The sequence below is a fragment of the Ipomoea nil genome, unplaced genomic scaffold (assembly GCF_001879475.1).
Source record: "Ipomoea nil cultivar Tokyo-kokei standard unplaced genomic scaffold, Asagao_1.1 scaffold0982, whole genome shotgun sequence".
In the NCBI taxonomy this organism is placed as follows: Eukaryota; Viridiplantae; Streptophyta; class Magnoliopsida; order Solanales; family Convolvulaceae; genus Ipomoea; species Ipomoea nil.
In genome coordinates, this window is record NW_017617410.1 from 503,614 (window position 1) to 575,702 (window position 72,089).

The 72,089-nt window shown below is 35.3% G+C and overlaps 3 protein-coding genes, 1 long non-coding RNA gene and 1 pseudogene across 8 annotated transcripts; 3 read left to right on the top strand and 2 right to left on the bottom strand.

Moving 5' to 3' along the window:
* Positions 1-4,842: 4,842 nt before the first annotated feature.
* Positions 4,843-7,023, bottom strand: LOC109179958. Of its 2 annotated transcripts, none has more exons than XR_002054028.1 (2): positions 6,982-7,023; positions 4,843-5,152 (listed from the first exon to the last, which is right to left on the bottom strand). It is a non-coding gene; the product is annotated as an uncharacterized LOC109179958 (long non-coding RNA). The 2 variants fall into 2 exon arrangements; XR_002054029.1 differs by lacking the exon at positions 6,982-7,023 and adding an exon at positions 5,259-5,491.
* A 7,726-nt stretch (positions 7,024-14,749) lies between these two features.
* Positions 14,750-17,453, top strand: LOC109179989 (metal tolerance protein A2-like). Of its 4 annotated transcripts, XM_019329463.1 has the most exons (3): positions 14,750-14,909; positions 15,601-15,712; positions 16,109-17,453. In XM_019329463.1, the coding sequence occupies exons 2-3, from the start codon at positions 15,686-15,688 to the stop codon at positions 17,327-17,329; spliced, it is 1,248 nt and encodes a 415-aa protein (XP_019185008.1). In that variant the 5' UTR covers positions 14,750-14,909; positions 15,601-15,685; the 3' UTR covers positions 17,330-17,453. The 4 variants fall into 4 exon arrangements, with proteins under 4 accessions (XP_019185008.1, XP_019185011.1, XP_019185010.1 ...); XM_019329466.1 differs by lacking the exon at positions 15,601-15,712 and having other exon boundaries at positions 14,751-14,906; positions 16,107-17,453; XM_019329465.1 differs by lacking the exon at positions 15,601-15,712 and having other exon boundaries at positions 14,753-14,909.
* Positions 17,454-18,591: 1,138 nt separating this feature from the next.
* LOC109179973 lies at positions 18,592-29,166 on the top strand (annotated as a pseudogene).
* LOC109179974 (metal tolerance protein A1-like) lies at positions 28,475-31,190 on the bottom strand. Its single transcript, XM_019329449.1, has 3 exons — positions 31,131-31,190; positions 28,754-28,951; positions 28,475-28,666 (listed from the first exon to the last, which is right to left on the bottom strand). The coding sequence occupies exons 1-3, from the start codon at positions 31,188-31,190 to the stop codon at positions 28,475-28,477; spliced, it is 450 nt and encodes a 149-aa protein (XP_019184994.1).
* Positions 31,191-45,739: 14,549 nt separating this feature from the next.
* LOC109179990 (soluble inorganic pyrophosphatase PPA1-like) lies at positions 45,740-48,068 on the top strand. Its single transcript, XM_019329467.1, has 9 exons — positions 45,740-45,849; positions 46,161-46,297; positions 46,678-46,706; positions 46,873-46,938; positions 47,084-47,191; positions 47,293-47,358; positions 47,440-47,560; positions 47,669-47,750; positions 47,857-48,068. The coding sequence occupies exons 2-9, from the start codon at positions 46,174-46,176 to the stop codon at positions 47,897-47,899; spliced, it is 639 nt and encodes a 212-aa protein (XP_019185012.1). The 5' UTR covers positions 45,740-45,849; positions 46,161-46,173; the 3' UTR covers positions 47,900-48,068.
* The last annotated feature ends 24,021 nt before the right edge of the window (positions 48,069-72,089 follow it).

A 72,089-nucleotide genomic window follows, 5' to 3' on the forward strand; every position in this document is an offset into this window, starting at 1 on the left:
CCCAAAAGAGGATCACAGTCCACCAACTTAGCGCGTCAGCGGTGTGTAGGGCTGTGATCCGCCGTTGAAACTATCGACGGTCTATATAGTTGGCTGCGGTCAACTCCTTCATGCTGCGGTATGAGGTAGGGTGTTGCGGGGGCGTGTTAGTACTATATGTACTAACCCTCATGTTCGGGGCATGCAATTGGTCCCATGGCGCCACCAAAGTGTGCTTGTGTGACATGAATGTTGTTTGAATATTGATGTGAATGATTGAAAGTGAACTGTGACCTTAGATACATGTTCTTTATGATATTATCTCTATTTAACTGATTATCATTGTTTAACGTGCTTATCCCTACCTGTCGACTTTATTCCTGGTTTTAAAGCTAGAGTCTCCTAAGTATATATCTTCCTGCTTCAAAATGGTTTTCATATATCTATATATATATTTACCTATATTGCATTTCAACGCGTTGGAGTGGGTTACCAGCATCATTCACTCAACAGATATATTTGGCTTTCAGGCACAGATGATTAGCTTCTAGAGTGCGCTAGAATAACTTGGATTAGATAGATAGTTTTTCCTTTCGGCCTGCGTGCCATGATGATGTACTGAGGATATTTAGTTAGTTTAGCCTGTGCATCTGAGTTCTCCAGCTCAGATGTGGCATAGCACCCCGCACTCTTATGTTTTGTAATACTCCGTTTTGGGATTTAATGAGAGTTTACCTTTATTATATAAGTTTTAAAAGTTTCGAAATTTTGGGGTGTTACAAGGAGGGTCTCCAATAAGCTCATGACAGTCTACTTCCATACTTACCTGTGCGGCAGAAATATCATTATGGTTAGGGCAGATGGTGCTCACCGAGGTCTTTGCACTCATGCTTCCCCTTGCGACTGTGTGCGTGTCGCCCGCGCTACTTGGTTGCTTCTAACAGGGGTGCGGGACGTGCTAGCCACAGCTGCAACGGTTGTGGGGTTCGAGCTTGGTGCATGCATGGGATGAGGTCTCTTATTTTTCTCATTATTGATTTGTTTCTCAGAAACCTAGACGTTAGGGCGCTTGGTCTTCTCCTTGATTTTGGCCTTATTTTTCTCCATTCTGCGCACGTGATTTTCTGCATGGTTACCCTTACTCGGCTCTGCGATTGTCTCATTGATCTCCTCCGCAATATCCTCGCTAAGGACCGCAAACATGGAATCGTATCCTATCCCTTGATCAGCAGTCTCTTTCCCTTTATTTTTTCCGTTTTGCATGTGCTTCCCGTTGCCTTTGGAGCTGTTAGGATTTTGAACTCCATTAATATCCTTTCCATTCTGCATGTTATTCTTTCCTTTGTTATGTTGATTCTCTCGATATTTCCTTTTGGGGGCCAACATCCAAGCACCGTACCTCTCCACAATTTCCGGTCGAATCAGTACCGGCTGATCTGTTTCCATATTTGGTTCTTTTCTCCCTTTGCCCGGAGCGCCACCAGTTTCTGCCGCCTCCACGCCGTCCTCTGACATACGTCGGGGGCATTTCTCTGCTGCATGTCTGTATATCCCACAATGGAAGCAAACATGGTAGATCCCTTCATATTCAATCTTTCTGACTTTCAGTTTGGCCTAAAACTTATATAAGAGTGGTTTGGTGATGTCAACGTCAACGCACATTCTCGCAAAACGGCCACTTGATCCTACGCTTGTCGATTCATCAATGAACTTAGGTTCTCCAATCCTCTTCCCCAACTTCATTAGATATGGGTAGTCGTAATATTCCATAGGAAGGTCTGGAAAACGTACCCAGACCAACACACATTCAGTCTTGTCCGATTTTGGGTTGAAGTTTGGTTTCCAATCTTGCACGATCAAGTAGTGATCCATCACTGTCCATGGGCCTCCGTACTTCGTGAACTCGTAATCATCAACAGACCAAAATCTTACCACATGGTAGATATCGTCCAGAGCTACAACATCCATCTTCGCCTTGGGTCTCCAGATGGCGTTGAGGCGTCTTGCTAGAGATGTATACCCCACCTTTCTGCCTAGAACTTTCACAATTAGAGATTGACGCCATGACTTTCTCATCCAGATTTTATCTTCTCTAGTTAATGGGATTTCAGGGCATTCCGGGTCCTCGTCTAAGTCCACATCATCATCGTCCGATTCAGGGTATTCTTGTAGTCCCTCTTTGGGTGTTTCTCCAGTCAGCATGTCCTTGAATGAAACCGCCCTCGGTTGTGCCTCTGGTGGTACCTTCTGTTGTGTCTCTGTTGGAAGTTCCCGGTTGACCCCCGTATCATTATCAGGTTGAGGCATTGAATTCACTTTCGTCCTCCTGGTGTCTATTCAACTTCATCCATCGCGACCCCTTCCACGAAGGATGGTGGAGTGTCGCCGGTCGTCTTGGATTTTTTAGTACTACATTCTAGGAGGTCCTGGTCCTCCACCGTGCGTGTTGCCACCGATGCGGCTCTACTCTGGGTTTCCGGTGGTGATGTCACTAAGAGCATTATTGGAAAACATAAAGCAAAATTATATTTGGTATTAGGGACTATACATACTTTACGAATTAATACCTCCAATGGTCCTCCGAGTATTAGCAATTTACTAGTTGTGGTCATCCGAGTTTTAAATGACCTCCAATGGTCTTCCATGTTTTAAAAAATAACCACTCGTTGGTCCTAATTCTTAAAAAAAAAAAAAAAAAAAAAAAAAAAAAAAAAAAAAAACCACATGTGGTTAATTTTCGGAGGAATTAACTCTATACTTTATTATAATAAAATATTATTAAAATATTATATAATATTTTGAATATTTATTTACATTATTTAAATTTAATAAATAATATAATTATTGAATATATGTTATTATCCGTGGCACGGATACTATACTAGTGAAAATAAAAAGAATTTATCTAAAAAAAAAAAGTGAAAATATGTTATTATCCGTGGCACGGATACTATACTAGTCTATCTATATCTATATCTATATATCTATATATATATATATATAAGTAAAATCCTCCAAACCAATTTCCCCCCCCCCCCCCCCCCCCCCCCCAAACTTAGGGCCATTTATGTAAATTCATATATATTCTGTTTATGGAAAGAATAATTTGGTCATTAATAAATAAATAAATAAATAAATAAATAAATATATATATATATATATATATATATATATATATATATATATATATATATATATATATATATATATATATATATATATGGTTGCATTCACATGCAAACATCCTTAAAATACAAACTTGTGGACAAAATGAGACCATTGGATTAGAAGATTTGACGACTCAGATTTAGAGAACCCAGCATATACTAATTAGAAGCGTAATCTAAAATAAGGGTAATTAAGGTAATGCATTCACAATGTAAAATTGGATAATATTAGAAATTAAAGAATATCACGCAGGATCATAGGAATTATAATTAAGGGATGATTCAATTTCAATGCAAGCCTTAATTAAGGGAAGGATTTGAATTTGAATGTAAGAAGGACAGTAATTCTCAAGAAGCACACGAACGTCTATGAGGGAAGGGAAGATGCAGAATAATTGGGAGTTGATGAGGGGCGGCAAATTATTGTGTGCATCATAGTCCACACAGTGTTATGTGGACCATAATAAAAAGTACATTTTTAATATACTGAATGCACATTATTTTTGTACTGAAAATATATTATACAATATAATGTACACTCAGTACAAAAATAATGTACATCCCCTGAACTATGTGCACGTATAACGCCATGTACCACAGTGTGCACACCCACACGAAACTATGTGCACGTATAAATGTAACACGAAAAACGTGATGGATTCATAATGGTGGTTACTGTGTGCATTCACGAACACATATTTGTGTTTTAATGAAATGCACACAGACATTAATTCAAATTCGTGCATACTAAATACACTACACTTCGTTTGTTTTCTTAAATGACTTATAAGACCATAAGAAGAATAGAATTTGCAATGTATTAAATACAAATATAAAAGTAGTTGGACTGTGATTTAAATAGACTGAAAACCTATTTGTTTTCTAACAAGACATATAATTGAATAAATATAACACTATAATTCATGATTTTCAATGTAGCATGCTTCCGTGAATGAACAATATGTGGGTTAGCGTGCACACGTCTGTGGGTGAAGGCGCACACAAGAAGTAGACAACACCTAGTGTATTTTGTGTAGCACAGTTAGTGGTTGCCTTGCACACATGAATGTGCATACGTGCACATAGGTGGATCCATATTTAATGTGTGCACAGACACATGTAACTACGTGCAAGGTTTTTTTAAAGATGACAAAAAATGAGGAATTTCATAATAGAATTAATGTGTGCATAGACGTGAACAGTTGTGTGAACATGGAAATTGGAAATCTGCCTTTTGTTACATACGTGCATGATTTACAAATAAATAGTTAACTGATTAGTTGGTGCATGCATAAAAACGAAAAAGTAATCCCCGTGCAGTGGATTAAGACATTAAGTGCACACATTTTAGTTCGTATGTGCACACGAAATTACTGGTTTGCGACGTATGCATGAATGTGATTTAGTGGGTGCAAATCTACTTTAATTATGCATTCAGCAATCTGAAGTGTATGGTAAAGCTGTCGTACGTTGGAGAAATGCACATAATAGTGCACAAGTGTGCACAAATGTTACCACATTCATGCACGAGTGTGTGCCACACTTGCAAACCCCCACTGCACACAATAGACTATGTATATGCACACGGTTCATCCTGGGGTAATTGGAAAACATATAGCCTCCCAGAATGCGTAGGTTGTGCACACAAATAGAAAAACACGTAAAAATGTAAATTTAAAATAAAATAGAAGCCGTAAGAACAAACAATGACAAAAATATTTCATATTTAGGATCTAACAATCAATAGTTGTGAAGACCTGATAAGTATTTGAGCGGTGGTACTATCAATTATAAAACATCCTTAAAAAAAAAAAAAAAAAGAAGGAAAAACAATATAAACATGGGCATTTGCAAGTTGTCAACCGTGAGCAAAAAAATTGGAGCATTTCACACCGGGACTTATTGCAGTCTCGCAAGGAACGTCAAAGGTGGCCAAACAAAATCATCATCGCTCTTGCAACTGTGCGAGACACCAGGTTGAGAATGAGATACCTTTGACTTCTTACCTGCAACAACCAGACAACACAACAACAAAAATTATTTTAAGTATGATATATATTAATTATTGGATTATTTGAAGTTTTTTTTTGCGCTAATAGTCACAGTGTGCACCTATAGACCATGATTTTGGCCTTATTGTGAGTATACTAAAATGATGTGGCTAAACACTCCCAGTTTGCGTTGAGAGTGCACACAACTACAAAACACACGCCAGTGAAACGAACAATGGCAATGGGAAACAATGAAAACTTATAATTAAATAGGACTAATAACAATATAGGAGTTTCAATAATACACTTAGTTTGGTACATCAGTGCGTGATGAAAGAATAGAAGAACAACTGCCATTGTCGTTAAAAAAAAAAATCAAACAAAAATAAATAAATAAATAAATAAAGGATTAACTCAAAATTTCAAAGGTTTAAGCTTCTAAGAAGTGTACAGAATGAGTACTTAATGACTAAAATGCAACATATCATTTTAGAAATGAACATATGCGCAACTATAATCAAATGCAATATAATTGAATAAACAGCTAATATCTTGTCAAATGCAGGACTCTTAAAATGATCTAAAGTTAACAATTGTGACCATGTTTGCAAAAAGGTTCATGTATTAGATACTAGGCATCCGTCAATTGCATTTTTCCCTTCAGTTTTCCACCCCACCATGACCACACTTAAACCACTCTAGCACACAAACAGAATAAAACAATGCACACAACTATAATAATACTAAATATTAGCACCCAATTAAATTGTAATTACATGGCTAAGATTTAAAGGAGTAATACATCCAATTAAAAATGCCACATCACACTAATCTAAATACTGAAATCCTTATATTTGTACATCAGTAAGGTTTTAAAGAAATCCATTTTACAGGCATAAAATAAAGCCAAAACGAAATGCACAGAGCAAAATTAATCAAACTAAAAATATTAAGCCTGAGCACGCAAGAATGGCAAACAATGCACACACCTACAACAATTAACATGCACTGATCGAGTACCCAAACCACTATAACAAAAACTCATGAAGTACCCAAAAACAGAACACAATGTAGAAACCAAAAAATGGTAACAACAAAATAAAACAGACAAATTAAAAAAAAAAAAAAATTAAAACAAACACCTCCTAACTACGAATTGATGCTTGCACATTTATTTTATATTCTTGAATTTTTTTGTCACCATAACTACACATACGAAATGACAATATAGCAAAATCTAACGTCAAATTTCCAAAGACTCCAACATTGAGTAGCATCAAACATTATATACAAAGCATGACACAGTTGAAAGGAATTGGAATCAAACAAAATCCCAGCCCCCACTGCCGAATAGGTAAAGAAAAAAAAAAAAAAAAAAACCTGCATAACAAACACAGAACACAGTCCAATACCACGAACTTTAGAACTTATTTATCTTTAATTCACAATTGGAAAACATTGAACATTGAACTCTTAAATTTAAAAAAACTAGCATCATCTAGGCATCAAAATCAGCAACAAAATACTTATCTTTAATTCACAATTGGAAAACATTGAACATTGAACTCTTAAATTTGAAAAATCTAGCATCATCTAGGCATAAAAAACAGCAACAAAATACTCAAACTAACATTATCTAGGCATTGGATTCAAAAACAGATAGCAATTGAACCCTCTAATCCATGCAAAAAAAAAAAAAAAAAAAACCGTAACTTAAAATTCCGACATAAGCCCGGCGAAAAACCCACTCTGCCACCCCACAAACCACCTACGATGGCTACAAACACGCGCAAAACACAAGAAGAAATTGAAAAAAAAATACAAAAACGACGCGAAATACGTACCTCGGCCGACAGTTGCCGGCGGTGCCCCCCCCCCCCCCCCCCCTCTTTGACGTGCCGCGGTCCTCACTCACTACCATTGCTACGTGGAAGACAAAATTGAAGGATGAAGAAGCAACGATGATGCGACGCTCGGTAGTGTATACAACGCACGGGGATAGAGCGAGAAGCGGACATACGCAAGACTCTGAAGAAGTATGATGCGCGTGGATGTTGTGAATGTGGACTAATTAGAGTAGGTCACAACCATGTGGAAAATACCACAAATAACCCCAAAAAAATAAAAACAACCAACACTTACCGTACAAACCATACACGCATCAGCAACCATCAGGACCATCCAATACCACTATCCAACGGCCTCAAATTGTCCACAAGTTTATATTTTAAGATGTGTTTTTACCTGAATGTAAACCTATATATATATATATATATATATATATGTATATATTGATACTAATAATATATAAATTAGGTAGTAAAAGAATAATTAAATAATTAAATATAGTAAATATTTCGTGTGATATATATATATATATAGAGACATTATATACAATTAATATTTATTTTAATCTATATCCCTATAATAATAATAATAATAATAATAATAATAATAATAATAATAATAATAATAATAATAATAATAATAATTTTATTACCTTACTTACTTTATTTTCTGTATTTTTAAAATAAATTATTATACTTTCCTTTCGAATTATTATTTTACACCTATAAATACAAATTATAGACTTTGACATTCATTCATCTTCCCTCACACTACTGGTTCTTCTTGATTATCTATCTATTCCTACGTCTTCTTCAATCCTAGCAAAACTCATTCACTTAATCTCTACTTCAGGTAATTGTTTCTATTCTCCAAATTCTTTTGTTTAAATCTAAGTTTGTTAGATTGATGATGATGATCAATGAATAATATGCTTCGGTTATTATTATTATTGGATTTATTATTTGATTCACAGGTTTCTTATCAAGGTGGTTAGGATGCTATTAAGGTTGATAGAAAGTTTGCCTTCAAGAGTAACATTTTATATTCACCAAAATTATTATTTTTCCTGAGTATATTGTATGTATTGATATTATATGTGATATTATATGATATATGTTATTCATGTGAACACAAGTACATTTATCTATAATTATATTTTGGACAAATCATGTGGAGAATTTTTTTTTTTTTTTTGAAAAATGTATTTTGAGAAAATTATATATTCTGGATAAAATTATATATTCTGGAGAAAATTGTATTTTTGTGGAGAAACTATTTATTTCGGGAGAAATAATAAAATTTTGAGAAATTAATATATTGTGTGGTGTCCAAGTAAGAGTGAGTACTGTTTTTTTGAAATTTTCATGGTGCTTTCATTAGAAATATGCTGTAAGAGTGAGTACTGTTTACTTGGACTATTTACTACTCATTGGGTTTGAAATCCCATGAGGGGGTATCACATCAGTTATGATTCAGTTTCGGAAATGTATAACTCCACATGTATTTTGGAAAAGTATGAAATCATATGAGTTTTGAAAATATAAAAAATCCAAGCCATTATTTTACGGTGTGAAGTGAAACTTGCTTAGCTTATGCTAATTTTTGTCTACATTCTATTTTTGTGTTAAATTATTTATACAGGTGAACATGATAGGAATTTGGGATGAATTCAAGTTGAGAAGGAATAAAGTTTAATTATTTGTTATTTTGAGGAAAAAATATTGTTGTATAGTAATTTCAGTTTTAAGTACTAAGTTGATTTTGAGATATTATTTGATGTTGTAAATTTAGCATAATTACCATAAATAATATTTAATAATTGACAAATTCTATTAGGCAATAAAAATTACCATTATAAAATCTTTTGTACTATGGACACATTATTTTTAATTATTTCGATTTAATAATATTATATCTTATTTATAAAAAATCAAAGTAATACTTTTAGTACTATTGAATATTGAATGACTAAAAATAATCTTAATTATTATTAAGGCAATTAATAGGTATTTAGCTTTAAAAAGTCTTCAAATATATGAATTATATATGCATAGAATCAATTAGTAAGACAATTATATTAAGATAATCTAATTAATAATTTCCTTTTTAAATTATATCTCTTTTCAATAATGAATATAAGATTTCTTCCATGGAAATATTTGTGACAATTTCATTAAATTATAATTAATAAAATATGAAATATAATTAAGAAAAATGAAATTATAAAATTAACAAAACATAAATATTTATAATTTTAAATAAATATACATACATACACTTTTTTAGATAATACATGCACTTATGCACTATACTAATAATAATACAAAATTTAAATGTTACTTTTTTTTTTTTAATTTCTAAATGTAATTTTTAATCATAAATCGATGAGTGCACATAATAGTGTTTATTTCAGTGTATTTTAGAGAATGAGGTTACAGGCTTTATATACACAAAGAAGAGCTAAATGATAGGAAACTAACATAGAATTATTCTAACAATCCTAATAATGCTAACTGCTCAATAAAATCTATCAATATAAATTTTAATTAATGAAATTATATTATATAACTTTCCTATGTACATATTAATAAATATTATGTGTATATACAGTGTATTATACAATCATATAAGGAAATGCGTCTGATTAGAGTTTAAATTTACTCATACAAAATTTGAAATTTACATTTTTAAATTGATTTCTAAGTATTTATAATTTTGATAGCTATTATACATATTTTTAGAATTAGAATATATATGAAATATAATTAGGAATAAATCAACTTAATTATGTAAATTTTTTCTATAAATTTATCTAAATCTGACAATCTGTAATGTTTAGAGATTATATTAACCATACAAAATTTAAATTTTGTATGTTATAAAAATAGATACTTGACCAAATATATAAAAGTCCAACTATATTATTATATATTGTAGAGTTTAACATCTTTTCATTTTTGTCTATTTTCAATTTTAAATTCTTAATAACAAAAATTTTTCGTGCAACGAACGAGTAAAACACTATATTTTAAAAAATACAATTCGATAAATGTCATAAATTAATTAGTATAATATCATTTTTGTTTATAATAATTAAAAGAAAAAAAATAAGTAATTCAAATATGTGAACCAATGATTTCAAAATGAAATTAATGTACAATTACAAATAAATATAGCATGATTAGATTTACTTTAATTAGTTTTAATTTTCTTAATGAAATGACTTTTCTTTATTAGTTTTTGATAGGAGACCAAGGGAGGGTTTGTGTTGCCGGAAAATATTTTTAAAATAAAAATACTTACTAATAAAAAATAATTTTAAAATATTTTTTAACATCTAATAACATGTGTAAATCTTATATTTTTTTAAAAAAATACAAATTGATAAATATCATAAATTAATTGGTACAATATCATTTATGTTTATAATAATTATTAAAGAAAAACTAAATAATTTAAATATGTGAAGCAATGATTTCAAAATGAAATTAATCTATCTATACTATTAATAAAAGTAAATAATAATTTACACAAATCTATATCTATACTATTAATAAAAGTAAAATCTTCCATAAAAATTTCCCTTACCCCTTCTGATACGAGATTTCCCTTCAAGTTCTAGCATAATTTACATCAATCTATATCTATACTATAATTTCGGTGTAATTTTATATGGAATAAATTATTATTTGCAACACTATATATCAATACAATTAATAAAAGTAAAATCTTCCATAACTAATGTTTAATAATTGACAAATTCTATTAGGCAATAAAAATTATTATTTTAAAATCTTTTGTACTATGGACACATTATTTTTAATTATTTCGGTTTAATAATATTATATCTTATTTATAAAAATTCAAAGTAATACTTTTAGTACTATTGAATATTGATTGACTCAAAATTATCTTAATTATTATTAAGGCAATTAATAGGTATTTAGCTTTAACAAGTCTTCAAATATATGAATTATACATAGTAGCATGTAATCAATTAGTAGGACAATTATATTAGGTAATCTGATTAATAATTTTCTTTTTAAATTATATCTCATTTTCAATAATGAATATTTTCTTAAAGTATATACACAGACTATACTTATTAATATAGAATTAAAAGTGCGCGTGTTTGTGTGTGTGTGTGTCTCTATATATATATATATATATATATATATATATATATATATATATATATATATATATATATATATAAAATGTATAATGTGTATTCAAAATAATTTTAAAAAAGGTACAATTTGATAAATATCATAAATTAATTATTGAAATATTATTTATGTTTACAATGAGAATAATTAAAGAAAAAATAAATAATTCAAACCAATGATTTCAAAATGAAATTAATATACAGTCACAATAAATATAGCATGATTAGATTTAATTTAATTAGTTTTAATTTTTTAATAAAATGATTTTTCTTTATCAGTTTTTGATGGGAGAGTAATGGAGTGTTTGGGTTGCTGGAAAATATTTTAAAAACAAAAATAATTTTAAAATTTTTTTAACCCATAAACATGTGAAAATTTTATATTTTAAAAAAGGTACAATTTGATAAATATCATAAATTAATTATTGCAATATCATTTATGTTTACTATACGAATAATTAATGAAAAAATAATTAATTCAAATATGTGAACCAATGATTTCAAAATGAAATTAATCTATCTATACTATTAATAAAAGTAAAATCCTCATTTTCAACATTTCCGGCCAAATTAATATGAATATTAATTAATTAGTAAAAAATTAATAAAGCTTAATTGGTAACAATAATATTTCTAATTGAGTAATTGACTAATTGACTAGAATGAAAAAAAAAAAAAAAAAATTGTCAAGATCATTGAATTTTAATTAAAAAAGGAACAAAAATTAAAAATTAGACAGAAATATTTCAAAAATAATATTCTACATCATCAATAGTAAATGCATATTTTAAAGTTTAAACAATATAAAAGTAAATTAAAAATATAACGGAAATATTTTAATAAAAATATTATACATCATCCATTAAAAATGGAACGAAAATTAGGTAAAAATATCACTGCATCTAATAGTCTAATTGACTAATTGACTGAAAATAAAAAAGAATAATTGACTGAAAATGAATCTGATATTACTAATTGACTAAAAATATAAAAGGATCACTAATTGACTGATATTCTACCATTATATATTTTCACCTGAGTCACCCATCGTGATGGACTGGAGGTGTTAGCTCTAGACGAAAACGGACAAGATTGTGTTGCTATTACCAATGTTGTCTACATAGATGTTTCAATAATGTGTAAATACAATCGGTGATATTATGTTTTTTTTAATGGCAAAATTGCTATATATCTAGACAAAAATATATTTTTCATACAAATGAATTAGGATATCAATTCATTCTTATAACTGAGTTGCTAAAGTACAAGCACATTTGCCTAATTTATAAAAATACTAAACAATGATAAATAAAATCACCAAAGCTACAACACTGCATGCGTATATCTACACATTATCTATTAATTTGAGCAATTATTTACTCAAATTCAAGAAATGATAACATAAAAACACAAACAATCCAAACCATACCTTCAATTGCACTATATAATATTTGATATTCTAATTTAAATAATTATATATCGATCCAAATATTCTTAATATATTACAACAAATTCATTACGTGTATCGCACAGGTGAAAATACTACTACTACTACTACTACTAATACTAATGATAATGATAATGATAATAATAATAATAATAATAATAATAATAATAATAATCCAAACAAAATTATATATAAATTAAAATTAAAATTAACAAAAAAAAAAAAAAAAAAAACAAAGGGGAGCCACGGGCTCCCTTTGTAAATGATGTGGGATCATTTTGACCCCACATTGAAAATGTTTGAAAAGATGAGCTCTTGAGCTCTTCTATATAAGGGGTACAAATATAATTGTTTGTCCATCAATGTGGTAAGTATTGAGAAGTCAAAAGGTTCTTATTTAAGAATCCTTAGCTTTGTCTTCTTTTTTTTTAGTTATTTATTATTTATTTAACCCAAAATATATGTGTTGTTTTAGTTTTTAGCAGTTTGGAGCAAATTACTGAGTTATTAAATAATATTTTAGTGTTTTGATTAAAGATAAATTGTTAAAATAGCGAAATTGTTAAAATTTTGGTGAAATTGTCAATAATAATAATAATAATAATAATAATAATAATAATAATAATAATAATAATAATAATAATCCAAACAAAACGATATACAAAATAAAATTAAAATAAAAAATAAAAATAAATAAATAAAAGACAAAAGAGAGCCCGTGGCCTCCTTGGTAAATGACGTGCCATCAATAAGAGGAGCAGCTCCTCTTACAAATATAATTGCTTCCCCATTAATGTGGACAAGTATTGAGAAGTCCAAAGTTTTTTTTTTTTTTTTTTTTTTTTTTTTTTTTTTTTTTTTTGAGAAGTAAAGGAAAATTAAAAATGGAAAGGAAATATTTCAATAATAATATTTTTACATAATCAAATAGTAAAGGCATATTTTAAAAAATAATAAAGGTAAATTAAAAATGGAACGAAAATATTTTATTAATAATATTCTACATCATCAAATTAAAATGGAACGGAAATTAGGTAAAAATACCACTGTATCTATATTATAATTGACTAATTGATTGAAAATAAAAAAATAATAATTGACTGAAAATGAATCTATTATTACTAATTTACTGAAAATATAAAAGGAAATGAATATTAATAATTGATTGCAAATAAAAAATGATCCATAATTGACTAAAATAAAAAAAGAAATGGTCAGATAATTGAATTTTAATTAAAAATGGAATGGAAATTAAAAATTGGAGGAATATATTTCAATAATAATATTCTACATTTTCAATAGTAAATGCATATTTTAAACAATAGTAAAGGTAAATTAAAAACAGAACCGAAATATTTCAATAATAATATCTACATCATCGAATAAAAATGGAACAAAAATTAGGTAAAAATATAACTGCATTTGATATTCTAATTGACTGAAAAAAAAAGGCTAAAAATGAATCTGATATTACTAATTAACTGAAAACATAAAAGGATAACTAATTGAGTGATATTCTACCATTATATATTTTCACCCAAGTAACCCGTCTTGATGGATTGAAAGTGTTAGCTCTAGACGAAGATGAACAAGATTGTGTTGCCACTACCAATGTCGTCTACAAAGAGGTTTCAATAATGTGTAAATATAATCGGTGATATTAAGTTTTTTTTTTTAAAATGAAAAATTGCTATATATCTTGACAAAAAAATATATCTTCCATACAAGTAAATAAGGATAGCAATTCTATAACTGAGTTGTTAGAGAACGAGCACATTTGCCTATTTTATGAAAATACTAAACAATGATAAATAAAATCTTCAAAGTTATAGCACCGCATGCGTACATCTAAATATAGCTATTAATTTGAGCAATTATTTGCACAAATTCAAGCAATGATAACATCAAAATATATTAACGATCCAAATCATATCTTTAATTGTACTATATAATATTTGATGTTCTAATTTAAATAATTATATATCGATTCATATATTATTAATATATTACAACAAATCTATTCCGTGCATCGCACGGGTGCAAATACTAGTAAGAATAAAAAGAATTTATCTCAAAAAAAAAGTGAAAATAAAAAGAAATGTTACTAAATACATTCGTATTCCTTGTTGAATTACAATCCTTATTCGGTAGGTATCGCCGTATTGGATGGATTTTGGTGGTTTGCTTATCATTCTTCCTTGTTTTATAAATAGGCCTTTGGGTACTGTATAGTATATTGCAAAAGTGGAATCTCTTTCCTGGGCGGTTGAAAATCTCTATTCAAGGGCCGCTAACTGTTCCAATCAGAGGTATATACCTTCACTGCACTTTTTTCTGTGTTCCTTGTATTTATATGGATGAACTCTGATTCTACCATGGAATTTTGGGCGGGGAGAGATCTGAAGTTTTGCACTTGTTGGGTTTTAAGTTATCTTGATTCCAGTTCTCACTCCCAGTTGATATTTGGGTCTCTTTCTTCTTAGTTGTAGAAGATTGGTGTTGGGGGCATTGATATGACAGTTTATGGCTTTGCAACTGTTTTTCACCCCCCCCCCCCCCCCCCCCCCCCAATATGTTGCATATCTTTCATTGGCGATTGATAGGACGTCTGAATTTGTGTTGAACTGATTCACTAAATCTGTATATATTATCTGTTGCTTTCTTGTTGATTACCTCGTTTATAGTTGTAATAAAGTTCTCTTGTTCTGATGAAGGCTTCTTGCCCTACTCTAGTTGTGGAACTTGAAATCAATTGATTCTAACAGTGGGCTTAATTCTGCTTTTGTTTCCTCATAAATGGTCTGTTCTTTGGGTTAACCCTCTCTCTTCCCCTTATAAAGGAGGGAAAATGAATACCAACTCAAATAGCTATGGTAATTATTAGTTTTCTAGATCCAGGGCTTGTTTGAAAATAAATTTGTTGACTTGCTCATTGGTTACTGATTTTCTATTTGAGTTCAAAATATATTCAGCATTGATTTGGTTTGATATCTGTGTCAGTCTTATGTTTGGCTGCTCAGAAGAAAAGTTTTGAAAATTCAGTTAAAGGTGATATAGTGATTGTTCTAATGAATATACCTTGGGCATGTGTCCTATATTTGAAAGTTTTAAGGTAGTTCCTCTTTGATGCCAAGACATCAATTATGATTCCATATGTATGACGAAGATATTTCATAATCGTGGCCATTTATTGCAGTTTAATAGTTAGTTTTTCTGCAATTAACGAATTATGGTTGAGCAGTTTTCATTAACCTGGGAATGACCTTGGTATCCTCAATCCAGATTTGTGCTTTCTGAAAAATACAACTGATTGTTCTCTCAGTTATGCTCCATTTTCTGTTTCCTTTCCTTCATTCTTCTCATACATTAGGTAGTTCTTATTGAATCATTACTTAAAATCTCATTCTTACACCTTCAATGTCATTTTCAGAGAAGTCCACAGTTGATGTGTTTAAGTTTGATAATAAAAAAACATTTATCTGATAATTTTTCTCTCTTGCGTGTTCAGATGGATGTACGGATCTCAGAGCATGACCAAGTAATTCAGGTAAGCGGTGATGTCCCAGCACAGGAGAGGGGTGCTGTTGGGAGTAAATTGTGTGGGGAAGCACCATGTGGGTTTGCAGATGCTAAAACCAGTTTGAAGGACACACAAGAGCGCTCGGCAGCCATGAAAAAACTCTGTATTGCTGTGGTACTCTGTGTCGTGTTTATGACTGTTGAAGTTATTGGAGGTATTAAAGCAAACAGTCTTGCGATATTGACGGATGCGGCTCATTTGTTGTCAGATGTTGCAGCTTTTGCAATATCGTTGTTTTCACTGTGGGCGGCAGGATGGGAAGCTACCCCGCGCCAGTCCTATGGGTTTTTCAGGATTGAGATTCTTGGGGCGTTGGTTTCTATTCAAATGATATGGCTTCTTGCTGGGATCCTTGTTTATGAGGCTATTGATAGACTGATAAATGATACAGGTGAAGTCCAGGGATCCCTCATGTTTGCAGTTTCTGCTTTTGGATTAGTGGTCAATATAATTATGGCTGTCTTGCTTGGTCATGACCATGGACATGGACATGGACATGGACATGGCCATGACCATGGGCACGGAGGGCATGATCATGGGCATGGAGGGCATGATCATGGGCATAGCCATGATGGAGTTACAATCGTTCAACACCATGACCATCACGAGGGGCATTCTGGCCACAACGAACACGAGTCAGATCATACACATCCCCTACTTAAGGCTTGCTCCGAGGGTGAAAACGGATCAAAAGGTGGAAAGAAGAAGGAAAGGAACATAAATGTGCAGGGGGCCTATCTTCACGTACTCGGGGATTCTATTCAGAGCGTGGGCGTGATGATTGGCGGGGCAATCATATGGTACAAACCAGAATGGAAGATCATCGATCTCTTCTGCACTCTAATCTTCTCTGTGCTCGTGCTGGTGACGACCATAAGGATGATACGCAATATCCTCGAGGTATTGATGGAGAGCACCCCCCGAGAGATTGATGCAACCAGGCTTGAGCAGGGGCTTTGTGAGATGGAGGAGGTTGTTGCAGTTCATGAGTTGCATATATGGGCAATAACAGTGGGGAAAGTGCTGTTAGCCTGCCATGTAAAGATCAAGAAGGAAGCAGATGCCGACATTGTACTGGACAAGGTAATTGACTATATTAAAACAGAGTACAATATTACCCATGTTACCATTCAGATAGAAAGAGAGTAGTTAGAACCTGTTGGAACTTGGAAGCCTAGAAATGTGTTTGTAATCCACATGATATTGTTTTCAGAATATTTTAGACTCCGGTTGGTTCCTCAATCAATTTTACAATTTTATGTCATTTTTTACACTTCCATTATTAAAAAATTACAGTATCACGGTTTTTAAATTTTTTTTTAAATACAAACTGAAATTATATTTTTTGGTCTTAGTTGTTTTGGGTTCCCTCTCTGTGATTTAAAAAAAAAAAAAAACTCACAATTTTTTTTTTTTTTGTTAAACCATGAGTGTCGTGAGCAGGACCTAATGATAGGAGACACCTATTTCTATACAAGAAGGGGTTTGAACACTTCCGACCTCTCTTAAGGAGTGAGAATATACGATCAGTCACATTAACTAAGTTGATTTTTCATGATTCTTCATTGAAACACAATAACAAAGAGAATATTAACCATTATCTAAAAAATGTAAGAAAATACACTTTATTCATCATGAATTTCTCCTCCAAACTTTCCTTCATAATATGACTTTAATTTATTGAGTGCTAATGAACTGATTGAAGGGGCAAAGTTTGTAGGGGGAATATATGAGGGTATGTAGCATTGGATCCAAAAATATATTATCTACCAATGTCACTTAATAATTAAACCAATTGAAAAAATTATTGAATAGTTTTAATTATCTTAATTAATTCAATATTAATGTAATGAACTTAGTAGTTAACCACTCAACCTCCAAATAAAATCTAATTAAGGCATCCATATCAGTTGGAGATATTAGGGGAGAATGTAAGAGTGAGTAGGAAAGAGAATAATGTGGGAGGGGAGGGAAAAAAAAATCAAAACTGATTTTATAAAAAAAAATATATAAAAAATAAGCATGTCATTTCTCTATTGGTTCTCTTTCCTCCATCATTAATTTTTTTTCTTGGGCAGAGTAATATCCCAACATTTGCAGATGCTCCCCACCCCTTCTCTCTCTTGATTCTCTCTCTGCCACCATGGCATTTTGGCCTCAAAAGTAGTGAATTCTCCCCCATTTATCCTCTGATGTAGATGCTCTAAGAAGTATATCAAACTATTTATCATTATTCTTCCCAACTATTTATCATTATTAATTTCATGGGGAATGAAAAGAAAGAGAATGAATTTCTTCTTCCAAAGAGAATGAATTTCTATTGATATTGATGAATGATGATTGAATACAAAGAAATGCAAAGGCTATTTATACTAAAAATGAAAGAGAGAATTGCGCCACTACAATTGAGAATGGGAGAGAATCTTGCCATCGTGGATGATGAGTACGTGGGGCTGCTGCATGGGGTGAGTGGATTTGAACTATATTCTAACAATCTTCACCTTGGATCAAATTCATTGTGGAATTAACTGTTGGGTAATCGTTGGTAAAAACGAATAATAATCCTACAAAATAAGGATTATTATTTTCTGTAGAGGAGGGAAGGAAAGGATGAAGAGATAGGCTTGTGTTTAGTGTAGGGTTTTTAGCACAAGTCGAGCGATTACTTTTTCCTTAAAACCCTATTTGCTACCTCCCACAAGTGCTAGGAGCGTTGTAGCCTAGGTGAGCAAGGTATGAACACAATTTGTTGGCTAAGAAAATTCTGCTGCTCTACCAAATATATAGGACTATTGGCTCTATCAGAATATAGGACTGTTGGAGTGATAACATTTAAATTGGTATTAAAACCAATTTTGTAACACTTGAAACAACAAGCCACGGCTCTATCAGATATATAGGACTGTTCGAGTGATAGCATTTAATTAAATTGGTATTAAAACCAATTTTGTAACACTTGAAACAACAAGCCATACAATTCAATAAACCTTAAAAGAGCTCTTGTATAAATAGTGGGAAAAATCCTCTTCCCAAACCAATGTGGGAGAAAAGCTTCACTTTTTCCCTTCATTTTTCCAACTTAATGGGTCTATTTTGAGAATCAATATCTCATTCACCCATTATCCATTTCTGAGCGTACAATATATCAATCTCTTTGTCTCACTACGAAGAACCCGAATCCACTTTGACCCGACCCAAATCGGAAGTGGACCCCACTGATAATTGTACCACAAAATAGCCACTTAACATGCCATTTTAAGCTATTTTTTCCAATAATCCCCCACATGAATGAAAAATTGATTTTCAGGGTATTTTGAAATCGAAAACAACTGCGTTCAACGGTCAAACCCTGCATAGGATAGGTAGAATGTACCGCACCCTTTGAACCTTCACTGGTGAAGATATGTTTACTCTACTGGCTGTATGGTAGAACACGATGTCTTTGAACCGACTGTCGTTTGTGTAGACGATGACATATCTCACACAGGAACCTCCCAACCGTGTTCTGTTATCATGAGTGTGCCCATTTTGGTCGTGGGTCACCGTTCCTGGTTCTGCGAGAGTTTCTAAAGTGTTGTGCCCATCAATTCTCCTTTGAAGCAACCCTCACTTCTCTCTTACATAAGTGATTCTTTCTCGAGTATCCCGCATACTCACACATGTCAACCGACATTCGAATCATTAAAGCATCAATGTGCTAGCCTCTTGCGGGAGTCACTGTTTCAACGAAGAGTGGTAGGGAGTCCGAGACCCCCACAGTGACACGCTCCATTCCATAATTTAGTTGTCCCATTGAACCTAGGTGCCATCTAGGTTGGGTATCCACTATAGAACTTTTTAGTCCAATGGCTTTAGACCAATTCCTCGTGTCAACTTCTCCACAACTTCTTTACCTAACCCTTTGGTCAGCGAATCCGCTATATTGTCTTTTCAATTTACGTAGTCAATTGAGACAACACCAGTTGTGAGAAGTTGTCTAATGGTATTATGTCTACGACGCACATGTCTAGACTTACCATTATACATATGACTCTGTACTCTCCCAATTGTGGCTTGACTATCACAATGCACACATATTGGAGGTACATGTCTTTTCCAATTCGGAATATCCTCTAGAAAATGGCGTAGCCATTCAGCCTCTTCACAACCTTTGTCCAAGGCTATCAGCTCAGATTCCATCGTAGATCTAGCTATCACAGTTTGCTTAGGGGATTTCCATGCAACGGCTGCACCGGTGTGACACCCCGTAAATTTATCCTTTAAAACCTGAATTAATTATTTAATTAATTCGTAAGTTCCTCATCGTTATTCTAATGATTCCCATTAAATTTAGCTAAGGGAATCAAGTTTGACCTAAATCCCTTAATTAATTAATGTGGCCAATGGGTGGACCTTGATTTAATACTGTAGACCTAATGTCTTTTAATTAAATTAAAGCCCGTTAGTCTTCTAAATGGATAAAAGGGCCCACTTGTGATCAAATCAGTTTTATGCCTTGTTACCCAAGTTATAACCTAAAACCTCTACTCCTACACTTGACAAAAAACGAAAATCAACTCAACCCGGCCTACATCTCTCTCTCTCGAAAATCCCCTTCCCCCAAACCTAGCCAAAGGAGTTCTTCACCCTTTCCACCATCGAAGGCTACCAAGCTTAGACCTTTCCCCATCACCGAGCTTAGGAAAGATCACTTGGAAGAGGACCTTCAAGAAGGATCTTAGGAATTTGTGAGTGTAACACCCCACTTTTCTAAAACCTTATTAACAATACTTAACTTAGAAAGGGATACTAAACAAGCATAATAAACTTACTAAACATACTTTAAATACTTTAAGAGGTGTCACTGCCACAATCACCATACACGGTGATTGCACAGGCAAAGAAATGATCTAAACATATTCAAGCTTACTAACTTTAAACAAATATTGGGGGATAACCCTGGTGTCCAACACCAACAAAACATCTAAATAAGTCTACAACCAAGTCTCAAAATAAACGTAACTGATAAGAGTTTAGACTACAACTAGCACTTTAAGCTAATTTAGTCTAACTCAAACACTCTCAAGAACTGGGCCCTCCTGAATGAGGTTAACAAACAAACAAGTAGAAAACAACCCGTTAGCACGAAGCTAAGTATAACGCTACTCAACCCTGTAAAATACTATAACATATACTTTTAGAAAACATTTGTTTCATACACTTAGATCAAATATTCTCAATCACTTTAACAACATTTAAACATACTCAACAGTATTTCTATATGCTTGCAACCTAATTATCAAATAGGCATACTTTCTCTATCATTTAACTCATCAACAATCTCATGATTCCACATACATATCTTATCATGGCGAAATAGACTAATCATGCTCAAACTGATGGGTAATAATATACTTAAACTTCAACAAGCAATATCATAATATCATATATCTCAATAAGCAATCTCATGCCATCATATATCTCAATAAGCAATCTCATGCTATCATATATCTCAATAAGCAATCTCATACTATCATATATCTCATTAAGCAATCTCATGCTATCATATATCTCAATAAACAATCTCATGCTATCATATATCGCAATAAGCAATCTCATGCTATCATATAATAAATAAACGATAATATAAAGTCATGCTTCTTCTCATACTTTCATGTAAAACATGCAACTCTTATAATCATGCAACAAAATGAACATGATGCTTTAGTATAAGTATAGACAGATATACCTATACACTCTTTCTTTGGTAACAAGGAACACTTATAAAAAAACCGACATCGTATATTATTATTTTTATTTATTAAATATAACTTACAACGTCGGTTATTAATAAATAACCGATTATATATAGTTGTTTAATTTTATTTTTTTTAATTACATACCACGTCAGTTTTGTAACAACCGATCTTCAAAGTCATCATCTTCATTTGCTTCGTTGTCAACATACATATTAGATGTACTAGTTACTCCTCCCCCTTCACCGTGTCATATCCATTTTGTATAACTTAGATTAATCACAAATTAGATGATCATATATGGCGTTTGCACTTAATTTCTTAGATTGCAAAGTCTAAAAATTGTCTAATTCCGTCTTCATATTCCTTACTAATCCGGGAAGCTTTCATCCAACTTTTATCCATCACAAGTCAATCTAAAATAATATTAACCCTAATTAAACATAGACCACAGTGTGGTTAATCACCGGATACGCATACAAGAGAAAGCCAAAAATATAAATAAACATAGACCACGAGAAAGCCAAAAATATAAATAAACATAGATCACGGTGTGGCAATCACCGGATGCACAAGGGAAAGCCGCAAGTTCGTAGAAAAATAAATAGATAAAGATCTTACCTCACCAAAGATGTGTCCACGTCGATAAACAAACCTCGAATCCAACTAATCACCTACAAGTTTTAACAATAATTCGAATTATAATAACAATAATACAAAATATATTAACATTAATTCCTAAATGCACAATAATTCTTAAAATTCAAAATATATTAACAGTAATTCCTAAAATTCGAAATAAATTAACAATAATTTGAAATATAATAACAATAATTCCTAAAATTCAAAATATATTAACATTATTTCCTAAAATTTGAAATAAATTATCAATAATTCGAAATATAATAACAATAATTTCTAAAATACACAATAATTCTTAAAATTCTAAATATATTAACATTAATTCAATTCAAAATAAATTAACAATAATACAATATATAATAAAAATAATCCTAAAATACACAATATATATATATATATATATATATATATATATATATATATATATATATATACACACACACACACACACACACACACACACACACACACACACACACACACACACACACACACACAATAATTCCAAAAATTCAAAATATATATACTATAATGTATAAAATTCAAAATATATACCTAGTAAACCCTAAAATTCGAAATACATTAATCAATAATTCCAAATGTAATAAAATAATTATTGTCAACTCCCAAAAATTTCAAAATTGAAACAATATTTCAAAAAACATACAAAAACTCACAATGTAGGTTGTGGCGACGATGAGGCTATCCAGCAACGCGGGTGTGCGGTTGTACTGCTGTCCGGCGGTGTAGGAGTGCGACGAGGAGGCGGTGCGGCGGAGAGAAAAGAAGAAGATGGAGGGGGCTGATGGGTTTATGTTTCGGCGCAACTTGGTTTATAATAAACCTTACGACGTCGGTTAGTCATAAAACTGACGTCGTATCATGTATTCATGTCAGATTTTTTTTTTTTTTTAAAATTCTTAGTAAAATAATGGCGTTTAATATTAAAAAAAAAAATTTAATCATATACGACGTCGATTTTATGCCTAACCGACGTCATATATGATAAAAAAAAATTAAAAAAAAATTGCATACGACGTCAGTTATTTAAATAACCGACGTCGTATGTCGTTCTCGTTATTATTATTTTTTTTTTTAGTGATTTACAACGTCGATTTATAATAAAAAATCGACGTTAAATGATATTTTTAAATATTTTATAAATTTATTTGACTTTTAACGTCGGTTTTATAAAAAACTGACATTATAGACTCGGCGTTATATGTTATTTATGTAGTAGTGACTCTTCAACCCTTAATACTACATTTTGGTTTAAAAGTATAATGTATATTTTTTTATCAAAATTATTATATTTTTCTTTTCTAATAAGTAACAATGGACCAATTTATCACTTATTATTACCCTTAGGAGCGTTTGGTTCTTTATAATAAAAAATCGACGCTAAATGATTTTTTAAATATTTTATAAATTTATTTGACTTTTAACGTCGGTTTTATAAAAAACTGACATTATAGACTCGACGTTATATGTTATTTATGTAATAGTGACTCTTCAACCCTTAATACTACATTTTGGTTTAAAAGTATAATATATATTTTTTTTTATCAAAATTATTATATTTTTCTTTTCTAATAAGTAACAATGGACCAATTTATCACTTATTATTACCCTTAGGAGCGTTTGGTTCAAGTGATTAATCTTGGTAATGTTATATTACCTCAAAGTTGATATGACGGTAATATTTCAATGTAATATGATTATCTCTATTTCATGGTTGCAGTAGGCGCTAGGCGCTAGTCGGGCGCCCGGACAACGCCTAGCGCCTAGGCGGTCTAGGCGGCGCCTAGGCGGAATCTAGGCGGCGCTAGGTGAGCGCAAAAAAAACAGTGGTAGACTTGCAGTTTGACAATTTTAATGAGGTTGTTTTCAACATTTAATGAAATAACACATCCAAATAAATGAATTAATGATAATTCATAAGTCATAACATCAAAACAATGATTTAAAAAAAAAACATTAAAACAAATTAAAAATTAAAAATACTCAAATACTTCAATCATCCAAAGATCCAAAGTATCAAACTAGTCTACGAGTGTATATGTCATATTATATATATGTATGCGCGCGCGCGCGCACACACACACACACAAATATATATATATATATATATATATATATATATATATATATATATATATATATATATATATATATATATATATAAAATAAAAAAATAGACCGAGCGGATCGAGTTAACTCGACCGAAATGGACGAGTTAACTCGACTAACTTAGACGCTAGGCGGCCAAATCGGCCGAGTTAGGCGCTAGGCGGCCGGTAACCTAGGCGGGCGCCTAGGGCGAAAATCGCCATGGTCTAGAGGCGCCTAGCGCCTAGCTTAGGCGGGGCCTAGACGGGCGCCTAGACCGATTTTTACAACCCTGCTCTATTTTCTTATAGTTTGATTACCTCCATTTTCTTATAGTTTGATTACTTCCATTTTCTTATAGTTTGGTTCAAGTAATTAATCTTGGTAATGTTATATTACCTCAAAGTTCACGAACATGTTTGTTAATGCTTGTGAACAATAAATAATCTATGTTTATAAACAATAACCAAACAAACACCACAACAATTATTAAAACACACACACACACACACATATATATAAAGAATTAGGTTCAAATGCGGTTGGTGCGCCCAGGTACGGTTGTGCGGTGAGAGGAGAGCCATTGATTTTGATTAAATCAATGTCCAAGATTTACCAAAATTAAAAAAAAAATGCGGTGATAATTTGGTAATTTTTGCATATAGGTTAAATTTAAGGTGCATGAGTTTTGTTCTTTGGTGTCGTGATTTTGTGTGTAAGGTGCGTGAATTTTGTGTTTAAGGTGCGTGGGTTGTGTACTTAATGTGAATAGTTGTTGAAACTTAAGGTGCGTGAGTTTCCTACTTAAGGTGCGTTGTTTTTCTTCTTAAGGTGCGTGATTTGTATGCTTAAGGTGCGTCAGTTATATGAAACTTAAAATGAACCATTTTAAAACCTTAGGTGCGTGGTTTGTGGTCTTAGGGTGCTTTGTTGTATTCAAATATTTTGTTTGTGTGCTTAAGATGCGCTATTTTAATACTTAAGGTGCGTCATTCGCACATAAACCCTTCAATATATATATATATATATATATATATATATATATATATATATATTAGTTCAAAACTGATATAAAGCTAGGTGGTCGGTCAATTCATTCAGAGTGAGAAAGTCATGTCCCATTCGCTTTAGCGAGGAATGGGCAATCCAGCTGTAGACTGGCGTCCACCATGCAATTCCAGCTGAAGACGTCGACCTGCTGTGGAACGGCTACGTGGGACCCTCTGGATAACATGCAAATCCCATGCCGTTCCAGCTAACAAGAAACGACCTCAGCACTGCTGCAAAAGTGGAATCTGTTTCTTGGGCGGCCCGCGCCCGAAAGCTAATTGTTCCATTCAGAGGTATGTACTTTTTCTGTGTTCCTAGTATTTATATTGGATCAACTCCATCCGATTTTACCATGGAACTCTTTTGCTTAATCCTTGGTGTGTTTTGGTTTGTTTATAGTAATCAGTCAAATTAAACATGAGCCAATCCAATGAAGTTGCTGCATTTCCACATAATTAAGAGGACTCCTCGTCTGAATGAGATCGAGGATCCTCGATCTCTTCTATGTCCAGAAGATCGATCTGTTGCTGCTCATCCTTGGCACGATCTTGAGATAGGTGATTATTCTTCTCCACGACTGTTTTATTCTGCTTAACACACGCTTAAATTTGATGTTTCCATTAATTTCTTTTTTTGTTTTATTTGTAGGAGCTGAAGCACCCAAAAACTTTCAATGTTGTAAGTAGTCTTTCTGCTTTTATGTGGACTGGATTTTCACCTATTTGATTGATTGATGATTGGCATATTTCTTCCATTACTAAGCTTAAGATCATGAGATGATGTTATGACTGGAGTATACCTTCGGCTGCATTGATTTGTGACTTTGTGCTGCATTTTTTACAGGTTATTGAGATAACAAAAGGGAGCAAAGTCAAATGCGAACTTGACAAGAAAACTAGTCTGATTAAGGTATGATAGTTTAAGAATGGATTTAGTTCCTAAGTTGAACTTTATACATAAAATTAGTTGCCAAAGTTTCTGAATTTAAGCACGTTTAGACCATCGAAATAGAATTCACCTTGTTTCTTTAAAGCCTTAACCATAAGTAAATACTCTATTTTGATTTAGAACTCTCAAACTGCTATACATTAGATGTGAGAACACATTAACCAGGGAAGTTTCCTAGGGAGGAATACTAGTTCTATGTCCTTGGTTTAAACGCCTTGTTGCTACTAGTCCCCTTGAGACACTACTCTGACTAAGGAGTTGGTATTTAATGGAACTTTGTCTCGACCAACTTTCCTGAGAGTGTACATGGAAATTGTCTATTACATGTCAGTATAGTTGGTTTGTTAGGCTTTAAATTCTCCTTTTGTATTGAAGCATGCATGAAGGCATGAACACCTTTCGTACTTGTAGAATAACTCATTTTCTTAAATCTGTCTTTTCGTACTTGTACAAGGAGGTGGCAGTTAACGAGTTTCTGCCTTGGGATACTGCTTTTGAGGCTATTCAGTACTCCATGTAAGATTTACATTTCATATGAACCGAATCATTATTTGAGGAAATCCATATCAATATGAGTGTGAGATGCTTCAAATTCATCTGCAGTAGATTTTGACTGTTGTGACATTATATTGTTTGCAGGGACACATAAGAGCGCTCAACAACCCTGAAAAAACTCTGTATTGCTGTGGTACTCTGTGTCATATTTATGACGGTTGAAGTTATTGGAGGTATTAAAGCAAACAATGTTGCAATATTGAGGGACGTATAGTAGCTCATTTGTTATTAGATGTTGCAGCTTTTTCAATATCATTGTGGGTTCCAGGATGGGAAGCTACCCCGCGCCAGTCCTGTGGGTTTTTTTAGGATTGAGATTCTTGAGGCGTTGTTTTCTATTCAAATGATATGGCTTCTTGCTGGGATCCTGAATTGTTTATGAGGCCGTTGATAGACTGATAAATGATACAGGTAAAGTCTAGGGATCTCGGCCTCAAGTTTGCAGTTTTTGTTTTTGGATTAGTGGTTAATATAATTATATATGGTTGTCTTGCTTGATCATGACCATGGCAATGATCATGGGCATGGGCATGGAGGGCATGATCATGTGCATAGCCATGATGGTGACGATGTGCAAAATCATAGAGTTATAATCGTTCAACACCATGATCATCACGATGGGCATTCTGGCCACAATGAGCACGAATTAGAACATTCGGAGCCCCTACTTAAGGCTTGCTCTGAGGGTGAAAGCAGGTCAAAAAGTGGAAAGAAGGAAAGGAATATAAATGTCACGTACTCGGGTATTTTATTTAGAGCTTGGGTGTTATAATTGGTGGGGCAATCATATGGTACAAACCAGAGTGAAAGGTCATCGGTGATCTTTTCTGCACTCTAACCTTCTCTGTGCTCGTGATGGGCACGACCATAAGAATAATACACTATCATCTAGCTAGGTTTTTATGGAGAAGAAATTGATGCAACTAGGCTTGAGGATGTGCTTTGTGAGATGGAGGAGGTTGTTGCATTTCATGAATTGCATAAATCGGCAATAACAATGGGGAAAGTGCTGTTAGCTTGGCATGTAAAGATCAAGAAAGAAGCCGATGCTGTCTGACAGTGTACTGGACAAGGTAATTGATTATTACCAATGTTACCATTCAGATAGAAAGAGAGTAGAGACGTAGAGTGTTGGGAAGATTGGAAATGTGTTTGTCATCCACAACAATCATATGGTTTTTAGAATATCCACAGCACAATGTTAGCATCCGCTTCCTTCTTGATCTTTACATGGCATTGCCCATATATATGCAATTCATGAACTGCAACAACTTCCTCTTCTCTGGGGGGTGCTTTCCATCAAAACCTCGAGGATGAGGATATTGCGTATCATTCTTATGGCCGTCCCCAGCACGAGCACAGAGAAGATTTGAGTGCAGAAAGGATCGATAATCTTCCACTCTGGTTTGTACCATATGATTGCCTCGCCAATCATCACACCCACACTCTGAATAAAATCATATCCCTAAGTATGTGAAGATAACCCCTGCACATTTATGTTCCTTTACTTCTTCTTTCCACCTTTAGAGCAAGCCTTAAGTAAGGGCTCCCTATGGTCAGAATGCCCCTCGTGATAGTCATCGTCACCATCATGACCAAGCAAGACAGCTATAATTATATTAACCGCTAATCCAAAAACAGAAACTGCAAACATCACGGATCCTCCCTGGACTTCACATATATCATTTATCAGTCTATCAACAACCTCATAAACAAGGATCCCAACAAGAAGCTATATCATTTCAATATAAACCAACCACCCATGAATCTCAATCTTGAAAAACCCATAGGATTGCACGGGTAGCTTCCCATCCTGCCGCCCACAATGAAAACAACGATATTGCAAAAACTGCAACATCTGAAAGTAAATGAGCCGCGTCCGTCAATATTTCAAGACTGTTTGCTTTAATACCTCCGATAGCGAATAATTGAAATTTTAATAAATCACTTATAAATTAATAACGAACCATATGTCAAAAATTTTCGTATAAAACAAAATATTCAAAATACAAAACAATACTAATGTAAAAAAGTGTTCAAAGAGACAAATTTATTCGATAAACAATATTGTCCTTCGTATAGATGGGAGACTTTTTAAATTTATATTAGGAGACTTTTTACATGGTGCGTGCCAAAAAGGATAAATACGTAATTAAATAAATTTAGTTGATTCATGGTCATTATGAAAAAGAATCCTAGCCCGAGATTTATTTTCCTTACATCATGTAATTAAATTTTCATTGACCCGAGCTTTCCTATGTCAAATATTACACCTAATTTTTCACCTTTTATATTCGCATTAAAGTTTGAACTTCCCTGACTAACAAACTTCATCTTAAAGTACTATACCACAATTTTGTGGCAACTTTTACTAATGGTGTTGTTTCTTTTAATGAAAAGAAACAACACCAGTTCTGTCTAACTAATTTTGTTTTTATGACGTATTTAGTTTCAATTTATATACACTGTAGTTTAATTACAATACAAATAAAGTATTATTTTGATAAATTACAGTTTCATTTGACAATTTATTTTGAAAGGAAGGAAGGGCTCGGCCCCAAACAGAAAAACTAAACAAATGACTAATCTCCCTGAGTATAGGAACCCCAGCTTGATCTCGTTGAAGCCACTCAGCAAGCTCTCCCTACGGGTAAGACGAAAATAACATCAGATCCCATTCATTGCCATAGTTTTTGACCAGCCAATCAGCAACAAGATTTTGTTCGTGAAGAACGTGGCAGCATTTCGCTAACTAGTTTTTATTGAATTTACACTCAGTATTTGAGACTTGTTATTCAATTTCATTTTATGCACACTATAGTTTTATTCAGGACCATTCCTAAGAAATTTGTGGTCCTATGCGAAAATTTAATATGGACCCTTTTTGTATAATTGTAAATATATAAAAGATATATTATATTGTACCAAAATATATAATCTATATCTATTCTATATATATATAAAAGTAAAATCCTCCTAACAAATTCCCCCCCCCCCCCCCCCCCCCCCAAAACTTTTGTAGTAAAACTTATTTGGTAAGTAAATGTCAAATGGAAATTAAATAAATAATAATAATATTAATAATAATGTTATTACCTTAAATAAATAAATTATTATACTTTCCTTTTGAATTAGTATTTTTTACCTATAAATACAAGGGCTTCTTCAATCAAAAAATCTCAAACTCATCTCTCTGCTTTCTTTTTGTATGAATTTTCTACATTTTTCTAACTATATTCTCACGTATTTCAATATGTTTTGCAGTTTATATCGTCTGGTATGAGTTTGAAGATACTTAAAGAGGTTCTGCTTCAACAAAAGGAAATTGAGGAGGAAGAGCATTTGTAACAGAACCCTATTGGTTTAGTTTTTATGGAAGATTATAGAGATGCGATCGAGGATGATAAAGACGGTAATTTTGATAATTTTGTAAGATTTTCTTAAACTTAGAGTTAGTATGTTGATTTTGAGATTTGTACATGCCATTCAAGTTTCTATGTTTTTTTTTTTTTAACAAGCAGAGCTCATTTTACAGCATTTTTATAATATATATATATATATATATATATATATATATATATATATATATATATATATATATATATATATATATATATATATATATATATCACAACTTGAGTAGAGTGTTTGTTTAACCTATTAAAAATCTCGCTATATTTGATTTTTTCTAAATTTTTTTAAAACACAAAAATAATGATTATTTAAAAAGAAGAAATAAATAACAAATAGAATTTCAGATTTTGTGTTACTCCATTCACATATTAGTATAAATAATAAAAAAAAAAGTAATAAAATAAAATACAAAGGAAATATAAAATTTTAACCAACAATTTAATTAGAGAAACCTCCCAAAAAAATCCACGTTGTACTGAACCCAGATAAAAAAATACTGGCAATAGCACAATCATAAGGATCAAAGGGAACAATGGAAGACCCAGAAATCCAGACATCATTGATGTACCGAACGGTGATGAAAGACTCAGAAATAGGAATATCATTATGAATGAAAACGGAGATTTTCTTGACACCCGAATTTAGTTTAAGGAGAAGTTTACTCTTGAGTATAAATGTCTCCTCAATGGATTTTGTATGGTCATATAGAGTGTATTTATACACATGGATGAGTTCAAAATGGCACAATATTGAAATTATAAAATGGTAAGAGATCTCAAAAAAGGTAAAACTTTCAAATTTTCAGTTAATACAAAAAATGTTATAATCGTCGAAAATATATATCTTTAACTTTAGACAAAAATTAAAAACGAAATCATAAACAATTTTAATCATTGACTATTTCATTTCTATATTTCTTGAAAAATGATGGGCATGAACAGGCTGACTCATCGTGGAATATAGTAATTATTGAATTACCATTAAAATTAGTATAGTAATGAAAGAATTATCATTTGTATGTTGACATTTTTCCCGTTTATTACTATTCAAATGTTTGATACAAAAAATTATACTATATAAACACAAAATATGCATATATGATAAATATGCAATATATATATATATATATATATATATATATATATATATATATATATATATATATATATATATATATATATATATATATATATATATGTCCCTAAGTTTTGGAGATAAACTTGGTTAGGAGGATTTTACTTTTAATTATATATAGATATAGATTATTCTCATAATTTTTCTTTCCTTCTTTTGTGTTATTATTATGATAATGTATTTAAATATTGGAAGAAAACAAATGTTATAATTAATGAAATTATTGTGGTAATTGCCACAATATTTGGTAATTACAATTAATATAATTAATAAAATTGAGAAATATATGATTTCTTCCGTAGAAATATTTGTGACAATTTCATTAAATTATAATTAATAAAATATGAAATATAATTAAAGAAATAAAATTATAAAATTAACAAAACATGAATATTTTTAATTTTTTTTAAATATACATACATATACTCTTTAAATTTCTAAATATAATTTTTTAAGTATAAATCTATCAATATAAATTATAATTAATGAAATTATATTATAGGACTTTCCTATATACATATTAATAAATATTATGTGTATATACAAAGTATTATACAATCATATAAGGATATGCATCCGATTAGAATATTTATTAATTCATGCAAAATTTAGAATTTACATTTTTTATTGATTTCTAAGTACAATTCTCTTAGTTATTATTATTCATATTTTTAAATTTCATATATAAATATGAAATACAATTTGGAATAAATCAACTTAATTATATGAATTTTTTCTATAAATTTATCTAAATATGTACATGATTAGAGATTATATTAACCATACAAAATTTTAATTTTAATTTTGTATGTTATGAAAATATATACTTGACTAAATATATAAAAGTCCAACTATATTATTATATTGTACATTTTAACATCTTTTTATTTTTTCTATATTTATTTTAAATTCATAATAACAAAAATAAAATTACGTGCAATGCATGGATAAAACACTATATTTAAAAAATACAATTTGATAAATATCATAAATTAATTAGTAAAATATCATTTATATTTATAATAATTAAATAAAAATAAATAATTCAACTATGTAAACCAATAATTTCAAAATGAAATTAATGTACAGTTACAAATAAATATAGCATGATTACATTTACTTTAATTAGTTTTAATTCCCTTAATGATATGACTTTTCTTTATCAATTTTTTGATGTGAGACTAAGTGAGTGTTTGGGTTGCGGAAAATTATTTTTTTTAAAAAATACTTACTAATAAAAAATAAATTTAAAATATTTTTTTACCCCTCATAACATGTGTAAATCTTATATTTTTTTAAAAATAGAATTTGATAAATATCATAAATTAATTAGTACATTATCCTTTCTGTTTATTGATTATAATAATTAAAAAAAATTAAATATGTGAACGAATGATTTCAAAATGAAATTAATATACAGTTACAATTAAATATAGCATGATTAGATTTACTTTAATTAGTTTTAATTTTCTTAATGAAGTGACTTTTCTTTATCAGTTTTTTTATGGGAAGCTAAGGGAGTGTTTGGATTGCTGGAAAATATTTTAAAATAAAAATACATATTAATAAAAAATATTTTTAAAATATTTTTTAACCCATCATAACATGTGTAAATGTTATATTTTTTTAAAAAAATACAATTTGATAAATATCGTAATTTCTATTTATAATAGGTAAAGAAAAAAAAATAAATAATTCAAAGATGTGAACAATGATTCACGTTGAGTTATTACCGAAAAATCAGTCTTTAATCACAGTAAATTGTATGTGACTTTTTCACGAGTCACCCATCCTGATGGTCTGATTGTTTTAACTATAGACGAGGATGAATAAAATCCCGTTACTACTACCAATGTCGTCTACAAAGAGATTTTCAATAATGTATAATTCAAGCCATTGGTATTATGTTTTTTAATATACAAAGATGACAAAATTGCTATATATCTACATAGAAAATATAACTTCCATATAAATAATTTCTATAACTGAGTTGCTAGACAACGAGTTAATTAGCCCAATTAATACAAATTATAAACACTGATATATAAAATCTCTACAGTTGCAGCAACGAATGCGTATATCTACACGTTAGCTATTAATTGAGAAATTATTTACTTGAATTCAAGCATTGATAACATCAGAAAACATAATCAGTGCAACTCAATTCTTCAATTATATTATATAATATTCGATGTTATAATTTATACAATTGTATATCAATCTAAATATTTTAAAAATATTATAACAAATTCATTCCGTGCAACGCACGGGCACAAATACTAGTAGTCTATAACAAAAAATTATCATTCAAATTTTCACTTGAAAAGTGACATTGTTCTTCTTCTTCGGGCATATTTAGATGTAAAATCATTCACCAATCCATTGAGTTTTTTCTTACAATATACTTGTTCATAAGTAAGATTTCAACAACTTCAACTTTAATGCATAAACAATAGTAATAGAAATATCCAAGACTATTTGATATTGCAATAATTGTAGTATCAAAATACAAGAAATTAGATTGTTATTCACCTATCAAAAATGTCCTAGCTAGGGTTAGTTATTGAATTAATAATTTTAAAATTTTGAATAAAATTAAAGAATTAATAGGAATAAGAGTAATTTTTGACTTTTTATATATAACAATTTTACAATACTCAAATATGTCTGCCTCAATTCCTATAAGTTATAGGACAATAACTCTATACATAAATCAAGTCCGATCCTTTAAAAATTAGGAATGTAAGCTTTCTAAAATTTTAAATCGTCTTGATTTTTTTATACATAAGTTACACCAATATTAATTTATAAAATCTAAATATATAATAATATTTTATTTTTTATTAAAAGTGCCCCCAAAATTTGGGGGCACACTATGTGAAGAAGTGCGTAAACTATTTGGGGCCCCCAAAATTTGGGGGCCCTGTGCGCATGCCCTGGCCAGGGACGACATTGGTTTTATTACAACACTACTAAAGTATAATTCTAATTCAATTACGATTTCATTGGACAATATACACTCAAATATGTGAAACTTATTATTCAATTTAATTTTATATACATTGTAGTTTCATTACAGCACACTAAAATATCATTTTGATTCAACTATAGTTTCATTTGACAATATACACTCAATATCTAAGACATGTTATTCAATTTCATTTAATACACATTTTAGTTTCATTACAACACAACTAAAGTATCATTTTAATCCAATTGCATTTTCATTTGAGTATTTGACAATGTACACTCAATATATGAGACATGTTATTCAATTTCATTTTAGATATAATGTAGTTTCATTACAACACAATTCTAATTCAATTACAATTTCATTTGACAATATACACTCAATATGTGAGACATGCTATTCAGTTTTATTTTAGATACACTGTAGATTCATTTTATTATAAGCACATCATAAATACGAGATTAGTTAAAAAAAGAAATAGCGGCCTTTTTTACCATGGTCCACACAACTTTGTGGACCATGATCCATCGTATACCAATTACAATTTTGTTGCCCTACTCGGCTACTTTAATACAAAACCAATCATTATTCTGTGGAGCATATTTTGTATAGTATAAAATAATGTACATTTAGTACACAAATAATGTATATTTAATATATTAAAAATGTACTTTGTATTTAGGGAATGTAAATTATTTGAATACTAAAAATACATTATTTTATATAATACAGTACACAAATAATATACTTATAATATATTAAAAATGTACTTTTTTTATGGTCCATACAACACTATGTGGACCATTATCCATTTATCCTTTCATGTCTTTTATTTGGGCCTAAGCAATAACAATGTCACTTAAATATTTAAAACCCAATCAAATTAAATTCTCAAATCATACCACAATTTTGTTGCCACTATAGCGGCAAATTATATTGTGAAAAAGTGTCCACCTTTGGTTCTAAAATTGTTCGTAATTATGAATATATAGTTCAAAAACAATGAACATATAGTTTTACAATTATGAACATAATTATGAACATATAGTTCTATAATTATGAATATAGAGATTCAATAATTGTGAATATGAAGTTCAAAAATTATGAATATATATCTTTATAATTATGAATATATAATTCAATAATTATGATTTATGAGACATAGAGTTCTGTAATTATGAATAAAAAGTTCAATAATTATTAATATGAAGTTCAAAAAATATGAATACATAACTTTATAATGAAATCAATAGATTTATTGATTACATCTTTTTTTTTTTTTTTCGGGGGGGGGGGGGGGGGGGGGGGGGGGGGAAGCAATTTCCTTAGACAGGAGTGTCAAATGTAGCTAAACAATCATGCTTGATAAACATTCTTAAATCAACATTCTCATTATGTAATCTCATACGATATTCTACTCAAATGCAATCTTGTGCAATATTATAGTCATATGCAATCTCGTGCAATACTATAAACATGCTCATATGCAATCTCATGCAAAGATATACTTATGCTCATATGCAATCTCGTGTCATACTGTATTCATATGCAATCTCGTGCAATACTATAGTCATATGCAATCTTGTGCAATACTATAGTCATATGCAATCTCGTGCAATACTATACACATATGCAATCTCATGCAATACTATAAATATCTACTCATACACTTATTGTAAAAAAATAGAGTACTTTTTGTGGAGGTCTCATTGAGTCATAAATGACTTGCTTTCTTTCTTTCTTTCTTTAGAGTCGCAATGCCTCACTTCTTTCTTTCTTAGAGTCGCAATGACTCATTCTTTCTCTTTGGAGTCTCAATGACTCATACTTTCTCTTTGGAGTCTCAATGACTCATACTTTCTCTTTGAATGGACGAGGTAGGAACTTCATCATGTGAATGAACCTATCTGGGCACGGCGTCTAGCCGACCTAATACTCTGCTCGTCCACCGAACCACTCTCTTGGTTCTATACTCATACTCTGTGGAATCAGGTATCAAACTTTTAGCGTGCACGCCCCCTGACCAGGATTCCAAGCCTGTCTGGCAGTTTCCAACCTCATAACGTGGGAATACGCCGCGTTACATATACTGGGACCGCAATGTCCATAAAATCATCCGAGATGACATAGTCCAAACGGGATCCTCCAAAACCTCACCGATATAGATAATACATAAATATCTCTCTCATGCATCAATCTCATGCATGCAACAACTCTACTACTTCTCAATGCATCAAAGAATGATATATCACATGCTTATGGCTTTTTGAAAGTAATACTTGGGCTCACGTTGGCCCCTTATGCATTTTTGAAATATGAAATATGTGAGATGCAAAATACTCTATAACATGCTTCTAAACCATGCATAGAATGCATAGAAATTCTCAAGTATATCATGTTATACTCAATTTGCAAGATAGCAATTTCTATACACTTCTATAACAAAACATGCTTCAATTGTCTTTGATCAAATATCACATTTTAGTCATGCTTTCATAATGATTCATATTCTCAAATGATCATGCTTCTCTACTCAATACAAAAATAATATCATATCACTTAGCCAAGCATTTCTCATACATAGAGAACTTAACATATATATACTGTGTAGCAAATTATTCAATAAATTCATCATAACATACTCATTTTTTTTATCCAAATTCAACGAAGTCAAAGCCAAAATGTGCGTCGAAACGATTCCAAGGTACTGAGCCACAAGGGCCCGTGACATCTGGCCTGAAACGACACGTAGTTGAGCCACAAGGGCCCGGCCACTGCACAAAAACTCCTCAGATTAAAACTCAGGGACCTGGGGCGGGACTCCTCATGGCTCGCCCCATGAGTCCCGTTACATTGCCGGGCCGTACCCTAGGCCCGGGTAACCCCGGCTCTAGCCGGCGGCCCTCCTGATGGGACGCGGCTAGGGCCGCTGGTCTGATCTGGTGCACACTATGTGTGCACCAGATGGGCATTTCATCTGTAAAATTAAATCCAAACATGTCCAAAACATTCTCAACAACTCAAGGACAAATGCTAGATCACTTCCAAGTATAAACAAAACAAAATCTCATAATTTCTACTCATTTCTACTCAATATCAAAGGCTTCACGGAGCCAAAATCAAAGAGGGAGTCCATGGGGTTATACCTCTTCTTGTTCTTCCTCCTTGTGTGGATTCCTTCTTCTTCCCACTCAACCACTACCCCCTTCACCACCTAAACACCTCAAACAAGCCAAACAACAAAACTTAAGGATAGAATGTCAAAGATGAAGCTAAGAGATGGAAGTTGATGAAGAGAAGAATGAATGGATGAGAAAGAATGTTGAAAACCTTACTGTGTTTCTCCTCTTTGTTGGCAGAGCTCAAGGTTGGGGAAGACAAAGAATGGAATCAGGAGAATAAAATGAGCTTACTTTTCCTTTTATATGGGTTCAAAACCCTAGGATGATACCCAATGATTGGTGGAGGGTAAGATGTTAAAAGTTTGGCTAAAATAAGTTCTCAGGCAAAGTTTCTTAGAGTGGTGTGGTTCACCTAGCATCATGGATCAAGGGCTAGAAATGCTATTTTAAATACTTTGGGGGTTGAAAATGAATTTTCTCAAAAAGTTTTCTAGATGCACACTTGTTTAAAGTCTTTTGGAATTCTCCCGGTTTCACTCAGATTGATTTCTCAATTTAAAACTTGGTATGCGAAGTACCCGAAAATCTAGAATTTTGAAATAAAATAAGTTTTGGTGTCGAATTAATTTGGGCAGCGGTGGTGTGAAAAGCAAGCGCCGACTGCAGGGTCTGAACCGCCGTCGCAGGTTCGCCCTGGAGCTGCATTCTCACCCGGCAACAAATCCCTTCAAACCATATCGAACAACCAGAATAAGATTTATGAACTGAAGTAAAAAAATGGCAGGGAAAGAATGGGCATCGAACTGATCCTGGTGATGATGATGCCGAAGAAGAAGAAGAAACAAAGAATAAAGTTACTTTTAAAAAAAATAACAATTATGGAATGACTACCTTACCCCTCAAACTAACGTCCATTTAACCTTCAACTGACGGAAGGACTAACAGTGGAAAAATTTCAAAAGTTAAGTGTCTAAATTGTCCAAATTAAAAGTCGGGGACCAATTGTGGAAAATCAATATAGTCGGAGGACCATTGCTGGAATTAACTCTTTGTTAACCCCTTTCAGGTGGGCCTAGTGTTTGAGCGCGATCGAGAAAGATTAGCGCGTAGTTTAGAGTTGCTAGATGTTAGTCTAGACTCTTGTTTTATTCAAGGTTGTTTAAAAACTCTGTTGTTAGATGTTTTGTAGACTTTTGAGCTTGACTTAAGACAGTATTTATCCTAGCCTATGCAGTCATCGTGTGTGGTGACTGTGGCGGTGACACCTCTTTTGAGATTTGTTTTAAGTTATTGATCGTATCATCTCCTTGTTTAGTTATCTTTTGAAGTTAAGTGTTGTGATTTAGATTTAAGAAAAGTGAGGTGTTACAGGCTATGTATGGCAGCATTGATAAGAGAAAAAAAAAAAGAAGTTGATGGCTAGAATAACTGGTATTCAACGTTGCATGAGAGAGAAACCGCATAATGGTCTGCTCAACCTTAAAAATAAGTTAAGGGGATTCAATTCGGAGACCGTAACACTAGCTTCTACCATGCTGCAACCATGGTTCGTAAGGCTAGAAATAAATAGCTTGCTTTAAAGGACAATAATGATGTTTAGGTCTCTGACAAGGAACGCATAAAGGCCATGATCCAAGATTATTTTGTAGGGCTTTATTCGGCAGAAGCTATGGATGACTCGAGAAACATGATTCATGGAGCTTTCCCCAGAATCGATGACAGTCAGTAGAGATTTTTAAAAAAGGAGGTTGGAAAAAATGAATTCAAAGAAGCTCTTAAGGCTATGCCTCCTCTTAAAGCTCCTGGGCTAATGGTTTCACCACATTGTTTTACCAGAAGTCTTGGGATATAGTGTGGGAAAGCCTTGTTAACTTGGTGATTGATTTTTTTTTATTATTGAAAATGGAATTTTACCGGATGGGCTAAATCACACGAATATTGCTCTCATTCCTCAGGTCACGAACCTTGAAAAGGTTAATCAGATGAAACCTATTAGTCTATGCAATGTTGCCTACAAGTTGATCACAAAGGTTATGACGAATAGAATTAAGACCACCATGCCGGATCTTATTTGCCCGAACCAAAGTAGCTTTGTCTCGGACCGCCAAATCACTGACAATATTGTGATCTATCAAGAAATCCTCCATACCATCAGAACCACCAAAAGCAAGAAAGGTTACATGGTGCTGAAGATTGATATCGAAAAGGCATATGACCACTTGAATTGGAATTTCATTCGAACCACACTGTGACACCCCGTAATCCAAATTCAATTAAGGGATTAATTAAGTAATTAATCATAAACCAATTGATAATTTAATTCCTTAAATTCCTGAAAATTCAATATTCGGGGACTAGTAATTGACTAGTCAACCCAAAGTCAAGTGTTGTACCTAAAGCTTTGTGAATAGTTCCCTTGTTCCCATACACCTCTTCATTTTAGTAAGGGTAAATTGGACATTTCCTTTATGATTGCATTCCAAGCTAACCTAGAAGATATCTTTCATTTCTATCCTTACACTTTCAAGCAAAGAGCTCTTCCTTCTCTCTAAAAACCTAGCTAGCTTTCTCTCCAAGCTAAGTTTAGACTTTCCAAGATCTTCAAAGTTTGTCTTCAAGATTCAACCTTTCCTACCTTTAAGCATCTAGGAGGGTAAGATCTATGTTCCTTTTGTGTTTTTAGTATTTCCTAAGGTGTCTTTTCTCAAAGGTGAAATCTTTATGATCTTTTGGTGTGTTCTTGAAGTGGGTGTGGAAGGTGAACCTTGTTAGGGGCTTTGAGAAGTGTTAAGTGAAGGTTTTTGTCTACAAGAGGTAACCCATGCTCTACAAAATCTATTTTGCTTACCTATATGATGATTTATTGGATTCTACATGTGATTTTGCTATGAAATGTGAGTGTTGATGCATTGTCTTGTGAAAATGCATATCTAGAGCTTGTTATTAGGGTTCTTGTATGCCATTTCTTGGCTATTCCTTTGGTTCAAGTCATTTTGTTATATTTGGTGAGATTTGGCATGTTTTGGACTTGAATTTGAGCTTGGAGTTGAAAATCCCTGAAGAGATGTTTTTGTACAGGGCATGGTACCCGCGGACGGAACGGCGGGCAGTGGCCTACCCGCCGCTCCACCCGCGGGGTACGAGTGTGGAGGAACTTGGTTCCCACGGGCGAAACCACGGGTGGGGGTCCACCCGTGGCCCCACCCGCGGGTACAGTATTGGTGTTGTGCGGGGATTTATTCCCCGTGATTCTTTTGACTCAGTATTTGGTCTTTTGACTTCCTGATGTTCTTTTGTGGAACTTTTGAGTGTCTTCTTGATGTTTCGTATGTCTAGAACTATATGGTAGGATTCCATGTAGGTTTTGGTGTCTTGAATCGTGTTAAGTGTTCAACATTGTGATTCGTTGAACTATGATGAGTCTTGTGTGTTCTTCGGAACTATGTTCGGTTTACCCGTTTGATAAGCATGCTAGTTCGGTGTTTAAATGCTAGCGTGTGCGTTGTTTGTCCTTTCCTATTGTGGTTGATGACTTGTGTTAATCATCATTGTTGTCGGATTGTGATCCACTCCTTGATTAAGTATGGTTTCATATCTTCGTTGTGATCCGTTGATTGATTCCTATTGTGGTGTGGTGTGTGTGGCTGTACCTGGATTGCACGATTAATGGTATGAGACATTAGTCACCAAGGTACGGCCGTGGTCCTCGTGGTGGCCATGACGTGATTATGGAGGATGTGACCCGAGGGATGGGTTCACTTGTTCTGGAGAGGCATGTGTTGCCATGTGTGTGATTGGTACCCTCGTGTACTGTGAATTGGTGGAATTTCGTTGGTGGTTTTGTTGGTGGATGGGGACGACGGTCCTCGGAGGGAAAAGGTTGGACTTGGTGTACAGGGGTCCTGGAGGTAAAGGATTGGAACTAGACATAAGGTGGGGGGTAGCCAAAAGGTTGCAACCGGGCATAAGGAAGGCATCTCAATTGTGACATGTGTTGTCACAAAGGCATGTGTTGCCATTGTTGTGTGATTCTCTATTTGTGACATGTGTTGTCACAAAGGCATGTGTTGCCATTGTTGTGTGATTCTCTATTTGTGACATGTGTTGTCACAAAGGCATGTGTTGCCAATGATTGTGTCCTTATTCTCTTGTGTTGTGCATGTCGGGTGTTATTCCACTAAGTGATGGTAGAATACGCCTTGAGCCGTTCTTATGAGTCGTTATTGCTTCTTATTGTCTTGGGATGTGTTCCCTTATCTTTGTTGTGAGTGCATAGAGTCTTGTGTTGACTTCTACTCTTGGATTTGAACTTATATATACTATATCCCGTTTCGCAAATGATTTTGTATATATATATATATATATATATATATATATATATATATATATATATATATCCTATCTATGTATGATATTTCACATGTATTGGTGGGTTACCAGCATCATTCGCTGACCAGGCGTCGTACCATATATTTATGTGTTTCTTTCAGGTACGAGTAGAGACGAGTGCGGTCTAGAGATGGATAGAGTAGATCCCTCGAACCGTGTAGTAGTTTTGGCCTGTGTGCCTTTGATAGACTTTAGACTTGTTGTCGTTGACTTTGTTCTTGGATATACAAATTATGTTGATGTGATTTACGCCTGTGCGTTCACCGTTGTGTGGGCGTGGCATAGTCTTCCGCTGCGTATGCTTTTTATGGTTAGTTTATCTGCTTTATTAAGCTTTAAATCAGTATGGAAATCGGGAGTGTTACACACGCTCCAGGACATCGGGTTCCACAACAAATCGGGGGTGTTACACACGCTCCAGGACATCGGGTTCCACAACAATTTGGTTCGAAACATTATGCATTGTGTAGAATCACCCACCATGTCGGTTCTATCGGAGGGGGAGAGCCTCAACCATTCAAACAAAAAAGGGGAATTAGACAGGGAGACCCTATATCCTCTTACCTTTTTGTTCTATGCATTGAAAAACTAGGCCATATCATCACCGATGCGGTGGCCCGAGGTCTCTGGAAGGGGATTAAAGTGGTGAACGAAGGACCAAGTATCTCCCATCTCTTTTTTGCGGACGATATGGTCCTTTTTGTCGAAACAGACAAGGCCCAAATGAGGACTGTCGTGAATTGTCTTGACACGTTCTACATGGCCTCTGGCCAAAAAATAAACAAACGTAAGTTTAATGTGTTCTTTTCGAATAATATGGACAGGGCAGAGGCCGAAAGACTAGCGGCAATAGCTAGGATCCCAATAATGGACGACCTCGGGAGGTAACTAGGCGTACCCTCCCTTCACGGAAAAATCAGGATTGAGCATTGCAAAAGTATTTTGGAAAGAGTCCGAGGAAGACTAGAAGGATGGATGACGAAATACCTAAGTTTGGTAGGTAGAGAAGTTCTAATTCAATTTGTGATTAATGCTATTCCTTGGTATGCAATGCAGACGATGGTCATACCTAGGGGTGTCTACGATGCCATCGACAAACAAACACGTAGCTTTCTGTGGGGTGGTGATGGACAAAACAGAAAAACCAGTCTTATTAACTAGAGTACTGTTACCCAAGCAAAGGAGGAGGAAGGACTCGGCATTAAATCAATGCGCCAAATGAATGGAGCCCTTCTGGCGAAGATGAGATGGAGGATCCTCAAGGAGAATGAGAAGACTTGGGCCAAGGTAATGACCAAGAAATACATGAAAGACGGGGCAAGTATTGCGGCAATGAAAAGGAAAAGGAATGACTCGAACTTGTGGAAAGGAATATGCGCCTCGAAAAAAATACTCGAAGCAGGATCGAAAAAGATTGTCAGGAACGGGCATGAGACTCTGTTCTGGACTGAATGCTGGCTTGGTGACTCTAATCTCAGAAGATGGATGATTGGGCCTCTGAATAAAAATGAAGAAAACATGAAGGTAGCCGAGGTTTGGGGAGAAAATGGAACGCGGAACTGGGACCGTATCGAGATAGCTCTACATTACGAAAAACGGAGCCAGCTTGCGACAATAGTGCTCCTACGCGACAATGATAGGGGCGACACTCTGGGATGGAAACAAAGTGATACAAACATGTTTACTACAATGTCAGCATATAGAATCGCAAACTCGGATAAAAGAAGGAGAAACAAAGAGGGCTGGGAGGAAGTCCGGAGCTTAAGAGTTCCTAATAAAATTCCCACGTTCATGTGGCTCATCAAGCAAAGAAAGATTATGTGTAACGCAGAGAGGAGGAAATGAGGCTTCACACACGATGAGAGGTGTAGTGTTTGTGGAGCAGAAAGGGAGGATGTTGACCATGTTATTAGGAAATGTCCAGCAGCCAAAGAAATCTAGGAAAGGATCAATGTGACTAGCACTCAAGGTAATTTTTTCATATTGACTTCGATAATTGGTTAAGCACTAACATGACAGGGGACAAGAGGGGCAACATGAGAAAGCCGGCGTAACGCTAGATTCGCCACAATCGCTTGGTGGATATGGAGATCATGGAGAAACAACCGTGTCTTCAACGCTGGAGAAATCCAACTAAAAGATAAAATTGATTGGCTGCAGAAGCAATTTAGTGACACTCAAGCTGCCCTAGAGAGAAGTTCAGGCCCGGTAGGACAGACGAACAGAGAAATTAGGAGGAGCAATCCATGGACACCACCACCTAATGGCTGGGTTAAAGTGAATATTGACAGCAGCTGCAGCAGAAGGAAAAATGGAGCGACTTGTGGATCGGAGGTGTCATCAAGGATGAGAAATCCGAATTCTTAATGTCGTTCCCCAACAAGCTGGGATGGTGCGGACCGCTGGAAGCAGAGCTTTGGGGCATTTACAATGGCCTCAAGCAAGCAAGGAATCTGGGTTCCCAACAAAGTTATCATTGAAGCCGACAACGTCAAAGCTATCAACCTGATTAGCAGGAACGATGATTATGAAGGCCCATGAAGGAATTTAGTTGAACTATGCAGAGCCACCAAGACATGAAAATGGGAATTCAAGTTCAGGCATATCCCAAGGGAACAAAATAGATTGGCGGACTTTATTTCTAGCATGGCATATCCCAAGGGATAATAGAGAAACGCATTTACGAGCATGCTATAGTGAACATGAAGAGGTTTCTTAGAGATGACGATTTTGGCTTTCTTGGTAACAACATCAACCTTGGGTGTACCCTCCCTTTATTAAAAAAAAATATTACATTTGTTTTTTAAAGTATTACACTTTTTCTTATAAAGAGTAACAATTAATTTATTATTGATTAATATTTTGCATTTTTCATCTTAATATTACGTTTTTATATAGACTCGACCATTTTTACATATAAAAATATGAGAGACGATCTTACATGAGAGTTACTTTAAATATATTTATTTCTTAATGCAAGGTTCGATAGACTCGGTCAATATTGACCTTGAGCCCTTGAGGTGATTGGGGGAAATTACGGTCCACACAGTTGTGAAAATCACGGTCCAAAACGACGTCGTTTAATTTTATGAGTTAGAATAATGTACATTATGAGTTAGAATAATGTACTTTATATGTTAGAATAATGTATAACATGTGTTAGAATAATGTACATTGTGTGTTAGAATAATGAAACTTCTGGGATAATATAATGTACTTTATGAGTTAGAATAATGTACATTACGTTTTAGAATAGTACATATTATACTTTAGAATAATATGTATTATGAGTTATAAAAATATATGTTGCAGTGATTTGTATGAAAAAAATTATTTAAATTGATGTTATTTTTAGACCGTGATCCACACAAGTCAATAACTATTGGACATTGGTGACAGGATTCCTTAAGATTTGGGTGCTGAGTAGGGAGTACGTGTGTTTACGCGTGAGAACGTGGTTACTTGTCTGCTCCCCCTGGCGGCCTGGCACCCACCTCCCACCTCTTTTTATATAGTAAACGACACCGAATTGATCTCGCAGTTGCATTTCTACCTTGACCTACTTTCACCACCTGTTACGCCATTTTCGTTGAAAACAAGGTCAATTACTGCTCCCTTCTCCTATCTCTGCTCTTTTCCTTTTTTCTGTGTTACCTGTTGTTGTTGTTGTTTCCTTAGTTATATTGTTTTAGCATGATTCAAGTCTTAAATTTTTCTCCTAAGTTTTTGTTTTGAATTGTAATATGCTCAAAAACTATAAATATGACATGCTGTAGTGTTCCATTTCCATCTTTATATATAGCTCTTCTTGGTGAATTGATGTTGTATTTGTATCTGCACAAGATTGCAGCTTCGGTTTATATAGAGAAACTTTTTTGTTTAATCCTTGGTGTGTTTTGATTTATTTATAGTAATCAGTGAAACATGAGCCAATCCAATGAAGTTGCTGCATTTCCACAAAAGCGGACTCCTCGTCTGAATGAGAGGATCCTCTCTTCTATGTCCAGAAGATCTGTTGCTGCTCATCCTTGGCACGATCTTGAGATAGGTGATGATTCTTCTCCTCCAGGACTATTTTATTCTGCTTAAATTTGATGTTTGTTGGGCGGAGGCCTGTAAAGGGCCAAGTCCACTAGGGGATTGAAGGGACTCAGTCCAGCCGTCTGTCCTCTTGAAAATGTGATGGCTGTCTATAAGAAAATAAAAAGTACGACTTATAACTTTTGGTACAGTGGTAAGGGCTTGATCTTAATAAGATATATTAGAGCCAGGTAAAAAAAAAAAAAAAACTAGTCAGGGGAGGAGAATCAATTGGTGGCTAGGGGATTCTTGGGCGGAGCCCAATAAAGGGTCAAGTCTAAAAAATGTGATGGCAATTTATAAGTATCCTAACAATGTTTCCATTAATTATTTTTGTTTTATTTGTAGGAGCTGAAGCACCAAAAACTTTCAATGTTGTAAGTAGTGTTTCTGCTTTTATGTGGACTGGATTTCCACCTATTTTCTTGATTGATGATTGGCAGATTTCTTCCATTACTAAGCTTAAGATGATGAAGATGATATTATGACTAGATTATACCTTGTGCTGCATTGATTTGTGACTTTGTGCTGCATTTTTTACAGGTTATTGAGATTACAAAAGGGAGCAAAGTCAAATATGAACTTGACAAGAAAACTGGTCTGATTAAGGTAGGATAGTGCATTATCTGATATCTGCATCTCAGTTGAATATACACATGTTTTATGCATATGACAACTTCATTAAAACAGATCAAAGTGTTTGAATGAGTCACTGGTCCTCTCATACTATAATTTTTCGACGGATTACTTGCAGGTTGATCGTATCTTGTATTCATCAGTGGTTTATCCTCACAATTATGGATTCATTCCTAGAACGCTATGTGAAGATAATGATCCAATGGATGTGTTAGTCCTTATGCAGGTTATTGAAGTTTCAGCTTTGGTTTAATGAATGTTGAATGTTGCAGTTTTGAGTTAGATTAATGAATGTGGATAGGCTAAACAGATTGACATTTTATACAGGAGCCTGTTCTTCCTGGTTGTTTTCTCCGAGCTAGGGCCATAGGGCTAATGCCAATGATTGATCAGGTTCTTTTCATCCCTAAGCATTAAACCTTCCAATCATGTAATGGTGAATATTAATGCGGAAAACTTTGATGATTGTTATAGGGCGAGAAGGATGATAAAATTATAGCAGTATGTGCAGATGACCCTGAATATCGCCATTACACTGATATCAGCCAGCTACCCCCTCACCGTTTAGCTGAAATCCGTCGTTTCTTTGAAGATTGTATGCTCTTCTCTATAATCTATAGCAATTTGTATTGAACCGTGAAGGCATGAACACCTTTCTTACTTGTAGAATAACAACATTTTCTTGAATCTGTCTTTTCTTCAGACAAGAAGAACGAGAACAAGGAGGTCGCAGTTAACGAGTTCCTGCCTTCGGATACTGCTTTTGAGGCTATTAAGTACTCCATGTAAGATTTACATATCATCATTATTTGCGGAAATCCATATCAATGTGGGTGTGAGATGATTCAATTCATCTGCAGTGGATTTTGAGTGTTGTGGCATTCTTTGCAGGGACCTCTATGCCGAGTATATTATGCAGACTTTGAGGAAATAGGTTGATGCCTGAAGGTGGCGCAACAGAGCTAATTGTTCTGTTTTTGTTTCAACATCTTACATTATCAGAGCCCATCAACATTTGTAATCTCGACTGTGGTTTTACCTGTGATAATTTTTTTTTTTCGACTGTAATTTACTTGTGATTTTATTTTGCTTGGATGTTGACATGCTTTTTAACATTGCTATGACAATCAACAACATTATACATTTTGCAAATTAAGATACTTCACATTGCTATGACAAATATGGTGATATAGTAATGTGGTAATATATAGTAAACATAGTAAGATTGATAGTTTTTTCTTTTGATTGGGGCTGGTCAATGTCTCTTATCATCTATGCCCAGAAGGCTAGTGGATGAGGTAACCATGCCGTTGATAACAAATCAAATTTTTTAAATTTTTATTGGGTTGATTGAGATGCAATTTTCATTTATAGTAATACAGTTGAAATTACTAGAACCATATTTGCACTATAGTAATGTCACAAATATAGTAATTTAGTCAGCTATAGTTATACAGTTGAAATTACTAGTACCTATTTGCACTATAGTAATGTCACAAATATAGTAATTTAGTCAGCTATTAGTTAGTACTTTGTCCTAATGAATTATTACCCCCACACATATTAATATGGCATATATATATATATATGGTAATAGAAAGAATATTAAATGATCCTTTTCTAAAATTAATAATTTATTACTATATCAATAATTAATTACATGTGTAAATTGTTGACATGTTAATTTTTACATTTTTTTTTAAATCTAGATGTATCTCAATACTTTTATTATATATATATATATATATATATGGTAGTAGAAAGAATAATAAATGATCCTTTTCTAAAATTAATAATTTATTACTATATCAATAATTAATTACATGTGTAAATTGTTGACATGTTAATTGTTACATTTAATTTTTTTAAATCTAGATGTATCTCAATACTTATATATATATATATATATATATATATATATATGTATATAGATCCCCCGGACCGGCCACTGCCTGAAAATGATTAATTGTTCTAATTTCACAAGTATCATATTATTTGAATAATTTCATCTCACTCAATACTCCTATATATAAGTATCTAATTGGGTATAAATCAACAGCATCAGTCCATGTGATTTTGGGCCTTTCGACATTATATATGTACTTGCTTCTCCGTGGCGCGTGGTAAGCATTGTGGTTTAATTGTACTTTATGAAAATAATGACTTTATTATTTTTTTTTTTTACAAAGGGAGGGGATACCCGTACAAACTACGCCTACAACTTGGCTCAAAACTTAAATCTCCCACATAAGGGAGCAATTCAATACCAGTGGACCATAAGCCACTTTATGAAAATAATGACTTTACACTAATAAATACTCCGTAAATCCGGCGCGTGGTAAGCATTGTGGTTTAATTGTACTTTATGAAAATAATGACTTTACACTAATAAATACTCCGTAAATCCGTAATAATATATTCCAGTCGTTATATCATAGACCGCGGTGCATGCACATTGCGGTAAAAAACGGCGCCGTTTCTTTAAATAAAGAAATGGTCCGCCGTTATAGTTAACGGAGTCCGCTTGTTTGGTGTATTAAATATCAACTGACACTACAGTATATTTAAACCGACACTGCATTTATATCAAAATGATACTGTAGTTATAGTGAAATGAAACTGCAGTTTATATAAAATGAAACTGAATAACATTTCACATATTTGAGTGTATATTGTACAATGAAGCTGTAATTACATCAAAATGATCATGTAGTTGTGTTTTAATGAAATTATAATGTGTATAAAATAAAATTAAATAACATTTTCACATATTTGAGTCTATAAATATCGAATGAAACTATAGTTATATCGAAATGAAACTGTAGTTGTGTTGAGCTGAAACTGCAGTGTATACAAAATGACAGTGAATAATAGGATTACTTTTTGCGAAAAGGTGCGAAACGGCGGAAAACAAACACCGTTTCTTTTCATTTAAAAAAGGACGTGCGGTGCATGATTGATCATGCACCATGGTGCATGATATAATTTGCCAATATATTCCGTAGGCAAGTCATCGCTTTTGGGTAAATTATATCGTGCACCTGCATAATCGATTATGCACCGCGCGTCAAAACGACGTCGTTTTATTTAATGAAAAGAAACGTCATCTGTTTCGCGTTGTTCTGCGTCATTCCGCAAAAAGTAACTCTGTTATTCAGTTTCATTTTGTATACACTATAGTTCCATTTCGATATATAACTACAGTTTCATTTCGATATAACTACAGTTTCATTTCAATATAACTACAGTCTCATTCGATATTATAACACCCAAATATGTGAAAATGTTATTTAATTTTATTTTATATATACACCATAGTTTCATTAAAACACAACTACATGATCATTTCGATATAACTACTGCTTCATTACATAATATACACTTAAAAATGTGAAATGTTATTCAGTTTCATTTTATATACACTGCAGTTTCATTTCAACACACCTACAGTTTCATTTCAATTCAATTGCAGTTTCAGTTGATAATATAAAAATAATATGTGAGGCAGTGTCAGTTTAGATACACTATGTTTTCATTTCAACACAACTATAGTTTCACTTCAATTGAATTGCAGTTTCAGTTGATAATATATAAAATAATACGGCAGTATCGGTTTAAATACACTGTAGTGTCAGTTGATAATTAATACACCAAATATGCCTACTCCGTTAACTATAACGGCGCGCCCTTTGTTTTACTTAAAGAAACGACGCCGTTTTGACCGCGTTGCACGTGCACCGCGGTCTACGATATAATGACTTTCGCTTTTGTCTTGAAGAAGAGAAAAAAAAACTTGTTTCAGTTTTACAGGCAAATTATGCTGTGAAAACGTGCCCATCGTGCAAGGTGGGCACCGTTGTAGATTCATAATTTTTATACTGTAGATTCATAATTTTTATACTGTAGATTCATAAAATCTATACTGTAAATTCATAATTTCCAAATCGTAGATTCATAATTTAAATACAGTAGATTCATAATTTAAAAACAGTAGATTCATAATTTCTGTACTGCAGATTCATAATATCTGTACTGTAGATTCATAATTTCTAAACTGTATAGTTATCAAATTATGAACATATAGTTCTGTGATTTGTGAATACAAAATTCAACAATTGGATATATGAACATCGAAAATTATGAACATATAGCTCTATTACATGAATTTACGGTTTAGAAATTATGAATCAACAGTATAGACATTATGAATCTATAACCGTGCCCACCTTGCAGCATAACGCTCCCAGTTTTACATCTGCAAAAATTACAAAGACCCAATAACGCCTCTCCTAAGGCTCGAACTCACAACCTCCCATATGAGAGTCTAACCCGAGTGCCATTAAACCACAAAATCTTGGCATATATATATATATATATATATATATATATATATATATATATATGTATGTATGTATGTATGTATGTATGTATGTATGTATGTATGTATGTATGTATGTATGTATGTATGTATGTATGTATTATGTATATATGTATGTATGTATGTATGTATATAGAGTAATATTTTAGTAATTATCATCAATTTCAATATAAAAATTTGAACACTTAAGTATACCATTTTTAATAAGTAAATGTGTAAACATGATAAATTTTATAAAATCAATGAAAAAGCTAAATTTTAAATTTAAACCATAAATGCTAGATCTTAAACACTAAAAAGTGAACAACTAAACTAAATAAAATCAATAACTAAGTCATAGAATATAAAATCGAAACCCTAAGTGCAATATTGTAATGCACTTTCGCATTTTTGCAAGTGCAATATTTTAATGCTAAATATGTAAAATTTTAATACTAAATGTGCAAACCTGAAAAAGTGTGATAGTTACATATTTTCTGTTAAAGTTTGCATAGTAAAGTTGGTGATAATTAGGAAAATAATGTCACTGCTTTTTTTTATTATTTAAATTTGACATTATTCGTCCAATTTTTCCAAATGTAAGGCTGAAATTGGTTCTTATTTCACTCTTAAGGACTTGTTCTCATTTGATCCAATACATACATACATACATACAGAAGGGCGGTCTCCGGGTTGGAGGGGTAAATAGTTTGGAGTCTTCAAGGAGCCGCCCGGAGGATATTGGCGAAGAAACATGCATGTATGTCTTAGGCCAATAGTCAATTCACTACAACGGGCATAGAAATATGCATATATATATATATATATATATATATATATATATATATATATATATATATATATATGTGTGTGTGTGTGTGTGTGTGTGTGTGTGTGTGTGTGTGTGTGTGTGTGTGTGTGTGTGTGTGTGGCCAATCAAAAGAGGGGGTAAGTATGTCATTTGCCATTGTTTTCAGCTATGGCTTCAACCTTCAATTACATCCCTGTCACGAACTACATCTTCCGGTCGTCCATGCAAAGCCACATCGCTAGAATTGCACCCAGCGACGAGGACAGATCGCGATGCGAGAATTCGCAGCTGGACGCCGATCGCTAAATTGATGTTGGCGATCATCATGCTAGGACCAGGCGACTGCTCTGGAGTATGTCGATCGACCATCGCCGGACTGTAACCTCTTGATCGCTGAATTTGGCAAAGTGTAACCCTTGCTACGTAAGTCGGGCAGAATGTCTCGGACATGAGCGAACGCTTCCTCCACCACTTTTGGAGGTGGCTGACCCACCTCCATAACCGTATCAGAGAGACGAAACTAATGAACAGAATAGATTATCGGATTTGTGACCGTCAGCGAAGTACTGCGCTGTCAAAAATAGCGAAAAGTAAAAATTGTGAAATATCGCCAAAGCGTTCTCCTTGGGCGCGTGCAACGCAAGATTTCTCCCCGGCATCAAAATCTGCCGCTCTCGCCCGTCCACCTTCGTGTGGCGGTCCTTGGATGATTTCTTCACCAACATTTGTCGGAATTGCTTTCTTGATTTCCCAAACGGCGGAGACAAAAGGAAGTGGGTGATGAGGTTTTTTTTTTTTTTTTTTTTTTTTTTTTTTTTTTTCTTTTAATTAGAACTGAAATTGATTGAATTGAAATCAGAGTAACATTGCAGCAATGAAAGCATCGCGGATCACGTTCTCGTTGACGATCTATCTTGAGGATGCCACGAGTCTCCTCGTAGATGAGATCGGAGATACGTTTCACTCCACCACAACGAATGACCGGCTTCGTGATGCCTTGAATGTTGTCACAGAGAGCCTTACGGTGTCGTTTCTCTCCTCCCTTTCCCAAACAATGGCAAATGACATATTTATCCCCTCTTTTGACGGCTTAGACGGAAGGATTTAACGAGAGGATGACAGCAGGTCAGATTTTGCAACTCAGAGGACCATAAATGGTAATTACAAAAGTTAGGGACTATAGGTGGTGAAATCACCAAACCCGAGGGACCTTGTCTGGTATTCACTCATATTTAAAATGTAAATTTGAATAAATATAAACACTACAATTGTAACACCCCCTAAAAACATGCTATATAAAAGCCTTAAACATGCAGATAACTAAACCAAACAACAATCACAGCGGAAGACTGAAAGATAGATAGATAGATATAATATGGAACACGGGGTGCTATGCCACGTTCACCAAAAGGATGAACGCACAGGCAACATCTGCAATGTTTACATCTAAACCCATTGTCTCAAAGTTCTACATCTAAACTGGCACACAGGCCACAAAACGTAAGGGAGAAGCTAAACTAGCAAGTACTAGACCGCGCACTCGCCTAGACATCATATGAAAGAACACAATAAAACATGGGACGACGCCCGGTCAGCGAATAATGCTGGTAACCCACCGATACATGTGAAATAACATACATAGATAAGATATAAGTTGTAAAACCATTTTCGAAACGGAATACATAAGTATATAAGTACAAAACCAAGAGTAATAGTCAACACAAGACTCAAACACTCTCAACAAGAACACGGGAACACATCTCAAGACGACAAAGAACAACACGACACACAAGAACGGCTCAAGGCATGATCTATCATCACACAATAGATCAAAACCCGACATGCACAACGCAAAGGAATAAGACTCACCCACGGCAACACATGCCAAGGCAACACTTGCCTTTGTGACTACACATGTCACAAGAGAAGAACTCACAACAACGGCTACACGAGCTCTCGTGACATCACCCATCACGAGTTGATATGCCTTCCTTATGCCCGGTTCCAACCTTATGGCTACCCCCAACCTTATTTCTTCTTCCAACCATTACCTCCAGGACCCCTGTACAACCAAGTCCAACCTTTTCCCTCCTGGGACCGTCGTCCCCCACCAACGACCACCAACGAGACCACCAATTTCATAGTACACGAGGGTACCGTACACACACACGGCAACACATGCCACCCAAGAATCACGTGAACCTTACACAAAGGTCACAACTCCATAATCACATCATGGCCACCACGAGGACCACTGCAATACCTTGGTGACTAGTGTCCCATACCACTAATCGTGCAATCCAGGTAAAGCCACACACACATCATACCACAATAAGAATCAATCAAGGAATGGGTCACAGCCCAACAACAACAACGATGAATAACACAAGTTATCATCAACCAATAGGAAGGTACAAACAACACACATGTTAGCATTTAAACACCGAACTAGCATGCTTATCAAACGGGTATACCAAACGTAGTTCCGAAGAACACACAAGACTCATCACGGTTCAACGAAACACAATGTTGAACACTTAGCACGATTCAAGACACCAAAGACCTACATGGATACCTACCATATAGTTCTAGACACGCGAAACATCAAGAAGACACTCAAATAGTTCAGCAAAAGAACATCGGGAAGTCAAAAGGCCAAATACTGAATCAAAAGAATCACGGGGAACAAATCCCTCAACAACACCACAGTGTTCCCCGCGGGTGGACCCACGGGTAGGCTCCTACCCGTGGTTCCGTCCGTGGGTACACTACCCACCGGCCCTTGTACCCCGCGTGTAACACCCCGTGTTTCGATCCCTAAAACCAATTAATCATTTAACCAATTACCCAAAAGAAAGAATTAAATCACAATAATTAATTAGGAAAGGCCCACCATAGTCCATGGGCCCTCACCCCTAAAACCCAACCCCATAGCCCTAAAAGGAATAGAATTAGAAAACATATAATATTAGTTTCTAATTAGGACTCCTAAATATATAAATAGGGGACTTAAGAGGCACCTAGAACCCCCACCACAATAATCCCTCACCACACAAGAAGTTCCAAGAATTCCCCTAGGAGAAATCAAGAAAGAAGAAAGCTTCAAGAAAGACCCTTCATAGCCAAGGAATTAATTAAGGCTAAAAGGTAACCCATGTATCAACAAAACCTATTTTCATAGCTATGATTCCCCTCTTAGGATTTCCCCATATTATTGTGTATTGATGATTTGTGATATTATTATTGATGATTGGTGGGATGATTCCATGGGTGATCTTGATGATGAGAGGTTCTTGATGATTATGGTGTTCTTGACGATTATATGACGTTCTTGATAATTATATGGTGTTCTTGATGTTCTTAATGATTATATGAGGTTCTTGATAGTTATATGATATTCCTACCGAATCTTGATTTTGGAAGATGAATTGTGTTCTTGTGATTTAAAAATAATTAGAAGCCTAGGTTATATCGTGGAATTCGTATGGTATTATTCTTGGTATATTGGGTGGGAATTCGCATGATTGGGTGTTGATTATGTTTAGAAAAGCATGATAGGTTATGTGCCATATGTTTCTTGATTTTGATCCGTTAATTGTCTACGTGTGTTATCAATTGCGTTTGAAAGTGTCTAAGCATGGTTTCGGGTTCCACAAAGGTTCCCGGGGCGTTTTTGGTGAAAAAGAGTCAGTGGGGGGTAGGGTACCCGCCACCTACCCGTGGCCTATTTGGGCAACGCCGGCAGCGGGCAGCCGGCGGGCGGGCAGCTGCCCGCCGGGCACCCGCTGCCCGGAACAGTGCCGCCGGTGGGCAGCCGGCGGGTGACCCCTCACCCACCGGCTACCCGCTGGTTTGTACCCCACCTTGGGATTTTGGCTTCCCCGTTTGATGTTCCCCCGACCCCCGTGGTGTCCCAACGGACTCCGTCCATCGTGCCTATGTCTAGTTTGATATTTCGGGTACCGTTCGTAGGTTGTGTGAGTCTTATATATTGCATGCTAGTTGAATTGGTATCCCGTTGACCTAGGTGAAAGAAGCATGAACCCCTTAGGATCATTCTTAGTATGTGAAGGATCACGCATAGGTTTTGTTATACGTTTTCTCCCCCTTCCCAATGTGTTAATGTGGGTTGCATGTGCTTGCTATGTGTTATGTGTGCATGTTACCCCAATTCGGTTGCGATCAGGTTGGTTATTCCTGAGCTGCGGTTCAGAAGCTGGCTGCGGTCAGATTTACACTCTTGGGCTGTGGTCCACCGTTTGGTTGCGATCAAACGTTTCTACATGAGCTGCGGTTCATATTTCCTAGCTGCGGTCAGATGACATACTCTTGGGCTGCGGTCCACTGTTTGGTTGCGATCAAACTATGATGAGCTGCGGTTCATCGGTCGGTTGCGATCGACCCCTTCGTGTTGCGATACGGGGCAGGGTGCTGCGGGGCCATATCAGAGCTATATGCGCTGACCCTCATGTATGGGCATGCGATTGGTCCTGTGGCGCCAACAAAGTGTGCTATGTGATGAAGTATGGATGAGTTGTTGTTATGAGTATCTTGGGGATGAGACTATGAGATTTATACTGGGGATCGTATATATTGGGTTATGATTATTAATTGTGCTTATCTTATCTGTCTTGCCTGCTGTAAACTGTATATGCTTGGTATAACTACTGTCTGTGCTTATCTCTATCTGTTGAGTCTATCCCTGTTTTAAAAGCTTGAGTTCGTAGGATATATCTTCATGTTCAAAATGGTTTTCGTATATCTATATATATATATCTATATGTATTGTATTTCAACGCGTTGGAGTGGGTTACCAGCATCTCTCGCTGAACAGATATATTTGGCTTTCAGGCACAGACGAGTAGATCACTGGAGCGCGCTAGAAGCTTGGGGCATAGCTTAGATAGTTTTCCCTTTCGGCCTGCGTGCCATGATTTAGTATTGATACTGATTGAGGTTTTAGAATTTAGCCTGTGCACCCGAGTTCTCTAGCTCGGGTGTGGCATAGCACCCCGTTCTCTTTTTATCGTATTTTGGGATTTAATGAGATTCTATCTTTATTATATAAGTTTTAAAAGTCTTGAAAATCTGGGGTGTTACAGTTGGTATCAGAGCCTAAGTTTGACCCTAGGATAAGACTATTAAGACAGACCTTAGGACATAGACTTGAACTTTAGGTACTTAGGAACATAGGATTCGGGAATCATAGGACGCGCGGTGAGATTGTGAAACCTACACATAACCCCCTCACTTAATACCTCTCTGACTTAAAGAAACTCCCTCTTCACTTATCGCATCAAGATAAGAATACAAAATAACATCGACCTATGAACACCAGGATGACACCGAAAAAGAGACAGACAGGAACACCGAAACTCCCCACTCAGGAATACTTGACACAGAATCTACAACGCCTGGCCCAAATTGCCCAGGCACTGAGTACTACCATTCCCCAACCTTTACCAACAAACGAGAGCTTGGAAATCCACCACCAAGTCTCGGCGCATCAACCGCCCACCTTCTCGGGGAACGAAGACCCCACGGTCCTCGAGGAATGGATCGGAACTTTTGACAAGATATTCCGGGCAACCGAATGCCCAGAAGACCACCAAGTCAGAATAGCCGCCTTCTACTTCAGGCACGAGGCCGATGCCTGGTGGGCCCACGAGGGACCCGCATGTGAACAAAACCACGAATTTAACTGGGAAACCCTAAAAATACGACTACGAGAACAATTCTACCCCAATCATCCAAGAGCCACCATGTATGAAGAGTTCCTCCACCTAAAACAAGGTGCAGCCCCAATCACGGAATACTACCAACAATTCCACCGGCTGGCTCGCCTCATCGCCGAGCTAGTACCCACCGAGAGGATCAAGATCAAGAAGTTCATAACAGGCCTTGATCCCAAACACCAAAAAACCCTGGCCACACAAGAGCCAGGAACCCTCGGGGAAGCCTATGCCAAGGCATCCCAACTACAACAAGTATCAAACCAACCCCGGGAGACACGCCTGGGGTACAAAAGGAAACCTGAAGGGGATCACACAAACCCCACCCGAGGGTCTAAGAACCCCAGGGCCGTCTCACCTCACAAGGTCACAACGCCAACCATTCAGGGAAGGATCCTTACTCTAAGCAAAGCCAGGATCGGAGATAGCAACATAGTCTCCGGAACCTTCCTGGTGCACGCCACCCCCGCCACTATATTATTTGACTCGGGGGCTACCAACTCGTTTATAGCAACCGAGTTTGCCACTCAGCTCGGCCTCAACACCAGCACCAAGGTCCGACTTCAGGTCAAGGTGGCCTCCGACGAAATCATAAAATGTGACCGCATGTACGAGAACATAATGATTACCATCCAAGGGGTGGAATTTCCCACCAACTTAATACAATTCAAATTGGATGGGGTACAAGTGATATTGTGCATGGACTGGCTAGGGAAATTCCAAGCACAAATCCTATGCGGAGAACAAAAGGTGGTCCTACGGGGACCAAATGGTAAGAGGGTATCACACCGCGGGACCCCCCAGGAATCAGGGATCAAATTGGTGAACATGATGAAAATGAAGAAATACCTAAACAAGGGAAGCGAGGCCTTCCTATGCTCGGTCGAGGACCTCAACACCAAAACCCCCGAACCACAAACCATTCTAGTGGTAAACGAATTCACCGACGTCTTTCCGGACGAAATCCCCGGGGCACCCCCAGCCAGAGAAGTCGAGTTCACCATAGACCGCATACCTGGCGCTGCCCCGATCTCTAAACCACCCTACAGGTTGGCACCAAAAGAAATGAAGGAACTGAAAACGCAACTACAGGAATTGCTAGATAAAGGGTACATCCGCCCCAGCACCTCCCCATGGGGGGCACCAGTACTATTTGTTAAAAAGAAGGATGGAAGCATGCGCCTGTGCATCGACTACCTGGAACTTAACCAAGTCACAATAAAGAATAGGTACCCCCTTCCCCGGATCGATGACTTGTTCGACCAACTAAAAGGGGCAGGGGTGTTTTCAAAAATTGACTAAGGTCCGGATATTACCAAATACAAGTGGCCAAACCGGACATTCAGAAAACGGCCTTCCGAACACGTTACGGCCACTATGAATTCACAGTAATGCCCTTCGGACTCACCAACGCACCCGCCATATTCATGGACCTCATGAACCGAGTATTCCGACCACACTTGGATGACTTCGTCATTGTATTCATTGACGACATCCTAGTCTACTCCCGAAACAAGGAAGAACACGAAAGACACCTCCGCACAACCGTGCAAACCCTAAGAGAGCACCAACTGTACGCCAAGTTCTCTAAATGCGAATTCTGGAAAGATAGTGTGGCCTTCCTGGGCCACGTGATAGCCAAGGAAGGAATTAAGGTGGACCCCGCCAAAATCCGTGCCGTTAAGGAATGGACCACACCAAGCTCACTCTCAGAAGTCCGAAGCTTCCTAGGCTTGGCTGGCTACTACAGGAGGTTTGTACCCGACTTCACTAGGATAGCCCAACCCCTCAACAAACAAATGAAAAAGGAAACCCCCTTCCGATGGGACAATGACTGCGTCTCGGCCTTTCAAGAATTGAAGGATAAGCTAACCACGGCACCCGTGCTTGCCATCCCCTCCGGGGAAGAAGGGTTCGAGGTCTTCAGTGACGCGTCCAAAAAGGGATTGGGGTGCGTGCTAATGCAAAAAGGCAGGGTAATAGCATACGCATCCAGGCAACTCAAAACCCACGAAGAGAATTACCCCACCCACGACCTCGAACTAGCCGCTATCGTGTTCGCACTAAAAATTTGGAGTCATTACTTATATGGGGTGCAATGCAAGATTTACACGGACCACAAGAGCCTAAAGTACATCTTCAGTAGAAAGACCTAAACATGAGACAACGAAGGTGGCTAGAACTCATAAAGGACTACGATCTAGACATCCAATACCACGAGGGAAAAGCTAACATTGTGGCAGACTCCCTAAGCAGAAAGACTAACCACTCCCTAAACACCACCTGGATCCTACCGGACCAGCTGTGCAAGGACTTCCAAAGACTAAATTTGGAAATAATAGAGCAAGATCAAATCCACCCCGACGTCCACTTGTTCAACACGCAAATCATACCTACACTCTTCGAAGAAATCAAAATAGGACAACAACAGGATCCGGAACTAGATAAAATCCGTCTCGACCTAACCCAGGGGAAGGAAGGACCCTTCGAAATACACGAAGACGGCAGTCTCCGTTACCAAGGTAGGTGGTGCGTACCCTCAACGCACCCCCACCTGAAACAACAGATCTTGGAGGAAGGGCACAACTCCCCCTACTCAGTTCACCCAGGGGGTGACAAACTATACCAAGATGTGAAAAGGTCGTTTTGGTGGCCCAACATGAAAAAGGAAATCGCAGATTTCGTGGCCAAATGCCTGAATTGCCAAAGGGTGAAGGCCGAACGATGCAAACCCAAGGGACTCGTACAACCCCTTGAGATACCACAAGGAAAGTGGGATTCCATATCCATGGACTTCGTCGGAGGGTTACCCCCAACAAAAACCGGCAAGGATAAAATTTGGGTCATAGTGGACCGACTAACCAAAACGGCGCGATTCATTGCCATGAAGGAAACATGGACAATGACACAACTGGCCCAAGCCTACTTGAGCCGAGTAGTGAAGTACCACGGAGTCCCCCGGAATATCGTGTCCGATAGAGACTCCCGGTTTCTCTCACAATTCTGGAAATCGCTGCAATTAGCCTTAGGGACACAACTAAAACTGAGCACCGCCTTCCACCCCACCACTGACGGCCAAACCGAGAGAACCATTCAGACTCTCGAAGACATGTTAAGAGCCTGTATGTTAGACTTTCAAGGGACATGGGAGGAACACCTAGACCTTATTGAATTCTCATACAACAACAGCTACCACGCAAGCATTCGTATGGCGCCCTACGAAGCTTTATACGGACAAAAGTGTAGAACCCCCTTATGTTGGGAAGACATGGTCGACCCAGTAGCACTAGGGCCCCAATACCTACAAGATACCATAACCAAGGTCAAACACATCCAGGAAAGGATGAAGGCTGCCCAGGACCGCCAGAAGTCCTACGCCGACCTAAGGAGGAAACAAGCCGAATTCAACACCGGGGACAAGGTCTGGTTGAGAATCTCGCCCAAACGGGGGGTGATGAGATTCGGAAGAAAATGGAAACTCAGCCCACGATTTATCGGCCCCTATGAAATCATAGAAAGAGTTGGGACCCTAGCCTATCGCCTCGCTCTACCCGTTGAACTAGAACGAGTACACAACATATTCCACATATCCCAGCTAAAGAAATACGTGCACGACCCAAGTCACGTGCTTCAACCCGAGGTCGTGGACCTCGACGAGTCACTAGTATACGAAGAAAAACCCGTGAGAATCCTGGACACCAAGACAAGAACCACCGACGTCGAGCCATAGAAATGGTGAAAGTCCTCTGGACCAACCATGGGACCGAGGAAGCGACATGGGAACTCAAGGACACAATGAAGGAACGCTACCCCGAACTTTTCACACCAGGTAACTAAGAAGAAGTCACTCGACAAGGACCAAGCTTCGGGGATGAAGCTTCCTGTTAAGGGGGAAGAGTGTAACACCCCGTGTTACGATCCCTAAAACCAATTAATCATTTAACCAATTACCCAAAAGAAAGAATTAAATCACAATAATTAATTAGGAAAGGCCCACCATAGTCCATGGGCCCTCACCCCTAAAACCCAACCCCTAGCCCTAAAAGGAATAGAATTAGCAAGCCTATAATATTAGTTCCTAATTAGGACTCCTAAATATATAAAAAGGGACTTAAGAGGCACCTAGAACCCCCACCACAATAATCCCTCACCACACAAGAAGTTCCAAGAATTCCCCTAGGAGAAATCAAGAAAGAAGAAAGCTTCAAGAAAGACCCTTCATAGCCAAGGAATTAATTAAGGCTAAAAGGTAACCCATGTCTCAACAAAACCTATTTTCATAGCTATGATTCCCCTCTTAGGATTTCCCCATATTATTGTGTATTGATGATTTTTGATATTGTTGGTCCCGATAGGGTGGTGAAAGTCTAGAGAGGGGGGGGGGGGGGTGAATAGACTTTCAAGCTTTTTCGAAATAAATAACTCTTTGATAACTTCAACTCTAAGTAACAAGTAAATAGAGTAAGTTTAAACTGCACAGCGGAATAAGTAGTATGTAAAGAGTTATGCCGAATCAATAATTTAAATACGCATGTAAGATAGGTACAGATGATATTTAAAGTGACAGAGATATTTTGAATATATAAAGGAGAGGGTTCACTCAATATATAATAACAATATTCAAGTTTGTAAATAAATATCGTATCACGTCGACCGTGTAGCGAATGTTACATGCAACACGTCAAACTTGCTTAGAAAGATTCAATATTTAAGCTCGAGAAGTTTGAGTCTCATGCATACGTGAAAACACATTAAACCCGAACGATTAAGATTGACTGTGAATAGTAAACGGGTTAGTCGGATAAGATAGATAGATAAAGCAAATTATGTAAGTGCAGTATGTAAATGAGAGAGGCAATTTATAGTGGTTCGGAAGTGGCGTAATCTTCGTAGTCAACTTTTCTCCTTTCGCGTCTAGGAGAAATTCACTATTTTCCACACACAGTTACAATAGTGAATAAGCGCTACACAAGCACTTCTTCCGGATGTTTTGCACATAGCTATACCCAACTCCAAGTGTCTCGCACACAGCTACACTTAACTCCGAGTATTTCGCACACAGCTATACTGAACGCCAACTAAGTGTCTTGCACACAGCTACACTTAGCAACCACGAGTGTTTTGCACACAGCTACAGTCACTAGAGTATTTTGCACACAGCTATACTCTTTTTACAATTACAAATACAAAGGTAATTGTATCTCTCTCCAACTAGATTTTTGAGACTATTCAGACCAAGTCTCTAAGAATATTTGAGTACTTGCACTTTTAAATTTTCGTGTGTATTGCACTTCTATCTCGTGTCTATCTTGTGCACCTTTTCTTTTTCACCGCTGCTGCACTTGTCTTCAAGTCTTCATGGCTTTTTATAGGCAATCAAATATATCCGTTGGAGTGGGATAATTTGATATTTGAAATTTGAATCTTCATAGCCTGATATTGTTGACAATAGTAGGTCTTCAATTTTGATTTGATTGTCAACTTGCCTGACAAATAATATTTTATCACAACTTGATTTTCTAGTTGTTTCTTAAAATATTATTTTTCTTGTTATTTTGAATATCCAACGTATCTTTGAAATAAATTCATCTGATGGAATTTATTTCTAGGATAAGTTTTTATATTCATGTCTTCATAAATATTTTTCCGTTCTGATCAACTGTCTTTCAGGCAATTTTGGATTCTTGTAGCATGTGGGTAGACTTAGAATAAATTCCTTCGAATTTACCCAATTTCTGATCATCTTGCTTCTTTTCCACATTGTGCTCCTTTGACTTGAACATCGTGCTTCTTTGACTTGAACATTGTGCTTTTCTGATTTGGTCACATTGTGCTCCTTTGGACACATCGTGCTTGTTCACATTGTGCTCCTGTAGAACATTGTGCTCCTTAGCACACATTGTGCTTGTCAGCATCGTGCTCTTTTTAATACATTGTGCTCTTTTGGTAGCATTGTGCTCCTTGGCACATTGTGCTTGTCCGAAAACTTGACTTGTAGAAATAAGTCCATGGGGTGAATCGATCTTGGGTGTGATCGTTTTGAATAACGACTTCTACCATTTCACTGTTAGGCTCATCCAATCATTCTTTGCAATGCCATTCCTTTATGTTTCTTTCTCTGATGAATACTCGTAGGACCAAAATTAATTTCTCAAATTAATTTTGTTCTTCCTATGGTAGATTCCTTTTGACTCGATATTCTGATTTATGATGCTTGTACTCAAAGACCTAAAAACTAAGGGGATCTAAAGTACATTTGGCTCATCAAAACTTACAAAAAATATTCCTATCAATTTTCCCCCTTTTTGATGACGCCAAAACATATACTCAGTCATTTGGCTTGTCTGTTGGTCCCAAAAGAGGTAAGGTGAAAGTCTAGAGGGGCGGGGGGGGGGGGGGGGTGAATAGACTTTCAAACTTTTTCGCACAGCACAACAATTGCTAAGCCAGAGATAAACCAAAACTCTTAACTAGATTGTTAGAGTATGGTGCACAGCGGAAATAAATAAACATAAAGTGTGTGTGAGATTGTGTGAGTAGTATATCTCGTGTAGAGCGAATATGTAAAGAGCGGTAAGTAAAGAAAGCAGTAAAGAACACAAGACAATTATAGTGGTTCGCGAGGTGGTGTAATCCGCCTACTCCACTTGCTCTTATCTCCAAGAGCAATTCACTATATCTACCACTCTTTGATTCCAAGATACAATGAATTTCCGTGATCTAGTGCTTTGATCACAAAGCCCGCACTAATCACGCCCAGTGACACCACACTGCTGCTTCGGGTTTCACGTCGCCGCGCTACTATCCCAGGATTTCACGACTCCGCGTTACTTTCCCCCCGTCTTCCACACTCCGATAGAAACGTATCCCGTGATCTGGTGCTTTGATCACTAAGCCCACACCAATCACGCCCAGTGCCTCCGACACTGCTGCTTCAGATCTCACAGCTCCGTGCTACTTTCCTCCCTTCTCTTGTTTTGCTCCAAAACAAGTGTTGTCTTGCTTCCAACTTCTGAGACTCTGTAGATGATCTTCAATGATGCGCAGGTCTCTTTGATGAAGATAAACACTCTGGAATGATTTCTCTTGATAGCTCTGAGTGTTTTCTCTCTTTGAATATATCAAATAAAGCACTTGATATTTTTGCTCTGCTTTGCTCTGTTTAAGAACTCTCAGAATATTTCTCTTTGAGGCTCTCTGAGTTCTTTTCTTTTCTCACTTCTCACTTGAAGATTTTTGGTATGCTCTGTACCAAATGAGATTTTTGCTCTATGCTCTTTCAAGCTTAATTGCTCTATTCGATCCCTTTTATGGATTCGAATTTTCTCAACTGCTCTATCTCTTTTCAAGTTCGTGTTATGCTCTACTTCTTCAAGTCTTCATATCTTCATCATTTTATAGCTGGTAATGAGAATCTGTCCGTTGGAAAGAGACGCTCTCATTTTTGAAATCTTGTATCTTTTTGTCAGAGATCTTATCTTATCCTCTGCAAAGATGTCAGAAAGGATAAGCTAGCCGTTGTTAGAGCTTCATCTCCATGTAAATGGGTTCTCAAACTTCATCTGATATTTCCTCTGGTTTTACGTTGAGTGGGAATATCTGGGTGTAGAACGGCTTCTCTGATTAGCTCTGAAGTGGTCTTTGTATCTTTGGGATTTAAAAATATTCATCAATTTAATCCCATACTAGTTAAAACTAGTATTTTTCCTTGTGAGAATATTTTCACTGTAAGTTCACCTTCATCTTCTTCATTCTCACGTCTGGGTGTTCTCAGACTTCAAACTGGCTTTGAACTTCCACCCAATTTGAATTTCTCCTTTGTAATTGACACCCAATTTCAATTGGCTTGTAATTGGCACCCAATTTGAATTTCTCCATTGTAATTGGCTCCCTAATTGACTTTGACTTGCAATTGGCTCCCAAATTGCTCCTGGGGCTTTCAATTGCTTCCCAATTTGATTTGTTGACTTTGACTTCGAAATTGGCTCCCAGACTTCTCCTGGTATTGAATTTCATCTCAATTCAATTTGATCTCCATGTCTTCTTTGAATCGGTCCCCAACTTGAAATTGCATCCCATACTCCATGTCTTCTTTGAATCGGTCCTCAACTTGAAATTGCATCCCATACTACAACCTCAATTGGCTCCCAATTTCAATTCTACATTGGCTCCCAATTTCAATTCTACATTGGCTCCCAATTTCAATTGATTTCAATTTCTCTGAAACTGACTCCCAAATTCAATTGCTTCGAAGTAGCTCCCAATTTCAATTGCTATGAAATCGGCTCCCAATTTCAATTCTACATTGGCTCCCAATTTCAATTCTACATTGGCTCCCAATTTCAATTGATTTCAATTTCTCTGAAACTGACTCCCAAATTATATATATATATATATATATATATATATATATATATATATATATATATATATATATATATATATATATATATATATATATATATCAATTTCTCTGAAACTGACTCCCAAATTCAATTGCTTCGAAGTAGCTCCCAATTTCAATTGCTATGAAATCGGCTCCCAAGTGCAATTGCATCTCAATTGCCACCCAAGTGAAATTGTGAAATTGGGCGCCCAACGCTTAAACTAGTTCCTAACTCCATCAGATTAATTTAATTTGGCTTCTCAAATTTTACCTTGTAAAATTGTTAATGGTGAGTTTCAAACTTGAGCCATTTCACATAATATATCAAGCATCATCCACTTCATCCATACAGCTTTTGATTAAATCTCTAATCATATTTGATGTACTCCTTTCTTTCCATAGATGCTTGATCTCCAAGTCAATTTCATGCATTCTTCCAACATTAATTTTCTTCACGAAAATTCTTCTGGGATATCTTCTTTGAGTAGCATTGACGTGAATTATTGTATCATTCATCTTCTTCTTCAATTTGTCATTTTCTCCAGACAAATTCTTGATTTTCGGCTTTATATCTTCTTCTTCTTCTTCTTCTTCTATTTTCATCCATCTTCCTCTGTTTTTCTCTTTTCATAATTAAATAATTTCCCGATCATGGTCTAAGACTCTACTAGACCTATAAAATAAAATTGGGGGATCTACAAATACAAATTTGGCATATCAAAACCATTACACTTTATTCCTAACAATTTCCCCCCTTTTGATAATGCCAAAACCTATACTCAGTCATTGGCTTTAAGTCTTTGAAAAATAATCTTTTTGCTCAATTTTATTTGACAAAGCCAAGATGAGTTTAACAGATGGTTTTCTAGACACAATCAAAAGAAACTTGTGAATTAAATTTTTAGACAAGCTCCTGAACGCATCTTGAATTATTTTTATTTTGATCATCATCATTTTTTAATTTTGTCGTGCGTTTGACATATTTCTTGTCTTTTAATTCACGAAAGTCTAATTACATTAAACAAATGAAATTAAAGACTCAAAATAGACCATGGGAAATATTTATTGATATATTTCGAATTTATGGAGAAAAACGCAACAGAGGTTCGAAAATAGAGAAAATATCAGCTTAAGAGAATTTTCAGATTACCTTCTGGGTTTCTTCACACCAGAGTCTTTCTTCAAAATTTCCTTGACATGTTCTCTGAGCTTGAAGAAATCATCTTTGAACTTTGCATTCTGAAATTTCTTTGTAAGCTGTCCGGCCATGTAGTGTCCATAAGCTTCTTTGATATTGTTGCCCGGAAGAACTCCGTTTTCCCACCATAAGACACATTCTTCGAAGCTTCTTTCTTCTCCAAGATTCATGCCCATATTTCCGGTGAAATCTCTTAGTTCGTACCACATCTCGGTTCTTTTCCTTTTGCCTTCTTCTTCTTTATTTTTCTCCGAGATCCATTGGGCTTGATCGGCTGCAGGTCATTTCTTGATCATGCTTGGTAGATTTTCCTTAGTCCATATTGTTGTTTGAGTGGCGGTACCCTTAGAGCATTCGAACCAGCCACGCTGTTCAGTAACCTTTGATGTACTCGTACCAAGACTAGGATTCGCGAACTGAGCAAAACCAATCTGAGATGGTCCTTGTGAGGATTGTCCGTGGCTTCGGCCTCTACCTTGAGTAGACACTACTGGCTGTTGTTGACTTCCAAGAATAAATTCTTGTTGTTGCAAAGCCATGTGACTGAGAATTTCTTCCCCCCTTTTGGTGTTATCAACCAAAAATGCAAGGGTCTTAAAATCTCGATCTTGATTTGCCTTCACAGTTTCAACACTGTTGTGTGTTTCAATGGAAACGGTTTGCACGTTGTCAAGCTTGTTTGTTGTAACTGCGAGTTCAGCTTCAAGTTTGTTGATTCGGCTTTCTTGATCTTGAATCGCTTTGATTTGTCTCAAGTGACGTTCGTTGTTAATCTTTTCAGCTGCTTCACGTTCCTTCTTCATGAGCTGAATCACTTCAATTAAGCCTTTTGTCAATTCTCCTTTCAAAATTCTTTCTACTTTGTCAATCTGGGTCTTCAAAATATTTTGATGCTCCATTAATTCCTTCAGATTGACTCGTGTATCCGTGTGTTGTTGATCCATCTTTTGATTTTGTTCAACCAACTTTTCTCCAATTGTTTGACAAACAATATCACTGGATTCGGCTACTTTGGCAAATAAGGATGAAAATATGCCATCATCTTGATCATTCATCTGCACAAAGTTTTGAGGGGATCCGAATGGACTTTTATTCGGATCTGTGAGAACAACTGTATCAATAAGTTGCATCCCTTCTTCTTCAGGTGATTCGGCTTCTTGATTGAGATCACCAACTTGTTCTTCTAGGACTTCTGTTCTCGTGTAATTGTCTGCAAATAATTCTCCATTTTCTAGAACAGGGTCCATGGTAGGCATGGTAGACTCGGTATGGTGTACCGGCAATACACTGGATAAATCCTTTGTGATTTGCAGTCTACTCTTAGTAGCAACTTCTACTGCAACTTCCACTGGTATATCTCTTCTTCTTTCTTCTGACACTTGTTCTCTTATCTCTTCTCGTACTGACACTTCTCATCTTAATTCTTTTCTTTTCTTATCCCTTTTGTAGCCATAATATATATATATTTTTTAATTCCTTTTTATATTTTTATTCATATATTTTTTGTGTGTCTTTTTGGCTACGAAACTTTTGATCTTTTTATATACGTAGGGATTTTTCATTTTGTAGGAGAGAGAGACAGAGAGAAAATAGAGATAGACAACACCAGTAGCAAAAACATCCAAAATTTTTATTTATCTCCTTCTTAGGGAGAAAGAGAGATAACATTTTGGATCAGGTCACATCACATATTCAGGCTTCATCAGTAGAGAGACCAGCGCCGTGATTAGTCTCAAGATCAGCATGCGGTGGAGATGGAGAGCTTGATTTCAGAGTATAGACTAATCCGGGTTCCATTGAGAGTTGAGCAGAGCGCTTGAAGCTGTGGGTTAGAGGACGAGAGGACAGTGGTGATGGCGTTGAACGTCGTAGATGCACTGCTGAGACCTTTGGACTTCTTTGAACTTGATCCTTGGTCGGTGGTTGTCCTTCCTCTTCTTCAGAGAATAGGATGAGAGGATCGCTAGGTGTGTCTCCAACTTCATGTCCTCCATTTGCAGCACGTCGAGCCCTCAGCATCGCTTGTCTTGCTTGCTCGGCCACTCTCCTGGAAGATCTTCTCTTTTCTTGATTCTTTGGAGTCATCGAAGCCTGCAAAAAAAAAATAGATACAAACAAAAGAAATCTCCACACAGATTTGTTTGCTTCAGGTCCTAATTTATAGGCCTAGGAAGGTGCTAGAACCGTGTGTCCTAATGATGAAGGGGTTGAAGGGTTTTCTATGGATATAGCCGACGTTTGGTTTCAAAAGGTGTGATGAATGCTTGCATGACTTTTCATTGGTCGAGAAAGCGGTGGATGTGATGGGTAGCGGTTTCTAGAAGATTTAATGAGGGATTAGGGTGACGATTTGAGAGAGAATGAATCGGTTGGGAAGGGTGCTGATATAGGAGAGGATTATGGGGGGAGGTTTAGAAAGGGTAGGAGCTTATGGGTGGAGGTTTGATGCCCAATTAAACTCTAAATTTTCCTCCTTTATCTCCTGATTTCCTTCTCAAATTCGTGTACCACAAACATAATAACACTCAAACATCTCGTTAGTAGCAAAAATTACTCCACAAATAATTAATCACACATACCAATTATATTAAACTCATACACGGTAATTTCCAATCAAAAATTAAACACAGTTTGGAAACTAACAAAATTAACACGCATATTCCTAAATTATAATTAGAAACAACTTTATATAAAAAACACACAAATCAGATTCCAAAATATTTTAGAAACTAACAAAAATATTAACTTCTAGATTTCTAAGACATTTTATTGCAAATTATATCACATATACTGCATATATACGAAACACATATACAATTAACATATTATATCACATTTTGCACATAACACGTATATATTATCAAATAAACACGGTAAATCATTTTTAGAGCAAATTGTTCATGCAAACAAGTTAATTAATTTACAGAAACATGAACACATACTCAAAAACTGATTAACACATTAAAACATGCAATTTTATACAAAACATCAAATAAATCACGAATTGCATATTTTATCAAATTAATTTGCATGGCATATGATCTCACGTTAAATAACACATGCAAATTCATAATTAAATTTCTAACACATATTGCAATTTTATCACATAAAAATTTTGAAAAAAAATATACATGCAAACACGTAAAACAATTTATTCATATAAAACAATTTATTTTGAGCACAAATATCAATTTAAATAGAGAGATTAAGTCCAGTGATACTTAGCTCATTTCGATCATTCCCAACTCGTGCCTTAAGGTAGAAAATCTCGTTTCGCATAAAGGCTTCGTGAGAATATCAGCAACTTGGTTTTCCGTAGGGATATATTCGATCTTCTGATTTTTCTTTTCAACGTGATCCCTTATAAAATAATGTCGAATGTCGATATGTTTGGTTCTTGAATGAAGCACCGGATTGTGAGTGATAGCGATTGCACTAGTATTATCACAATAAATACTAACGTCATCACAATTAACTCCGTAGTCCTTCAATTGTTGCTTCATCCACAAAATTTGCGCACAACAACTTCTTGTAGCAATATATTCGGCCTCGGCGGTACTAGTTGCGATGGAATTTTGCTTTTTGCTGAACCAAGAAACAAGCCTTCCCCCAAGAACTGGCATGTCCCGGAAGTGCTTTTTCTGTCTATTTTGCAACCTGCAAAATCCGCATCTGAAAAACCCGTTAGAGTAAAATCTGTACCTTTTGGATACCACAATCCAACATTGATTGTGCCTTTCAAATATCGTATGATCTTCTTTGTTGCAGTGAGGTGGCTTTCTTTTGGATTTGCTTGGAATCTTGCACACACGCCCACAGCATAAGAAATGTCCGGCCTGCTTGCAGTAAGATATAGAAGTGAACCAATCATTCCTCTATATTTTGTTTGATCGACATCTTTTCCATCTTCATCTTTGTCTAGCCTTGTTGATGTGCTCATTGGAATTTTGATCGATGATTTTCCATCAAGGCCAAACTTCTTTATCAAGTCGCGGGTGTACTTTGCTTGATTGATGAATACTCCTTCTTTCAGTTGTTTGACTTGTAAGCCCAAGAAGTAATTCAATTCACCCATCATGCTCATTTCGAATTTATTCTGCATAAGCTCAAAACCTGGGGGTTGTTCGACATAAACTTCTTCTTCGAGTAGACCATTCAAGAATGCGCTTTTCACGTCCATTTGATAAACGTTGAAATCTTTGTGTGCGGCGTAGGCTAGGAAAATTCTGATTGCTTCAAGTCGAGCTACCGGTGCAAAAGTTTCATCAAAATCTATTCATTCTTCTTGAGAGTATCCTTTTGCAACTAGCCTTGCTTTATTCCTAACAATTACGCATTCTTCGTTTGCTTTGTTCTGGAAGACCCATTTGGTTCCTACAACATTGTGGTTCGCCGGTCTTGGAACAAGTTCCCAAACATCATTTCTTTTGAATTGATCGAGCTCCTCTTGCATAGCATTTATCCAATCCGGATCATTGAGAGCTTCGTCAATTTCTTTTGGTTCAATCTGAGATAGATAACACGTGAACAATGCTTCCATGGTAGATGATCTTGTTTTCACGCCTTCATGGATATTCCCAATAATTAATTCTGGAGGGTGATTTTTGAGCCATCTTAAATCTGGTTGAAATGGGTGCATG

What these genes read in the sequence shown, in the direction of transcription:
- LOC109179989 (XM_019329463.1), top strand. Translation starts at nt 15,686, where the DNA reads ATGTGTCCTATATTTGAAAGTTTTAAG. An exon ending in CTATATTTGAAAGTTTTAAG is followed by an intron (nt 15,713 to 16,108) that starts GTAGTTCCTCTT and finishes TTGCGTGTTCAG; the next exon opens with ATGGATGTACGGATCTCAGA.
- LOC109179974 (XM_019329449.1), bottom strand. Translation starts at nt 31,190, where the DNA reads ATGTCTGGATTTCTGGGTCTTCCATTGTTCCCTTTGATCCTTATGATT. An exon ending in TTATGATTGTGCTATTGCCA is followed by an intron (nt 28,952 to 31,130) that starts GTATTTTTTTAT and finishes GAAATGATATAG; the next exon opens with CTTCTTGTTGGGATCCTTGT. An exon ending in ATAGGGAGCCCTTACTTAAG is followed by an intron (nt 28,667 to 28,753) that starts GCTTGCTCTAAA and finishes GATTTTATTCAG; the next exon opens with AGTGTGGGTGTGATGATTGG.
- LOC109179990 (XM_019329467.1), top strand. Translation starts at nt 46,174, where the DNA reads ATGAGCCAATCCAATGAAGTTGCTGCATTTCCACAAAAGCGGACTCCT. An exon ending in TTGGCACGATCTTGAGATAG is followed by an intron (nt 46,298 to 46,677) that starts GTGATGATTCTT and finishes TTTTATTTGTAG; the next exon opens with GAGCTGAAGCACCAAAAACT. An exon ending in AGAAAACTGGTCTGATTAAG is followed by an intron (nt 46,939 to 47,083) that starts GTAGGATAGTGC and finishes GATTACTTGCAG; the next exon opens with GTTGATCGTATCTTGTATTC.